The following is a 72,089-nucleotide window of genomic DNA, read 5'->3' as shown; positions in this document are numbered from 1 at the left end:
CAGTGCCCTAAACTGAGGAGAGTGGAAATCTCCTGGTCATATATATTTAACCAGCCAGCACAGAGTCCGTGCCCTAAACTGAGGAGAGTGTAAATCTCCTGGTTACATATATTTAACCAGCCAGCACAGAGTCAGTGCTCTAAACTGAGGAGTGTGTAAATCTCCTGGTTATATAAATTTAACCAGCCAGCACAGACCCAGGGCCCAAAACTGAGGAGAGTGTAAATCTCCTGGTTATATATATTTAACCAGCCAGCACAGACTCAGTGCCCTAAACTGAGGAGAGTGTAAATCTCCTGGTTATACATAATTAACCAGCCAGCAAAGAGTCCGTTCGCTAAACTGCGGAGAGTGTAAATCTCCTGGTCATATATATTTAACCAGCCAGCACAGATTTAGTGCCCTAAAATGAGGAGTGTGTAAATCTCCTGGTTATATATATTTAACCAGCCAGCACAGACTCAGTGCCATAAACTGAGGAGTGTGTAAATCTCCAGGTTACATATATTTAACCAGCCAGCACAGAGTCAGTGCTCTAAACTGAGGAGTGTGTAAATCGCCTGGTTATATAAATTTAACCAGCCAGCACAGACTCAGTGCCATAAACTGAGGAGAGTGTAACTCTCCTGGTTACATATATTTAAACAGCCAGCACAGAGTCAGTGCCCTAAACTGAGGAGAGTGTAAATCTCCTGGTAATATAAATTTAACCAGCCAGCACAGACTCAGTGCCCTAAACTGAGGAGAGTGTAAATCTCCTGGTTAGCAATATTTAACCACACCGGAAATAGTCAGTGCTCTAAACTGAGGAGAGTGTAAATCTCACTGGTTATAAAGATTTAAGCAGCCAGCATAGACTCAGTGCCATAAACTGTGGAGAGTGTAAATCTCCTGGTTATATATATTAAATCAGCCAGCACAGAGTCAGTTCACTAAACTGAGGTGACTGTAAATCTCCTGGTTATATATATTTATCCAGCCAGCACAGAGTCAGTGCCGTAAACTGATGAGTGTGTATAAATCTCCTGGTTAGAAATATTTAACCACCCAGCAAAGAGTCAGTGCCCGAAACTGAGGGGAGTGTAAATCTCCTGGTAATATAAATTTAACCAGCCAGCACAGACTCAGTGCCCGAAACTGAGAAGAGTGTAAATCTCCTGGTTATATGAATTTTACCAGCCAGGGCAGACGCAGTGCCCTAAACTGAGGAGAGTGGAAATCTCCTGGTCATATATATTTAACCAGCCAGCACAGAGTCCGTGCCCTAAAGTGAGGAGAGTGTAAATCTCCTGGTTACATATATTTAACCAGCCAGCACAGAGTCAGTGCTCTAAACTGAGGAGTGTGTAAATCTCCTGGTTATATAAATTTAACCAGCCAGCACAGACCCAGGGCCCAAAACTGAGGAGAGTGTAAATCTCCTGGTTATATATATTTAACCAGCCAGCACAGACTCAGTGCCCTAAACTGAGGAGAGTGTAAATCTCCTGGTTATACATAATTAACCAGCCAGCAAAGAGTCCGTTCGCTAAACTGCGGAGAGTGTAAATCTCCTGGTCATATATATTTAACCAGCCAGCACAGATTTAGTGCCCTAAAATGAGGAGTGTGTAAATCTCCTGGTTATATATATTTAACCAGCCAGCACAGACTCAGTGCCATAAACTGAGGAGTGTGTAAATCTCCAGGTTACATATATTTAACCAGCCAGCACAGAGTCAGTGCTCTAAACTGAGGAGTGTGTAAATCGCCTGGTTATATAAATTTAACCAGCCAGCACAGACTCAGTGCCATAAACTGAGGAGAGTGTAACTCTCCTGGTTACATATATTTAAACAGCCAGCACAGAGTCAGTGCCCTAAACTGAGGAGAGTGTAAATCTCCTGGTAATATAAATTTAACCAGCCAGCACAGACTCAGTGCCCTAACATGCGGAGAGTGTAAATCTCCTGGTTGTTTATGTTCAACCAGCCAGCACAGATTTAGTGCCCTAAACTGAGGAGAGTGTAAATCTCCTGGTTATATATATTTAACCAGCCAGCACAGACTCAGTGCCATAAACTGAGGAGTGTGTAAATCTCCTGGTTACATATATTTAACCAGCCAGCACAGAGTCAGTGCTCTAAACTGAGGAGTGTGTAAATCTACTGGTTATATAAATTTAACCAGCCAGCACAGACTCAGTGCCATAAACTGAGGAGAGTGTAAATCTCCTGGTTACATATATTTAACCACCCAGCAAAGAGTCAGTGCCCTAAACTGAGGAGAGTGTAAATCTCCTGGTTATATATATTTAACCAGCCAGCACCGACTCAGTGCCATAAACTGAGGAGTGTGTAAATCTCCTGGTTACATATATTTAACCAGCCAGCACAGAGTCAGTGCTCTAAACTGAGGAGAGTGTAAATCTCACTGGTTATATAAATTTAACCAGCCAGCACAGACCCAGGGCCCAAAACTGAGGAGAGTGTAAATCTCCTGCGTATATATATTTAACCAGCCAGCACAGACTCAGTGCCCTAAACTGAGGAGAGTGTAAATCTCCTGGTTAGCAATATTTAACCACACCGGAAATAGTCAGTGCTCTAAACTGAGGAGAGTGTAAATCTCACTGGTTATAAAGAGTTAAGCAGCCAGCATAGACTCAGTGCCATAAACTGTGGAGAGTGTAAATCTCCTGGTTATATATATTAAATCAGCCAGCACAGAGTCAGTTCACTAAACTGAGGTGACTGTAAATCTCCTGGTTATATATATTTATCCAGCCAGCACAGAGTCAGTGCCGTAAACTGATGAGTGTGTATAAATCTCCTGGTTAGAAATATTTAACCACCCAGCAAAGAGTCAGTGCCCGAAACTGAGGGGAGTGTAAATCTCCTGGTAATATAAATTTAACCAGCCAGCACAGACTCAGTGCCCGAAACTGAGAAGAGTGTAAATCTCCTGGTTATATGAATTTTACCAGCCAGGGCAGACGCAGTGCCCTAAACTGAGGAGAGTGGAAATCTCCTGGTCATATATATTTAACCAGCCAGCACAGAGTCCGTGCCCTAAACTGAGGAGAGTGTAAATCTCCTGGTTACATATATTTAACCAGCCAGCACAGAGTCAGTGCTCTAAACTGAGGAGTGTGTAAATCTCCTGGTTATATAAATTTAACCAGCCAGCACAGACCCAGGGCCCAAAACTGAGGAGAGTGTAAATCTCCTGGTTATATATATTTAACCAGCCAGCACAGACTCAGTGCCCTAAACTGAGGAGAGTGTAAATCTCCTGGTTATACATAATTAACCAGCCAGCAAAGAGTCCGTTCGCTAAACTGCGGAGAGTGTAAATCTCCTGGTCATATATATTTAACCAGCCAGCACAGATTTAGTGCCCTAAAATGAGGAGTGTGTAAATCTCCTGGTTATATATATTTAACCAGCCAGCACAGACTCAGTGCCATAAACTGAGGAGTGTGTAAATCTCCAGGTTACATATATTTAACCAGCCAGCACAGAGTCAGTGCTCTAAACTGAGGAGTGTGTAAATCGCCTGGTTATATAAATTTAACCAGCCAGCACAGACTCAGTGCCATAAACTGAGGAGAGTGTAACTCTCCTGGTTACATATATTTAAACAGCCAGCACAGAGTCAGTGCCCTAAACTGAGGAGAGTGTAAATCTCCTGGTAATATAAATTTAACCAGCCAGCACAGACTCAGTGCCCTAAACTGAGGAGAGTGTAAATCTCCTGGTTAGCAATATTTAACCACACCGGAAATAGTCAGTGCTCTAAACTGAGGAGAGTGTAAATCTCACTGGTTATAAAGATTTAAGCAGCCAGCATAGACTCAGTGCCATAAACTGTGGAGAGTGTAAATCTCCTGGTTATATATATTAAATCAGCCAGCACAGAGTCAGTTCACTAAACTGAGGTGACTGTAAATCTCCTGGTTATATATATTTATCCAGCCAGCACAGAGTCAGTGCCGTAAACTGATGAGTGTGTATAAATCTCCTGGTTAGAAATATTTAACCACCCAGCAAAGAGTCAGTGCCCGAAACTGAGGGGAGTGTAAATCTCCTGGTAATATAAATTTAACCAGCCAGCACAGACTCAGTGCCCGAAACTGAGAAGAGTGTAAATCTCCTGGTTATATGAATTTTACCAGCCAGGGCAGACGCAGTGCCCTAAACTGAGGAGAGTGGAAATCTCCTGGTCATATATATTTAACCAGCCAGCACAGAGTCCGTGCCCTAAAGTGAGGAGAGTGTAAATCTCCTGGTTACATATATTTAACCAGCCAGCACAGAGTCAGTGCTCTAAACTGAGGAGTGTGTAAATCTCCTGGTTATATAAATTTAACCAGCCAGCACAGACCCAGGGCCCAAAACTGAGGAGAGTGTAAATCTCCTGGTTATATATATTTAACCAGCCAGCACAGACTCAGTGCCCTAAACTGAGGAGAGTGTAAATCTCCTGGTTATACATAATTAACCAGCCAGCAAAGAGTCCGTTCGCTAAACTGCGGAGAGTGTAAATCTCCTGGTCATATATATTTAACCAGCCAGCACAGATTTAGTGCCCTAAAATGAGGAGTGTGTAAATCTCCTGGTTATATATATTTAACCAGCCAGCACAGACTCAGTGCCATAAACTGAGGAGTGTGTAAATCTCCAGGTTACATATATTTAACCAGCCAGCACAGAGTCAGTGCTCTAAACTGAGGAGTGTGTAAATCGCCTGGTTATATAAATTTAACCAGCCAGCACAGACTCAGTGCCATAAACTGAGGAGAGTGTAACTCTCCTGGTTACATATATTTAAACAGCCAGCACAGAGTCAGTGCCCTAAACTGAGGAGAGTGTAAATCTCCTGGTAATATAAATTTAACCAGCCAGCACAGACTCAGTGCCCTAACATGCGGAGAGTGTAAATCTCCTGGTTGTTTATGTTCAACCAGCCAGCACAGATTTAGTGCCCTAAACTGAGGAGAGTGTAAATCTCCTGGTTATATATATTTAACCAGCCAGCACAGACTCAGTGCCATAAACTGAGGAGTGTGTAAATCTCCTGGTTACATATATTTAACCAGCCAGCACAGAGTCAGTGCTCTAAACTGAGGAGTGTGTAAATCTACTGGTTATATAAATTTAACCAGCCAGCACAGACTCAGTGCCATAAACTGAGGAGAGTGTAAATCTCCTGGTTACATATATTTAACCACCCAGCAAAGAGTCAGTGCCCTAAACTGAGGAGAGTGTAAATCTCCTGGTTATATATATTTAACCAGCCAGCACCGACTCAGTGCCATAAACTGAGGAGTGTGTAAATCTCCTGGTTACATATATTTAACCAGCCAGCACAGAGTCAGTGCTCTAAACTGAGGAGAGTGTAAATCTCACTGGTTATATAAATTTAACCAGCCAGCACAGACCCAGGGCCCAAAACTGAGGAGAGTGTAAATCTCCTGCGTATATATATTTAACCAGCCAGCACAGACTCAGTGCCCTAAACTGAGGAGAGTGTAAATCTCCTGGTTAGCAATATTTAACCACACCGGAAATAGTCAGTGCTCTAAACTGAGGAGAGTGTAAATCTCACTGGTTATAAAGAGTTAAGCAGCCAGCATAGACTCAGTGCCATAAACTGTGGAGAGTGTAAATCTCCTGGTTATATATATTAAATCAGCCAGCACAGAGTCAGTTCACTAAACTGAGGTGACTGTAAATCTCCTGGTTATATATATTTATCCAGCCAGCACAGAGTCAGTGCCGTAAACTGATGAGTGTGTATAAATCTCCTGGTTAGAAATATTTAACCACCCAGCAAAGAGTCAGTGCCCGAAACTGAGGGGAGTGTAAATCTCCTGGTAATATAAATTTAACCAGCCAGCACAGACTCAGTGCCCGAAACTGAGAAGAGTGTAAATCTCCTGGTTATATGAATTTTACCAGCCAGGGCAGACGCAGTGCCCTAAACTGAGGAGAGTGGAAATCTCCTGGTCATATATATTTAACCAGCCAGCACAGAGTCCGTGCCCTAAACTGAGGAGAGTGTAAATCTCCTGGTTACATATATTTAACCAGCCAGCACAGAGTCAGTGCTCTAAACTGAGGAGTGTGTAAATCTCCTGGTTATATAAATTTAACCAGCCAGCACAGACCCAGGGCCCAAAACTGAGGAGAGTGTAAATCTCCTGGTTATATATATTTAACCAGCCAGCACAGACTCAGTGCCATAAACTGAGGAGAGAGTAAATCTCCTGGTTGTATATATTTAACGAGACAGCACAGACTCAATGCCATAAACTGAGGAGTGTGTAAATCTCCTGGTTAGCAATATTTAACCACCCAGCAAAGAGTCAGTGCCCTAAACTGAGGAAAGTGTAAATCTCCCTGTGTATATATATTTAACCAGCCAGCACAGACTCAGTGCCCTAACATGCGGTGAGTGTAAATCTCCTGGTTATATATATTCAACCAGCCAGCACCGAGTCAGTGCCCTGAACTGAGGAGAGTGTAAATCTCCTGGTTATATATATTTAACCAGCCAGCACAGACTCAGTACCATAAACTGAGGAGAGTGTAAATCTCCTGGTTATATATATTTAACAACACAGGAAATAGTCAGTGCCCTAAACTGAGGAGAGTGTAAATCTCCTGGTTATACATAATTAACCAGCCAGCAAAGAGTCCGTTCGCTAAACTGCGGAGAGTGTAAATCTACTGGTCATATATATTTAACCAGCCAGCACAGATTTAGAGCACTAAACTGAGGAGAGTGCAAATCTCCTGGTTATATATATTTAAGCAGCCAGCACAGACTCAGTGCCCTAAACTGAGCAGAGTGTAAATCTCCTGGTTATATATATTTAACCAGCCAGCACAGACTCAGTGCCCTAAACTGAGGACCGTGTAAATCTCCTGGTTATATATATTTAACCAGCCAGCACAGAGTCAGTGCCCTAAACTGAGGAGAGTGTAAATCTCCTGGTTACATATATATAACCAGCCTGCACAGAGTCCTTGCCCTAAACTGAGGAGAGTGTAAATTTCATGGTTAAATAAATTTTACCAGCCAGCACAGACTCAGTGCCCAAAACTGAGGAGAGTGTAAATCTCCTGGTTATATATATTTAACCAGCCAGCACAGACTCAGTGCCATAAACTGATGAGAGAGTAATTCTCCTGGTTATATATATTTAACGAGACAACACAGACTCAGTGCCATAAACTGAGGAGTGTGTAAATCTCCTGGTTACATATATTTAACCAGCCAGCACAGAGTCAGTGCTCGAAACTGAGGAGTGTGTAAATCTCCTGGTTATATAAATTTAACCAGCCAGCACAGACCCAGGGCCCAAAACTGAGGAGAGTGTAAATCTCCTGGTTATATATATTTAACCTGCCAGCACAGACTCAGTGCCCTGAACTGAGGAGAGTGTAAATCTCCTGGTTATATATATTTAACCAGCCAGCACAGACTCAGTGCCATAAAGTGAGGAGAGAGTAAATCTCCTGGTTGTATATATTTAACGAGACAGCACAGACTCAGTGCCATAAACTGAGGAGTGTGTAAATCTCCTGGTTACATATAATTAACCAGCCAGCACAGACCCAGGGCCCAAAACTGAGGAGAGTGTAAATCTCCTGGTTGTATATATTTAACGAGACAGCACAGACTCAGTGCCATAAACTGAGGAGTGTGTAAATCTCCTGGTTACATATATTTAACCACCCAGCAAAGAGTCAGTGCCCTAAACTGAGGAGAGTGTAAATCTCCTGGTTATATATATTTAACCAGCCAGCACAGACTCAGTGCCATAAACTGAGGAGTGTGTAAATCTCCTGGTTCCATATCTTTAACCAGCCAGCACAGAGTCAGTGCTCCAAACTGAGGAGAGTGTAAATCTCACTGGTTATATAAATTTAACCAGCCAGCACAGACCCAGGGCCCAAAACTGAGGAGAGTGTAAATCTCCTGCGTATATATATTTAACCAGCCAGCACAGACTCAGTGCCCTAAACTGAGGAGAGTGTAAATCTCCTGGTTAGCAATATTTAACCACACCGGAAATGGTCAGTGCTCTAAACTGAGGAGAGTGTAAATCTCACTGGTTATAAAGATTTAAGCAGCCAGCATAGACTCAGTGCCATAAACTGTGGAGAGTGTAAATCTCCTGGTTATATATATTAAATCAGCCAGCACAGAGTCAGTTCACTAAACTGAGGTGACTGTAAATCTCCTGGTTATATATATTTATCCAGCCAGCACAGAGTCAGTGCCGTAAACTGATGAGTGTGTATAAATCTCCTGGTTAGAAATATTTAACCACCCAGCAAAGAGTCAGTGCCCGAAACTGAGGGGAGTGTAAATCTCCTGGTAATATAAATTTAATCAGCCAGCACAGACTCAGTGCCCGAAACTGAGAAGAGTGTAAATCTCCTGGTTATATGAATTTTACCAGCCAGGGCAGACGCAGTGCCCTAAACTGAGGAGAGTGGAAATCTCCTGGTCATATATATTTAACCAGCCAGCACAGAGTCCGTGCCCTAAACTGAGGAGAGTGTAAATCTCCTGGTTACATATATTTAACCAGCCAGCACAGAGTCAGTGCTCTAAACTGAGGAGTGTGTAAATCTCCTGGTTATATAAATTTATCCAGCCAGCACAGACCCAGGGCCCAAAACTGAGGAGAGTGTAAATCTCCTGGTTATATATATTTAACCAGCCAGCACAGACTCAGTGCCATAAACTGAGGAGAGAGTAAATCTCCTGGTTGTATATATTTAACGAGACAGCACAGACTCAATGCCATAAACTGAGGAGTGTGTAAATCTCCTGGTTAGCAATATTTAACCACCCAGCAAAGAGTCAGTGCCCTAAACTGAGGAGAGCGTAAATCTCCCTGTTTATATATATTTAACCAGCCAGCACAGACTCAGTGCGCTAACATGCGGTGAGTGTAAATCTCCTGGTTATATATATTCAACCAGCCAGCACCGAGTCAGTGCCCTGAACTGAGGAGAGTGTAAATCTCCTGGTTATATATATTTAACCAGCCAGCACAGACTCAGTACCATAAACTGAGGAGAGTGTAAATCTCCTGGTTATATATATTTAACAACACAGGAAATAGTCAGTGCCCTAAACTGAGGAGAGTGTAAATCTCCTGGTTATACATAATTAACCAGCCAGCAAAGAGTCCGTTCGCTAAACTGCGGAGAGTGTAAATCTACTGGTCATATATATTTAACCAGCCAGCACAGATTTAGTGCACTATACTGAGGAGTGTGTAAATCCCCTGGTTAAATATATTTAACCAGCCGGCACAGAGTCAGTGCTCTAAACTGAGGAGAGTGTAAATCTCCTGGTTATATATATTTAACCAGACAGCACAGACTCAGTGCCCTAAACTGAGGAGAGTGTAAACCTCTTGGTTACATGTATTTAACCAGCCAGCACAGAGTCCGTGCCCTAAACTGAGGAGAGTGTAAATTTCATGGTTAAATAAATTTAACCAGCCAGCACAGATTCAAGTGCCATAAACTGAGGAGAGAGTAAATCTCCTGGTTGTATATATTTAATGAGACAGCACAGAGTCAGTCTGAAAACTGAGGAGTGTTTAAATCTCCTGGTTACATATATTTAACCAGCCAGCAGAGAGTCAGTCTCTGAATTGAGGAGTGTGTAAATCTCCTGGTTATATAAATTTAACCAGCCAGCACAGACCCAGGGCCCAAAACTGAGGAGAGTGTAAATCTCCTGGTTATATATATTCATCCAGCCAGCACAGAGTCAGTGCCCTAAACTGAGGAGAGTGTAAATCTCCTGGTTACATATATTTAACCAGCCAGCACAGACTCAGTGCCATAAACTGAGGAGTGTGTAAATCTCCTGGTTAGCAATATTTAACCACCCAGCAAAGAGTCAGTGCCCTAAACTGAGGAGAGTGTAATTCTCCCTGTTTATATATATTTAACCAGCCCGCACAGAGTCAGTGCCCTAAACTGAGGAGAGTGTAAATCTCCTGGTTATATATATTTAACCAGCCAGCACAGACTCAGTGCCATAAACTGAGGAGTGTGTAAATCTCCTGGTTACATATATTTAACCAGCCAGCACAGAGTCAGTGCTCTAAACTGAGGAGAGTGTAAATCTCACTGGTTATATAAATTTAACCAGCCAGCACAGACCCAGGGCCCAAAACTGAGGAGAGTGTAAATCTCCTGCGTATATACATTTAACCAGCCAGCACAGACTCAGTGCCCTAAACTGAGGAGAGTGTAAATCTCCTGGTTAGCAATATTTAACCACACCGGAAATAGTCAGTGCTCTAAACTGAGGAGAGTGTAAATCTCACTGGTTATAAAGATTTAAGCAGCCAGCATAGACTCAGTGCCATAAACTGTGGAGAGTGTAAATCTCCTGGTTATATATATTAAATCAGCCAGCACAGAGTCAGTTCACGAAACTGAGGTGACTGTAAATCTCCTGGTTATATATATTTATCCAGCCAGCACAGAGTCAGTGCCGTAAACTGATGAGTGTGTATAAATCTCCTGGTTAGAAATATTTAACCACCCAGCAAAGAGTCAGTGCCCGAAACTGAGGGGAGTGTAAATCTCCTGGTAATATAAATTTAACCAGCCAGCACAGACTCAGTGCCCGAAACTGAGAAGAGTGTAAATCTCCTGGTTATATGAATTTTACCAGCCAGGGCAGACGCAGTGCCCTAAACTGAGGAGAGTGGAAATCTCCTGGTCATATATATTTAACCAGCCAGCACAGAGTCCGTGCCCTAAACTGAGGAGAGTGTAAATCTCCTGGTTACATATATTTAACCAGCCAGCACAGAGTCAGTGCTCTAAACTGAGGAGTGTGTAAATCTCCTGGTTATATAAATTTAACCAGCCAGCACAGACCCAGGGCCCAAAACTGAGGAGAGTGTAAATCTCCTGGTTATATATATTTAACCAGCCAGCACAGACTCAGTGCCCTAAACTGAGGAGAGTGTAAATCTCCCTGTTTATATATATTTAACCAGCCAGCACAGACTCAGTGCCCTAACATGCGGTGAGTGTAAATCTCCTGGTTATATATATTCAACCAGCCAGCACCGAGTCAGTGCCCTGAACTGAGGAGAGTGCAAATCTCCTGGTTATATATATTTAACCAGCCAGCACAGACTCAGTGCCCTAAACTAGGCAGAGTGTCAATCTTCTGGTTATATATATTTAACCAGCCAGCACAGACTCAGTGCCCTAAACTGAGGAAAGTGTAAATCTCCTGGTTATATATATTTAACCAGCCAGCACAGAGTCAGTGCCCTAAACTGAGGAGAGTGTAAATCTCCTGGTTACATATATTTAACCAGCCTGCACAGAGTCCTTGCCCTAAACTGAGGAGAGTGTAAATTTCATGGTTAACTAAATTTTACCAGCCAGCACAGACTCAGTGCCCAAAACTGAGGAGAGTGTAAATCTCCTGGTTATATATATTTAACCAGCCAGCACAGACTCAGTGCCATAAACTGAGGAGAGAGTAAATCTCCTGGTTGTATATATTTAACGAGACAGCACAGACTCAATGCCATAAACTGAGGAGTGTGTAAATCTCCTGGTTAGCAATATTTAACCACCCAGCAAAGAGTCAGTGCCCTAAACTGAGGAGAGTGTAAATCTCCCTGTGTATATATATTTAACCAGCCAGCACAGACTCAGTGCCCTAACATGCGGTGAGTGTAAATCTCCTGGTTATATATATTCAACCAGCCAGCACCGAGTCAGTGCCCTGAACTGAGGAGAGTGTAAATCTCCTGGTTATATATATTTAACCAGCCAGCACAGACTCAGTACCATAAACTGAGGAGAGTGTAAATCTCCTGGTTATATATATTTAACAACACAGGAAATAGTCAGTGCCCTAAACTGAGGAGAGTGTAAATCTCCTGGTTATACATAATTAACCAGCCAGCAAAGAGTCCGTTCGCTAAACTGCGGAGAGTGTAAATCTACTGGTCATATATACTTAACCAGCCAGCACAGATTTAGAGCACTAAACTGAGGAGAGTGCAAATCTCCTGGTTATATATATTTAACCAGCCAGCACAGACTCAGTGCCCTAAACTGAGCAGAGTGTAAATCTCCTGGTTATATATATTTAACCAGCCAGCACAGACTCAGTGCCCTAAACTGAGGACCGTGTAAATCTCCTGGTTATATATATTTAACCAGCCAGCACAGAGTCCGTGCCCTAAACTGAGGACCGTGTAAATCTCCTGGTTATATATATTTAACCAGCCAGCACAGAGTCCGTGCCCTAAACTGAGGAGAGTGTAAATTTCATGGTTAAATAAATTTTACCAGCCAGCACAGACTCAGTGCCCAAAACTGAGGAGAGTGTAAATCTCCTGGTTATATATATTTAACCAGCCAGCACAGACTCAGTGCCATAAACTGATGAGAGAGTAATTCTCCTGGTTATATATATTTAACCAGCCAGCACAGACTCAGTGCCATAAACTGATGAGAGAGTAATTCTCCTGGTTATATATATTTAACGAGACAACACAGAGTCAGTGCTCTAAACTGAGGAGTGTGTAAATCTCCTGGTTATATAAATTTAACCAGCCAGCACAGACCCAGGGCCCAAAACTGAGGAGAGTGTAAATCTCCTGGTTATATATATTTAACCAGCCAGCACAGACTCAGTGCCATAAACTGAGGAGAGTGTAAATCTCCTGGTTATATATATTTAACCAGCCAGCACAGACTCAGTGCCATAAAGTGAGGAGAGAGTAAATCTCCTGGTTGTATATATTTAACGAGACAGCACAGACTCAGTGCCATAAACTGAGGAGTGTGTAAATCTCCTGGTTACATATAATTAACCAGCCAGCACAGACCCAGGGCCCAAAACTGAGGAGAGTGTAAATCTCCTGGTTGTATATATTTAACGAGACAGCACAGACTCAGTGCCATAAACTGAGGAGTGTGTAAATCTCCTGGTTACATATATTTAACCACCCAGCAAAGAGTCAGTGCCCTAAACTGAGGAGAGTGTAAATCTCCTGGTTATATATATTTAACCAGCCAGCACAGACTCAGTGCCATAAACTGAGGAGTGTGTAAATCTCCTGGTTACATATATTTAACCAGCCAGCACAGAGTCAGTGCTCTAAACTGAGGAGAGTGTAAATCTCACTGGTTATATAAATTTAACCAGCCAGCACAGACCCAGGGCCCAAAACTGAGGAGAGTGTAAATCTCCTGCGTATATATATTTAACCAGCCAGCACAGACTCAGTGCCCTAAACTGAGGAGAGTGTAAATCTCCTGGTTAGCAATATTTAACCACACCGGAAATAGTCAGTGCTCTAAACTGAGGAGAGTGTAAATCTCACTGGTTATAAAGATTTAAGCAGCCAGCATAGACTCAGTGCCATAAACTGTGGAGAGTGTAAATCTCCTGGTTATATATATTAAATCAGCCAGCACAGAGTCAGTTCACTAAACTGAGGTGACTGTAAATCTCCTGGTTATATATATTTATCCAGCCAGCACAGAGTCAGTGCCGTAAACTGATGAGTGTGTATAAATCTCCTGGTTAGAAATATTTAACCACCCAGCAAAGAGTCAGTGCCCGAAACTGAGGGGAGTGTAAATCTCCTGGTAATATAAATTTAATCAGCCAGCACAGACTCAGTGCCCGAAACTGAGAAGAGTGTAAATCTCCTGGTTATATGAATTTTACCAGCCAGGGCAGACGCAGTGCCCTAAACTGAGGAGAGTGGAAATCTCCTGGTCATATATATTTAACCAGCCAGCACAGAGTCCGTGCCCTAAACTGAGGAGAGTGTAAATCTCCTGGTTACATATATTTAACCAGCCAGCACAGAGTCAGTGCTCTAAACTGAGGAGAGTGTAAATCTCCTGGTTATATATATTTAACCAGCCAGCACAGACTCAGTGCCATAAACTGAGGAGAGAGTAAATCTCCTGGTTGTATATATTTAACGAGACAGCACAGACTCAATGCCATAAACTGAGGAGTGTGTAAATCTCCTGGTTAGCAATATTTAACCACCCAGCAAAGAGTCAGTGCCCTAAACTGAGGAGAGTGTAAATCTCCCTGTTTATATATATTTAACCAGCCAGCACAGACTCAGTGCCCTAACATGCGGTGAGTGTAAATCTCCTGGTTATATATATTCAACCAGCCAGCACCGAGTCAGTGCCCTGAACTGAGGAGAGTGTAAATCTCCTGGTTATATATATTTAACCAGCCAGCACAGACTCAGTACCATAAACTGAGGAGAGTGTAAATCTCCTGGTTATATATATTTAACAACACAGGAAATAGTCAGTGCCCTAAACTGAGGAGAGTGTAAATCTCCTGGTTATACATAATTAACCAGCCAGCAAAGAGTCCGTTCGCTAAACTGCGGAGAGTGTAAATCTACTGGTCATATATATTTAACCAGCCAGCACAGATTTAGTGCACTAAACTGAGGAGTGTGTAAATCCCCTGGTTAAATATATTTAACCAGCCGGCACAGAGTCAGTGCTCTAAACTGAGGAGAGTGTAAATCTCCTGGTTATATATATTTAACCAGACAGCACAGACTCAGTGCCCTAAACTGAGGAGAGTGTAAACCTCCTGGTTACATGTATTTAACCAGCCAGCACAGAGTCCGTGCCCTAAACTGAGGAGAGTGTAAATTTCATGGTTAAATAAATTTAACCAGCCAGCACAGATTCAAGTGCCATAAACTGAGGAGAGAGTAAATCTCCTGGTTGTATATATTTAATGAGACAGCACAGAGTCAGTCTGAAAACTGAGGAGTGTTTAAATCTCCTGGTTACATATATTTAACCAGCCAGCAGAGAGTCAGTCTCTGAATTGAGGAGTGTGTAAATCTCCTGGTTATATAAATTTAACCAGCCAGCACAGACCCAGGGCCCAAAACTGAGGAGAGTGTAAATCTCCTGCTTATATGTACTTAACCAGCCAGCACAGACTCAGTGCCATAAACTGAGGAGTGTGTAAATCTCCTGGTTACATATATTTAACCAGCCAGCACAGACTCAGTGCCCTAAACTGAGGAGAGTGTAAATCTCCTGGTCAGCAATACTTAACCAGCCCGCACAGAGTCAGTGCCGTAAACTGATGAGAGTGTAAATCTCCTGGTTAGAAATATTTAAACACCCAACAAAGAGTCAGTGCCCGAAACTGAGGGGAGTGGAAATCTCCCTGGTTATATAAATTTAACCAGCCAGCACAGACTCAGTGCCCAAAACTGAGGAGAGTGCAAATTTCCTGGTTGAATAAATTTAACCAGCCAGCACAGACTCAGTGCCCGAAACTGAGGAGAGTGTAAAATTCCTGGTTAAATAAATTTAACCAGCCAGCATAGACTCAGTGCCCTAAACTGAGGAGAGTGTAAATCTCCTGGTTATATTTCTTTAACCAGCCAGCACAGACTCAGTGCCATAAACTGAGGAGAGAGTAAATCTCCTGGTTGTATATATTTAACGAGACAGCACAGACTCAGTGCCATAAACTGAGGAGTGTGTAAATCTCCTCGTTCGCAATATTTAACCACCCAGCAAAGAATCAGTGCCCTCAACTGAGGAGAGTGTAAATCTCCCTGTTTATATATATTTAACCAGCCCGCACAGAGTCAGTGCCCTAAACTGAGGAGAGTGTAAATCTCCTGGTAATATAAATTTAACCAGCCAGCACAGACTCCGTGCCCGAACCTGCGGAGAGTGTAAATCTCCTGGTTATATATATTCATCCAGCCAGCACAGAGTCAGTGCCCTAAACTGAGGAGAGTGTAAATCTCCAGGTTGGATATATTTAACGAGACAGCACAGACTCAGTGCCCTAAACTGAGGAGAGTGTAAATCTCCTGGTGACATAAATTTAACCAGCCAGGACAGACGCAGTGCCCTAAACTGAGGAGAGTGGAAATCTCCTGGTCATATATATTTAACCAGCCAGCACAGAGTCCGTGCCCTATACTGAGGAGAGTGTAAATCTCCTGGTTAGCAATATTTAACCACCCAGCAAAGAGTCAGTGCCCTCAACTGAGGAGAGTGTAAATCTCCCTGTTTATATATATTTAACCAGCCCGCACAGAGTCAGTGCCCTAAACTGAGGAGAGTGTAAATCTCCTGGTTATATATATTCAACCAGCCAGCACAGAGTCAGTGCCCTAAACTGAGGAGAGTGTAAATCTCCTGGTTATATATATTCAAACAGCCAGCACAGAGTCAGTGCCCTAAACTGAGGAGAGTGTAAATCTCCTGGTTATATCTATTTAACCACACAGGAAATAGTCAGTGCCCTAAACTGAGGAGAGTGTAAATCTCCTGGTTATACATAATTAACCAGCCAGCAAAGAGTCCGTTCTCTAAACTGCGGAGAGTGTAAATCTCCTGGTCATATATATTTAACCAGCCAGGACAGATTTAGTGCCCTAAACTGAGGAGAGTGTAAATCTCCTGGTCATATATATTTAACCAGCCAGCACAGAGTCAGTGCCCTAAACTGAGGAGAGTGTAAATCTCCTGGTAATATAAATTTAACCAGCCAGCACAGACTCAGTGCCATAACCTGAGGAGTGTGTAAATCTCCTGGTAAGCAGTATTTAACCACCCAGCAAAGAGTCAGTGCCCTAAACTGAGGAGAGTGTAAATCTCCTGGTTATACATAATTAACCAGCCAGCAAAGAGTCCGTTCGCTAAACTGCGGAGAGTGTAAATCTCCTAGTCATATATATTTAACCAGCCAGCAAAGAGTCAGTGCCCTAAACTGAGGAGAGTGTAAATCTCCTGGTTATATATATTTAACCAGCCAGCACAGACTCAGTGCCCTAAACTGAGGAGAGTGTAAATCTCCTGGTTCTATATATTTAACCAGCCAGCACAGACTCAGTACCATAAACTGAGGAGAGTGTAAATCTCCTGGTTGTATATATTTAACCAGCCAGCACAGACTCAGTGCCATAAACTGAGGAGAGTGTAAATCTCCTGGTTACATATATTTAACCAGCCAGCACAGAGTCAGTGCTCGAAACTGAGGAGTGTGTAAATCTCCTGGTTATATAAATTTAACCAGCCAGCACAGACTCAGTGCCATAATCTGAGGAGTGTGTAAATCTCCTGGTTACATATATTTAACCGGCCAGCACAGACTCAGTGCCCGAAACTGAGGAGAGTGTAAATCTCCTGGTTAGCAATATTTAACCACCCAGCAAAGAGTCAGTGCCCTAAACTGAGAAGAGTGTAAATCTCCCTGTTTATATATAATTCACCAGCCCGCACAGAGTCAGTGCCCTAAACTGAGGAGAGTGTAAATCTCCTGGTAATATAAATTTAACCAGCCAGCACAGACTCAGTGCCCTCACATGCGGAGAGTGTAAATCTCCTGGTTGTTTATGTTCAACCAGCCAGCACCGAGTCAGTGCCCTAAACTGAGGAGAGTGTAAATCTCCTGGTAATATAAATTTAACCAGCCAGCACAGACTCAGTGCCATAAACTGAGGAGTGTGTAAATCTCCTGGTCATATGTATTTAACCGGCCAGCACAGATTTAGTGCCCTAAACTGAGGAGAGTGTAAGTCTCCTGGTTATATATATTTAACCAGCCAGCACAAACTCAGTGCCATAAACTGAGGAGTGTGTAAATCTCCTGGTTACATATATTTTACCAGCCAGCACAGAGTCATTGCTCTAAACTGAGGAGTGTGTAAATCTACTGGTTATATAAATTTAACCAGCCAGCACAGACTCAGTGCCATAAACTGAGGTGAGTGTAAATCTCCTGGTTACATATATTTAACCACCCAGCACAGAGTCAGTGCTCTAAACTGAGGAGAGTGTAAATCTCACTGGTTATATATATTTAACCAGCCAGCACAGACCCAGGGCCCAAAACTGAGGAGAGTGTAAATCTCCTGCTTATATGTATTTAACCAGCCAGCACAGACTCAGTGCCCTAAACTGAGGAGAGTGTAAATCTCCTGGTTATATATATTTAACCAGCCAGCACAGACTCAGTGCCATAACCTGAGGAGAGAGTAAATCTCCTGGTTGTATATATTTAACGAGACAGCACAGACTCAGTGCCATAAACTGATGAGTGTGTAAATCTCCTGGTTACATATATTTAACCAGCCAGCACAGACTCAGTGCCCTAAACTGAGGAGAGTGTAAATCTCCTGGTTAGCAATATTTAACCAGCCCGCACAGAGTCAGTGCCGTAAACTGAGGAGAGTGTAAATCTCCTGGTTACATATATTTAACCACCCAGCAAAGAGTCAGTGCCCTAAACTGAGGAGAGTGTAAATCTCCTGGTTATATATATTTAACCAGCCAGCACAGACTCAGTGCCATAAACTGAGGAGTGTGTAAATCTCCTGGTTACATATATTTAACCAGCCAGCACAGAGTCAGTGCTCTAAACTGAGGAGAGTGTAAATCTCACTGGTTATATAAATTTAACCAGCCAGCACAGACCCAGGGCCCAAAACTGAGGAGAGTGTAAATCTCCTGCGTATATATATTTAACCAGCCAGCACAGACTCAGTGCCCTAAACTGAGGAGAGTGTAAATCTCCTGGTTAGCAATATTTAACCACACCGGAAATAGTCAGTGCTCTAAACTGAGGAGAGTGTAAATCTCACTGGTTATAAAGATTTAAGCAGCCAGCATAGACTCAGTGCCATAAACTGTGGAGAGTGTAAATCTCCTGGTTATATATATTAAATCAGCCAGCACAGAGTCAGTTCACTAAACTGAGGTGACTGTAAATCTCCTGGTTATATATATTTATCCAGCCAGCACAGAGTCAGTGCCGTAAACTGATGAGTGTGTATAAATCTCCTGGTTAGAAATATTTAACCACCCAGCAAAGAGTCAGTGCCCGAAACTGAGGGGAGTGTAAATCTCCTGGTAATATAAATTTAATCAGCCAGCACAGACTCAGTGCCCGAAACTGAGAAGAGTGTAAATCTCCTGGTTATATGAATTTTACCAGCCAGGGCAGACGCAGTGCCCTAAACTGAGGAGAGTGGAAATCTCCTGGTCATATATATTTAACCAGCCAGCACAGAGTCCGTGCCCTAAACTGAGGAGAGTGTAAATCTCCTGGTTACATATATTTAACCAGCCAGCACAGAGTCAGTGCTCGAAACTGAGGAGTGTGTAAATCTCCTGGTTATATAAATTTAACCAGCCAGCACAGACCCAGGGCCCAAAACTGAGGAGAGTGTAAATCTCCTGGTTATATATATTTAACCAGCCAGCACAGACTCAGTGCCATAAACTGAGGAGAGAGTAAATCTCCTGGTTGTATATATTTAACGAGACAGCACAGACTCAATGCCATAAACTGAGGAGTGTGTAAATCTCCTGGTTAGCAATATTTAACCACCCAGCAAAGAGTCAGTGCCCTAAACTGAGGAGAGTGTAAATCTCCCTGTTTATATATATTTAACCAGCCAGCACAGACTCAGTGCCCTAACATGCGGTGAGTGTAAATCTCCTGGTTATATATATTCAACCAGCCAGCACCGAGTCAGTGCCCTGAACTGAGGAGAGTGTAAATCTCCTGGTTATATATATTTAACCAGCCAGCACAGACTCAGTACCATAAACTGAGGAGAGTGTAAATCTCCTGGTTATATATATTTAACAACACAGGAAATAGTCAGTGCCCTAAACTGAGGAGAGTGTAAATCTCCTGGTTATACATAATTAACCAGCCAGCAAAGAGTCCGTTCGCTAAACTGCGGAGAGTGTAAATCTACTGGTCATATATATTTAACCAGCCAGCACAGATTTAGTGCACTAAACTGAGGAGTGTGTAAATCCCCTGGTTAAATATATTTAACCAGCCGGCACAGAGTCAGTGCTCTAAACTGAGGAGAGTGTAAATCTCCTGGTTATATATATTTAACCAGACAGCACAGACTCAGTGCCCTAAACTGAGGAGAGTGTAAACCTCCTGGTTACATGTATTTAACCAGCCAGCACAGAGTCCGTGCCCTAAACTGAGGAGAGTGTAAATTTCATGGTTAAATAAATTTAACCAGCCAGCACAGATTCAAGTGCCATAAACTGAGGAGAGAGTAAATCTCCTGGTTGTATATATTTAATGAGACAGCACAGAGTCAGTCTGAAAACTGAGGAGTGTTTAAATCTCCTGGTTACATATATTTAACCAGCCAGCAGAGAGTCAGTCTCTGAATTGAGGAGTGTGTAAATCTCCTGGTTATATAAATTTAACCAGCCAGCACAGACCCAGGGCCCAAAACTGAGGAGAGTGTAAATCTCCTGCTTATATGTATTTAACCAGCCAGCACAGACTCAGTGCCATAAACTGAGGAGTGTGTAAATCTCCTGGTTACATATATTTAACCAGCCAGCACAGACTCAGTGCCCTAAACTGAGGAGAGTGTAAATCTCCTGGTCAGCAATATTTAACCAGCCCGCACAGAGTCAGTGCCGTAAACTGATGAGAGTGTAAATCTCCTGGTTAGAAATATTTAAACACCCAACAAAGAGTCAGTGCCCGAAACTGAGGGGAGTGGAAATCTCCCTGGTTATATAAATTTAACCAGCCAGCACAGACTCAGTGCCCAAAACTGAGGAGAGTGCAAATTTCCTGGTTGAATAAATTTAACCAGCCAGCACAGACTCAGTGCCCGAAACTGAGGAGAGTGTAAAATTCCTGGTTAAATAAATTTAACCAGCCAGCATAGACTCAGTGCCCTAAACTGAGGAGAGTGTAAATCTCCTGGTTATATTTCTTTAACCAGCCAGCACAGACTCAGTGCCATAAACTGAGGAGAGAGTAAATCTCCTGGTTGTATATATTTAACGAGACAGCACAGACTCAGTGCCATAAACTGAGGAGTGTGTAAATCTCCTCGTTCGCAATATTTAACCACCCAGCAAAGAATCAGTGCCCTCAACTGAGGAGAGTGTAAATCTCCCTGTTTATATATATTTAACCAGCCCGCACAGAGTCAGTGCCCTAAACTGAGGAGAGTGTAAATCTCCTGGTAATATAAATTTAACCAGCCAGCACAGACTCCGTGCCCTAACCTGCGGAGAGTGTAAATCTCCTGGTTATATATATTCATCCAGCCAGCACAGAGTCAGTGCCCTAAACTGAGGAGAGTGTAAATCTCCAGGTTGGATATATTTAACGAGACAGCACAGACTCAGTGCCCTAAACTGAGGAGAGTGTAAATCTCCTGGTGACATAAATTTAACCAGCCAGGACAGACGCAGTGCCCTAAACTGAGGAGAGTGGAAATCTCCTGGTCATATATATTTAACCAGCCAGCACAGAGTCCGTGCCCTATACTGAGGAGAGTGTAAATCTCCTGGTTAGCAATATTTAACCACCCAGCAAAGAGTCAGTGCCCTCAACTGAGGAGAGTGTAAATCTCCCTGTTTATATATATTTAACCAGCCCGCACAGAGTCAGTGCCCTAAACTGAGGAGAGTGTAAATCTCCTGGTTATATATATTCAACCAGCCAGCACAGAGTCAGTGCCCTAAACTGAGGAGAGTGTAAATCTCCTGGTTATATATATTCAAACAGCCAGCACAGAGTCAGTGCCCTAAACTGAGGAGAGTGTAAATCTCCTGGTTATATCTATTTAACCACACAGGAAATAGTCAGTGCCCTAAACTGAGGAGAGTGTAAATCTCCTGGTTATACATAATTAACCAGCCAGCAAAGAGTCCGTTCTCTAAACTGCGGAGAGTGTAAATCTCCTGGTCATATATATTTAACCAGCCAGGACAGATTTAGTGCCCTAAACTGAGGAGAGTGTAAATCTCCTGGTCATATATATTTAACCAGCCAGCACAGAGTCAGTGCCCTAAACTGAGGAGAGTGTAAATCTCCTGGTAATATAAATTTAACCAGCCAGCACAGACTCAGTGCCATAACCTGAGGAGTGTGTAAATCTCCTGGTAAGCAGTATTTAACCACCCAGCAAAGAGTCAGTGCCCTAAACTGAGGAGAGTGTAAATCTCCTGGTTATACATAATTAACCAGCCAGCAAAGAGTCCGTTCGCTAAACTGCGGAGAGTGTAAATCTCCTAGTCATATATATTTAACCAGCCAGCAAAGAGTCAGTGCCCTAAACTGAGGAGAGTGTAAATCTCCTGGTTATATATATTTAACCAGCCAGCACAGACTCAGTGCCCTAAACTGAGGAGAGTGTAAATCTCCTGGTTCTATATATTTAACCAGCCAGCACAGACTCAGTACCATAAACTGAGGAGAGTGTAAATCTCCTGGTTGTATATATTTAACCAGCCAGCACAGACTCAGTGCCATAAACTGAGGAGAGTGTAAATCTCCTGGTTACATATATTTAACCAGCCAGCACAGAGTCAGTGCTCGAAACTGAGGAGTGTGTAAATCTCCTGGTTATATAAATTTAACCAGCCAGCACAGACTCAGTGCCATAATCTGAGGAGTGTGTAAATCTCCTGGTTACGTATATTTAACCAGCCAGCACAGACTCAGTGCCCTAAACTGAGGAGAGTGTAAATCTCCTGGTTAGCAATATTTAACCAGCCCGCACAGAGTCAGTGCCGTAAACTGATGAGAGTGTAAATCTCCTTGTTACATATATTTAACCACCCAGCAAAGAGTCAGTGCCCTAAACTGAGGAGAGTGTAAATCTCCTGGTTATATATATTTAACCAGCCAGCACAGACTCAGTGCCATAAACTGAGGAGTGTGTAAATCTCCTGGTTACATATATTTAACCAGCCAGCACAGAGTCAGTGCTCTAAACTGAGGAGAGTGTAAATCTCACTGGTTATATAAATTTAACCAGCCAGCACAGACCCAGGGCCCAAAACTGAGGAGAGTGTAAATCTCCTGCGTATATATATTTAACCAGCCAGCACAGACTCAGTGCCCTAAACTGAGGAGAGTGTAAATCTCCTGGTTAGCAATATTTAACCACACCGGAAAGAGTCAGTGCTCTAAACTGAGGAGAGTGTAAATCTCACTGGTTATAAAGATTTAAGCAGCCAGCATAGACTCAGTGCCATAAACTGTGGAGAGTGTAAATCTCCTGGTTATATATATTAAATCAGCCAGCACAGAGTCAGTTCACTAAACTGAGGTGACTGTAAATCTCCTGGTTATATATATTTATCCAGCCAGCACAGAGTCAGTGCCGTAAACTGATGAGTGTGTATAAATCTCCTGGTTAGAAATATTTAACCACCCAGCAAAGAGTCAGTGCCCGAAACTGAGGGGAGTGTAAATCTCCTGGTAATATAAATTTAACCAGCCAGCACAGACTCAGTGCCCGAAACTGAGAAGAGTGTAAATCTCCTGGTTATATGAATTTTACCAGCCAGGGCAGACGCAGTGCCCTAAACTGACGAGAGTGGAAATCTCCTGGTCATATATATTTAACCAGCCAGCACAGAGTCCGTGCCCTAAACTGAGGAGAGTGTAAATCTCCTGGTTACATATATTTAACCAGCCAGCACAGAGTCAGTGCTCTAAACTGAGGAGTGTGTAAATCTCCTGGTTATATAAATTTAACCAGCCAGCACAGACCCAGGGCCCAAAACTGAGGAGAGTGTAAATCTCCTGGTTATATATATTTAACCAGCCAGCACAGACTCAGTGCCCTAAACTGAGGAGAGTGTAAATCTCCCTGTTTATATATATTTAACCAGCCAGCACAGACTCAGTGCCCTAACATGCGGTGAGTGTAAATCTCCTGGTTATATATATTCAACCAGCCAGCACCGAGTCAGTGCCCTGAACTGAGGAGAGTGCAAATCTCCTGGTTATATATATTTAACCAGCCAGCACAGACTCAGTGCCCTAAACTGAGCAGAGTGTCAATCTTCTGGTTATATATATTTAACCAGCCAGCACAGACTCAGTGCCCTAAACTGAGGAAAGTGTAAATCTCCTGGTTATATATATTTAACCAGCCAGCACAGAGTCAGTGCCCTAAACTGAGGAGAGTGTAAATCTCCTGGTTACATATATTTAACCACCCAGCAAAGAGTCAGTGCCCTAAACTGAGGAGAGTGTAAATCTCCTGGTTATATATATTTAACCAGCCAGCACAGACTCAGTGCCATAAACTGAGGAGTGTGTAAATCTCCTGGTTACATATATTTAACCACACCGGAAATAGTCAGTGCTCTAAACTGAGGAGAGTGTAAATCTCACTGGTTATAAAGATTTAAGCAGCCAGCATAGACTCAGTGCCATAAACTGTGGAGAGTGTAAATCTCCTGGTTATATATATTAAATCAGCCAGCACAGAGTCAGTTCACTAAACTGAGGTGACTGTAAATCTCCTGGTTATATATATTTATCCAGCCAGCACAGAGTCAGTGCCGTAAACTGATGAGTGTGTATAAATCTCCTGGTTAGAAATATTTAACCACCCAGCAAAGAGTCAGTGCCCGAAACTGAGGGGAGTGTAAATCTCCTGGTAATATAAATTTAACCAGCCAGCACAGACTCAGTGCCCGAAACTGAGAAGAGTGTAAATCTCCTGGTTATATGAATTTTACCAGCCAGGGCAGACGCAGTGCCCTAAACTGACGAGAGTGGAAATCTCCTGGTCATATATATTTAACCAGCCAGCACAGAGTCCGTGCCCTAAACTGAGGAGAGTGTAAATCTCCTGGTTACATATATTTAACCAGCCAGCACAGAGTCAGTGCTCTAAACTGAGGAGTGTGTAAATCTCCTGGTTATATAAATTTAACCAGCCAGCACAGACCCAGGGCCCAAAACTGAGGAGAGTGTAAATCTCCTGGTTATATATATTTAACCAGCCAGCACAGACTCAGTGCCATAAACTGAGGAGAGAGTAAATCTCCTGGTTGTATATATTTAACGAGACAGCACAGACTCAATGCCATAAACTGAGGAGTGTGTAAATCTCCTGGTTAGCAATATTTAACCACCCAGCAAAGAGTCAGTGCCCTAAACTGAGGAGAGTGTAAATCTCCCTGTTTATATATATTTAACCAGCCAGCACAGACTCAGTGCCCTAACATGCGGTGAGTGTAAATCTCCTGGTTATATATATTCAACCAGCCAGCACCGAGTCAGTGCCCTGAACTGAGGAGAGTGTAAATCTCCTGGTTATATATATTTAACCAGCCAGCACAGACTCAGTACCATAAACTGAGGAGAGTGTAAATCTCCTGGTTATATATATTTAACAACACAGGAAATAGTCAGTGCCCTAAACTGAGGAGAGTGTAAATCTCCTGGTTATACATAATTAACCAGCCAGCAAAGAGTCCGTTCGCTAAACTGCGGAGAGTGTAAATCTACTGGTCATATATATTTAACCAGCCAGCACAGATTTAGTGCACTAAACTGAGGAAAGTGCAAATCTCCTGGTTATATATATTTAACCAGCCAGCACAGACTCAGTGCCCTAAACTGAGCAGAGTGTAAATCTCCTGGTTATATATATTTAACCAGCCAGCACACACTCAGTGCCCTAAACTGAGGACAGTGTAAATCTCCTGGTTATATATATTTAACCAGCCAGCACAGAGTCAGTGCCCTAAACTGAGGAGAGTGTAAATCTCCTGGTTACATATATTTAACCAGCCTGCACAGAGTCCTTGCCCTAAACTGAGGAGAGTGTAAATTTCATGGTTAAATAAATTTTACCAGCCAGCACAGACTCAGTGCCCAAAACTGAGGAGAGTGTAAATCTCCTGGTTATATATATTTAACCAGCCAGCACAGACTCAGTACCATAAACTGATGAGAGAGTAAATCTCCTGGTTATATATATTTAACGAGACAACACAGACTCAGTGCCATAAACTGAGGAGTGTGTAAATCTCCTGGTTACATATATTTAACCAGCCAGCACAGAGTCAGTGCTCTAAACTGAGGAGTGTGTAAATCTCCTGGTTATATAAATTTAACCAGCCAGCACAGACCCAGGGCCCAAAACTGAGGAGAGTGTAAATCTCCTGGTTATATATATTTAACCAGCCAGCACAGACTCAGTGCCCTGAACTGAGGAGAGTGTAAATCTCCTGGTTATATATATTTAACCAGCCAGCACAGACTCAGTGCCATAAAGTGAGGAGAGAGTAAATCTCCTGGTTGTATATATTTAACGAGACACCACAGACTCAGTGCCATAAACTGAGGAGTGTGTAAATCTCCTGGTTACATATAATTAACCAGCCAGCACAGACTCAGTGCCCTAAACTGAGGAGAGTGTAAATCTCCTGGTTAGCAATATTTAACCACCCAGCAAAGAGTCAGTGCCCTAATCTGAGGAGAGTGTAAATCTCGCTGTTTATATATATTTAAACAGCCCGCACAGAGTCAGTGCCCTAAACGGAGGAGAGTGTAAATCTCCTGGTAATATAAATTTAACCAGCCAGCACCGAGTCAGTGCCCTGAACTGAGGAGAGTGTAAATCTCCTGGTTATATATATTTAACCAGCCAGCACAGACTCAGTACCATAAACTGAGGAGAGTGTAAATCTCCTGGTTATATATATTTAACAACACAGGAAATAGTCAGTGCCCTCAACTGAGGAGAGTGTAAATCTCCTGGTTATACATAATTAACCAGCCAGCAAAGAGTCCGTTCGCTAAACTGCGGAGAGTGTAAATCTACTGGTCATATATATTTAACCAGCCAGCACAGATTTAGTGCACTAAACTGAGGAGAGTGCAAATCTCCTGGTTATATATATTTAACCAGCCAGCACAGACTCAGTGCCCTAAACTGAGCAGAGTGTAAATCTCCTGGTTATATATATTTAACCAGCCAGCACAGACTCAGTGCCCTAAACTGAGGACAGTGTAAATCTCCTGGTTATATATATTTAACCAGCCAGCACAGAGTCAGTGCCCTAAACTGAGGAGAGTGTAAATCTCCTGGTTACATATATTTAACCAGCCTGCACAGAGTCCTTGCCCTAAACTGAGGAGAGTGTAAATTTCATGGTTAAATAAATTTTACCAGCCAGCACAGACTCAGTGCCCAAAACTGAGGAGAGTGTAAATCTCCTGGTTATATATATTTAACCAGCCAGCACAGACTCAGTACCATAAACTGATGAGAGAGTAAATCTCCTGGTTATATATATTTAACGAGACAACACAGACTCAGTGCCATAAACTGAGGAGTGTGTAAATCTCCTGGTTACATATATTTAACCAGCCAGCACAGAGTCAGTGCTCTAAACTGAGGAGTGTGTAAATCTCCTGGTTATATATATTTAACCAGCCAGCACAGACTCAGTACCATAAACTGAGGAGAGTGTAAATCTCCTGGTTATATATATTTAACAACACAGGAAATAGTCAGTGCCCTAAACTGAGGAGAGTGTAAATCTCCTGGTTATATATATTTAACCAGCCAGCACAGAGTCAGTGCCCTAAACTGAGGAGAGTGTAAATCTCCTGGTTACATATATTTAACCACCCAGCAAAGAGTCAGTGCCCTAAACTGAGGAGAGTGTAAATCTCCTGGTTATATATATTTAACCAGCCAGCACAGACTCAGTGCCATAAACTGAGGAGTGTGTAAATCTCCTGGTTACATATATTTAACCACACCGGAAATAGTCAGTGCTCTAAACTGAGGAGAGTGTAAATCTCACTGGTTATAAAGATTTAAGCAGCCAGCATAGACTCAGTGCCATAAACTGTGGAGAGTGTAAATCTCCTGGTTATATATATTAAATCAGCCAGCACAGAGTCAGTTCACTAAACTGAGGTGACTGTAAATCTCCTGGTTATATATATTTATCCAGCCAGCACAGAGTCAGTGCCGTAAACTGATGAGTGTGTATAAATCTCCTGGTTAGAAATATTTAACCACCCAGCAAAGAGTCAGTGCCCGAAACTGAGGGGAGTGTAAATCTCCTGGTAATATAAATTTAACCAGCCAGCACAGACTCAGTGCCCGAAACTGAGAAGAGTGTAAATCTCCTGGTTATATGAATTTTACCAGCCAGGGCAGACGCAGTGCCCTAAACTGACGAGAGTGGAAATCTCCTGGTCATATATATTTAACCAGCCAGCACAGAGTCCGTGCCCTAAACTGAGGAGAGTGTAAATCTCCTGGTTACATATATTTAACCAGCCAGCACAGAGTCAGTGCTCTAAACTGAGGAGTGTGTAAATCTCCTGGTTATATAAATTTAACCAGCCAGCACAGACCCAGGGCCCAAAACTGAGGAGAGTGTAAATCTCCTGGTTATATATATTTAACCAGCCAGCACAGACTCAGTGCCATAAACTGAGGAGAGAGTAAATCTCCTGGTTGTATATATTTAACGAGACAGCACAGACTCAATGCCATAAACTGAGGAGTGTGTAAATCTCCTGGTTAGCAATATTTAACCACCCAGCAAAGAGTCAGTGCCCTAAACTGAGGAGAGTGTAAATCTCCCTGTTTATATATATTTAACCAGCCAGCACAGACTCAGTGCCCTAACATGCGGTGAGTGTAAATCTCCTGGTTATATATATTCAACCAGCCAGCACCGAGTCAGTGCCCTGAACTGAGGAGAGTGTAAATCTCCTGGTTATATATATTTAACCAGCCAGCACAGACTCAGTACCATAAACTGAGGAGAGTGTAAATCTCCTGGTTATATATATTTAACAACACAGGAAATAGTCAGTGCCCTAAACTGAGGAGAGTGTAAATCTCCTGGTTATACATAATTAACCAGCCAGCAAAGAGTCCGTTCGCTAAACTGCGGAGAGTGTAAATCTACTGGTCATATATATTTAACCAGCCAGCACAGATTTAGTGCACTAAACTGAGGAAAGTGCAAATCTCCTGGTTATATATATTTAACCAGCCAGCACAGACTCAGTGCCCTAAACTGAGCAGAGTGTAAATCTCCTGGTTATATATATTTAACCAGCCAGCACACACTCAGTGCCCTAAACTGAGGACAGTGTAAATCTCCTGGTTATATATATTTAACCAGCCAGCACAGAGTCAGTGCCCTAAACTGAGGAGAGTGTAAATCTCCTGGTTACATATATTTAACCAGCCTGCACAGAGTCCTTGCCCTAAACTGAGGAGAGTGTAAATTTCATGGTTAAATAAATTTTACCAGCCAGCACAGACTCAGTGCCCAAAACTGAGGAGAGTGTAAATCTCCTGGTTATATATATTTAACCAGCCAGCACAGACTCAGTACCATAAACTGATGAGAGAGTAAATCTCCTGGTTATATATATTTAACGAGACAACACAGACTCAGTGCCATAAACTGAGGAGTGTGTAAATCTCCTGGTTACATATATTTAACCAGCCAGCACAGAGTCAGTGCTCTAAACTGAGGAGTGTGTAAATCTCCTGGTTATATAAATTTAACCAGCCAGCACAGACCCAGGGCCCAAAACTGAGGAGAGTGTAAATCTCCTGGTTATATATATTTAACCAGCCAGCACAGACTCAGTGCCCTGAACTGAGGAGAGTGTAAATCTCCTGGTTATATATATTTAACCAGCCAGCACAGACTCAGTGCCATAAAGTGAGGAGAGAGTAAATCTCCTGGTTGTATATATTTAACGAGACACCACAGACTCAGTGCCATAAACTGAGGAGTGTGTAAATCTCCTGGTTACATATAATTAACCAGCCAGCACAGACTCAGTGCCCTAAACTGAGGAGAGTGTAAATCTCCTGGTTAGCAATATTTAACCACCCAGCAAAGAGTCAGTGCCCTAATCTGAGGAGAGTGTAAATCTCGCTGTTTATATATATTTAAACAGCCCGCACAGAGTCAGTGCCCTAAACGGAGGAGAGTGTAAATCTCCTGGTAATATAAATTTAACCAGCCAGCACCGAGTCAGTGCCCTGAACTGAGGAGAGTGTAAATCTCCTGGTTATATATATTTAACCAGCCAGCACAGACTCAGTACCATAAACTGAGGAGAGTGTAAATCTCCTGGTTATATATATTTAACAACACAGGAAATAGTCAGTGCCCTCAACTGAGGAGAGTGTAAATCTCCTGGTTATACATAATTAACCAGCCAGCAAAGAGTCCGTTCGCTAAACTGCGGAGAGTGTAAATCTACTGGTCATATATATTTAACCAGCCAGCACAGATTTAGTGCACTAAACTGAGGAGAGTGCAAATCTCCTGGTTATATATATTTAACCAGCCAGCACAGACTCAGTGCCCTAAACTGAGCAGAGTGTAAATCTCCTGGTTATATATATTTAACCAGCCAGCACAGACTCAGTGCCCTAAACTGAGGACAGTGTAAATCTCCTGGTTATATATATTTAACCAGCCAGCACAGAGTCAGTGCCCTAAACTGAGGAGAGTGTAAATCTCCTGGTTACATATATTTAACCAGCCTGCACAGAGTCCTTGCCCTAAACTGAGGAGAGTGTAAATTTCATGGTTAAATAAATTTTACCAGCCAGCACAGACTCAGTGCCCAAAACTGAGGAGAGTGTAAATCTCCTGGTTATATATATTTAACCAGCCAGCACAGACTCAGTACCATAAACTGATGAGAGAGTAAATCTCCTGGTTATATATATTTAACGAGACAACACAGACTCAGTGCCATAAACTGAGGAGTGTGTAAATCTCCTGGTTACATATATTTAACCAGCCAGCACAGAGTCAGTGCTCTAAACTGAGGAGTGTGTAAATCTCCTGGTTATATATATTTAACCAGCCAGCACAGACTCAGTACCATAAACTGAGGAGAGTGTAAATCTCCTGGTTATATATATTTAACAACACAGGAAATAGTCAGTGCCCTAAACTGAGGAGAGTGTAAATCTCCTGGTTATACATAATTAACCAGCCAGCAAAGAGTCCGTTCGCTAAACTGCGGAGAGTGTAAATCTACTGGTCATATATATTTAACCAGCCAGCACAGATTTAGTGCACTAAACTGAGGAGAGTGCAAATCTCCTGGTTATATATATTTAACCAGCCAGCACAGACTCAGTGCCCTAAACTGAGCAGAGTGTAAATCTCCTGGTTATATATATTTAACCAGCCAGCACACACTCAGTGCCCTAAACTGAGGACAGTGTAAATCTCCTGGTTATATATATTTAACCAGCCAGCACAGAGTCAGTGCCCTAAACTGAGGAGAGTGTAAATCTCCTGGTTACATATATTTAACCAGCCTGCACAGAGTCCTTGCCCTAAACTGAGGAGAGTGTAAATTTCATGGTTAAATAAATTTTACCAGCCAGCACAGACTCAGTGCCCAAAACTGAGGAGAGTGTAAATCTCCTGGTTATATATATTTAACCAGCCAGCACAGACTCAGTACCATAAACTGATGAGAGAGTAAATCTCCTGGTTATATATATTTAACGAGACAACACAGACTCAGTGCCATAAACTGAGGAGTGTGTAAATCTCCTGGTTACATATATTTAACCAGCCAGCACAGAGTCAGTGCTCTAAACTGAGGAGTGTGTAAATCTCCTGGTTATATAAATTTAACCAGCCAGCACAGACCCAGGGCCCAAAACTGAGGAGAGTGTAAATCTCCTGGTTATATATATTTAACCAGCCAGCACAGACTCAGTGCCCTGAACTGAGGAGAGTGTAAATCTCCTGGTTATATATATTTAACCAGCCAGCACAGACTCAGTGCCATAAAGTGAGGAGAGAGTAAATCTCCTGGTTGTATATATTTAACGAGACACCACAGACTCAGTGCCATAAACTGAGGAGTGTGTAAATCTCCTGGTTACATATAATTAACCAGCCAGCACAGACTCAGTGCCCTAAACTGAGGAGAGTGTAAATCTCCTGGTTAGCAATATTTAACCACCCAGCAAAGAGTCAGTGCCCTAATCTGAGGAGAGTGTAAATCTCGCTGTTTATATATATTTAAACAGCCCGCACAGAGTCAGTGCCCTAAACGGAGGAGAGTGTAAATCTCCTGGTAATATAAATTTAACCAGCCAGCACCGAGTCAGTGCCCTGAACTGAGGAGAGTGTAAATCTCCTGGTTATATATATTTAACCAGCCAGCACAGACTCAGTACCATAAACTGAGGAGAGTGTAAATCTCCTGGTTATATATATTTAACAACACAGGAAATAGTCAGTGCCCTCAACTGAGGAGAGTGTAAATCTCCTGGTTATACATAATTAACCAGCCAGCAAAGAGTCCGTTCGCTAAACTGCGGAGAGTGTAAATCTACTGGTCATATATATTTAACCAGCCAGCACAGATTTAGTGCACTAAACTGAGGAGAGTGCAAATCTCCTGGTTATATATATTTAACCAGCCAGCACAGACTCAGTGCCCTAAACTGAGCAGAGTGTAAATCTCCTGGTTATATATATTTAACCAGCCAGCACAGACTCAGTGCCCTAAACTGAGGACAGTGTAAATCTCCTGGTTATATATATTTAACCAGCCAGCACAGAGTCAGTGCCCTAAACTGAGGAGAGTGTAAATCTCCTGGTTACATATATTTAACCAGCCTGCACAGAGTCCTTGCCCTAAACTGAGGAGAGTGTAAATTTCATGGTTAAATAAATTTTACCAGCCAGCACAGACTCAGTGCCCAAAACTGAGGAGAGTGTAAATCTCCTGGTTATATATATTTAACCAGCCAGCACAGACTCAGTACCATAAACTGATGAGAGAGTAAATCTCCTGGTTATATATATTTAACGAGACAACACAGACTCAGTGCCATAAACTGAGGAGTGTGTAAATCTCCTGGTTACATATATTTAACCAGCCAGCACAGAGTCAGTGCTCTAAACTGAGGAGTGTGTAAATCTCCTGGTTATATATATTTAACCAGCCAGCACAGACTCAGTGCCCTGAACTGAGGAGAGTGTAAATCTCCTGGTTATATATATTTAACCAGCCAGCACAGACTCAGTGCCATAAAGTGAGGAGAGAGTAAATCTCCTGGTTGTATATATTTAACGAGACAGCACAGACTCAGTGCCATAAACTGAGGAGTGTGTAAATCTCCTGGTTACATATAATTAACCAGCCAGCACAGACTCAGTGCCCTAAACTGAGGAGAGTGTAAATCTCCTGGTTAGCAATATTTAACCACCCAGCAAAGAGTCAGTGCCCTAATCTGAGGAGAGTGTAAATCTCGCTGTTTATATATATTTAAACAGCCCGCACAGAGTCAGTGCCCTAAACGGAGGAGAGTGTAAATCTCCTGGTAATATAAATTTAACCAGCCAGCACAGACTCAGTGCCCTAACCTGCGGAGAGTGTAAAGCTCCTGGTTATATATATTCAACCAGCCAGCACAGAGTCAGTGCCCTAAACTGAGGAGAGTGTAAATCTCCTGGTAATATAAATTTAACCAGCCAGCACAGACTCAGTGCCCTAACCTGCGGAGAGTGTAAATCTCCTGGTTATATGTATTCAACCAGCCAGCACAGAGTCAATGCCCAAAACTGAGGAGAGTGTAAATCTCCTGGTTATGTAAATGTAACCACAGAGGAAATAGTCAGTGCCCTAAACTGAGGAGAGTGTAAATCTCCTGGTTATATGAATTTAACCAGCCAGCGCCGATTCAGTTGCCTAAACTGAGAAGAGTGTAAATCTCCTGGTTAAATGAATTTAACCAGCCAGCACAGACGCAGTGCCCTAAACTGAGGAGAGTGGAAATCTCCTGGTCATATATATTTAACCAGCCAGCACACAGTCCGTGCCCTAAACTGAGGAGAGTGTAAATCTCCTGGTTACATATATTAGCAGCCAGCACAGAGTCTGTGCCCTAAACTGAGGAGAGTGTAAATCTCCCTGGTTATATAAAATTAACCAGCCAGCACAGACTCAGTGCCCTAAACTGAGGAGAGTGTAAATCTCCTAGTTAGAAATATTTAACCACCCAGCAAAGAGTCAGTGCCCTAAACTGAGGAGAGTGTAATTCTCCCTGTTTATATATATTCAACCAGCCAGCACAGAATCAGTGCCCTAAACTGAGGAGAGTGTAAATCTCCTGGTTACATATATTTAACCAGCCAGCACAGAGTCAGTGATCTAAACTGAGGAGAGTGTAAATCTCACTGGTTATACAAATTTAACCAGCCAGCACAGACTCCGTGCCGAAAACGGAGGAGAGTGTAAATTTCATAGTTTAATCAATTTAACCAGCCAGCACAGACTCAGTGCCGTAAACTGAGGAGAGTGTAAATGTCCTGGTCATATATATTTAACCAGCCAGCACAGACACAGTGCCATTAACTGAGGAGAGAGTAAATCTCCTGGTTGTATATATTTAACGAGACAGCACAGACTCAGTGCCATAAACTGAGAAGTGAGTAAATCTCCTAGTTACATATATTTAACCAGCCAGCACAGAGTCAGTGCTCTAAACTGAGGAGAGTGTAAATCTCACTGGTTATTTCAATTTAACTAGCCAGCACAGACCCAGGGCCCAAAACTGAGGAGAGTGTAAATCTCCTGCTTATATATATCTAACCACCCAGCACAGACTCAGTGCCCTAAACTGAGGAGAGTGTAAACCTCCTGGTTAGAAATATTTAACCACCCAGCAAAGAGTCAGTGCCCTAAACTGAGGAGAGTGTAATTCTCCCTGTTTATATATATTCAACCAGCCAGCACAGAGTCAGTGCCCTAAATTGAGGAGAGTGCAAATCTCCTGATAATATAAATTTAACCAGCCAGCACAGACTCAGTGCCCTAACCTGCAGAGAGTCTAAATCTCGAGGTTATATATATTCAACCAGCCAGCACAGAGTCAGTACCCTAAACTGAGGAGAGTGTAAATCTCCTGATAATATAAATTTAACCAGCCAGGGCAGACGCAGTGCCCTAAACTGAGGAGAGTGGAAATCTCCTGGTCATATATACTTAACCAGCCAGCACAGAGTCCGTGCCCTAAACTGAGGAGAGTGTAAATCTCCTGGTTACATATATTTAACCACCCAGCAAAGAGTCAGTGCCCTAAACTGAGGAGAGTGTAAATCTCCTGGTTATATATATTTAACCAGCCAGCACCGACTCAGTGCCATAAACTGAGGAGTGTGTAAATCTCCTGGTTACATATATTTAACCAGCCAGCACAGAGTCAGTGCTCTAAACTGAGGAGAGTGTAAATCTCACTGGTTATATAAATTTAACCAGCCAGCACAGACCCAGGGCCCAAAACTGAGGAGAGTGTAAATCTCCTGCGTATATATATTTAACCAGCCAGCACAGACTCAGTGCCCTAAACTGAGGAGAGTGTAAATCTCCTGGTTAGCAATATTTAACCACACCGGAAATAGTCAGTGCTCTAAACTGAGGAGAGTGTAAATCTCACTGGTTATAAAGATTTAAGCAGCCAGCATAGACTCAGTGCCATAAACTGTGGAGAGTGTAAATCTCCTGGTTATATATATTAAATCAGCCAGCACAGAGTCAGTTCACTAAACTGAGGTGACTGTAAATCTCCTGGTTATATATATTTATCCAGCCAGCACAGAGTCAGTGCCGTAAACTGATGAGTGTGTATAAATCTCCTGGTTAGAAATATTTAACCACCCAGCAAAGAGTCAGTGCCCGAAACTGAGGGGAGTGTAAATCTCCTGGTAATATAAATTTAACCAGCCAGCACAGACTCAGTGCCCGAAACTGAGAAGAGTGTAAATCTCCTGGTTATATGAATTTTACCAGCCAGGGCAGACGCAGTGCCCTAAACTGAGGAGAGTGGAAATCTCCTGGTCATATATATTTAACCAGCCAGCACAGAGTCCGTGCCCTAAACTGAGGAGAGTGTAAATCTCCTGGTTACATATATTTAACCAGCCAGCACAGAGTCAGTGCTCTAAACTGAGGAGTGTGTAAATCTCCTGGTTATATAAATTTAACCAGCCAGCACAGACCCAGGGCCCAAAACTGAGGAGAGTGTAAATCTCCTGGTTATATATATTTAACCAGCCAGCACAGACTCAGTGCCCTAAACTGAGGAGAGTGTAAATCTCCTGGTTATACATAATTAACCAGCCAGCAAAGAGTCCGTTCGCTAAACTGCGGAGAGTGTAAATCTCCTGGTCATATGTATTTAACCAGCCAGCACAGATTTAGTGCCCTAAACTGAGGAGAGTGTAAATCTCCTGGTTATATATATTTAACCAGCCAGCACAGACTCAGTGCCATAAACTGAGGAGTGTGTAAATCTCCAGGTTACATATATTTAACCAGCCAGCACAGAGTCAGTGCTCTAAACTGAGGAGTGTGTAAATCTCCTGGTTATATAAATTTAACCAGCCAGCACAGACTCAGTGCCATAAACTGAGGAGAGTGTAAATCTCCTGGTTACATATATTTAAACAGCCAGCACAGAGTCAGTGCCCTAAACTGAGGAGAGTGTAAATCTCCTGGTAATATAAATTTAACCAGCCAGCACAGACTCAGTGCCCTAACATGCGGAGAGTGTAAATCTCCTGGTTGTTTATGTTCAACCAGCCAGCACCGAGTCAGTGCCCTAAACTGAGGAGAGTGTAAATCTCCTGGTAATATAAATTTAACCAGCCAGCACAGACTCAGTGCCATAAACTGAGGAGTGTGTAAATCTCCTGGTCATATATATTTAACCGGCCAGCACAGATTTAGTGCCCTAAACTGAGGAGAGTGTAAATCTCCTGGTTATATATATTTAACCAGCCAGCACAGACTCAGTGCCATAAACTGAGGAGTGTGTAAATCTCCTGGTTACATATATTTAACCAGCCAGCACAGAGTCAGTGCTCTAAACTGAGGAGTGTGTAAATCTACTGGTTATATAAATTTAACCAGCCAGCACAGACTCAGTGCCATAAACTGAGGAGAGTGTAAATCTCCTGGTTACATATATTTAACCACCCAGCAAAGAGTCAGTGCCCTAAACTGAGGAGAGTGTAAATCTCCTGGTTATATATATTTAACCAGCCAGCACAGACTCAGTGCCATAAACTGAGGAGTGTGTAAATCTCCTGGTTACATATATTTAACCAGCCAGCACAGAGTCAGTGCTCTAAACTGAGGAGAGTGTAAATCTCACTGGTTATATAAATTTAACCAGCCAGCACAGACCCAGGGCCCAAAACTGAGGAGAGTGTAAATCTCCTGCGTATATATATTTAACCAGCCAGCACAGACTCAGTGCCCTAAACTGAGGAGAGTGTAAATCTCACTGGTTATAAAGATTTAAGCAGCCAGCATAGACTCAGTGCCATAAACTGTGGAGAGTGTAAATCTCCTGGTTATATATATTAAATCAGCCAGCACAGAGTAAGTTCACTAAACTGAGGTCACTGTAAATCTCCTGGTTATATATATTTATCCAGCCAGCACAGAGTCAGTGCCGTAAACTGATGAGTGTGTATAAATCTCCTGGTTAGAAATATTTAACCACCCAGCAAAGAGTCAGTGCCCGAAACTGAGGGGAGTGTAAATCTCCTGGTAATATAAATTTAACCAGCCAGCACAGACTCAGTGCCCGAAACTGAGAAGAGTGTAAATCTCCTGGTTATATGAATTTTACCAGCCAGGGCAGACGCAGTGCCCTAAACTGAGGAGAGTGGAAATCTCCTGGTCATATATATTTAACCAGCCAGCACAGAGTCCGTGCCCTAAACTGAGGAGAGTGTAAATCTCCTGGTTACATATATTTAACCAGCCAGCACAGAGTCAGTGCTCTAAACTGAGGAGTGTGTAAATCTCCTGGTTATATAAATTTAACCAGCCAGCACAGACCCAGGGCCCAAAACTGAGGAGAGTGTAAATCTCCTGGTTATATATATTTAACCAGCCAGCACAGACTCAGTGCCCTAAACTGAGGAGAGAGTAAATCTCCTGGTTGTATATATTTAACGAGACAGCACAGACTCAATGCCATAAACTGAGGAGTGTGTAAATCTCCTGGTTAGCAATATTTAACCACCCAGCAAAGAGTCAGTGCCCTGAACTGAGGAGAGTGTAAATCTCCCTGTTTATATATATTTAACCAGCCAGCACAGACTCAGTGCCCTAACATGCGGTGAGCGTAAATCTCCTGGTTATATATATTCAACCAGCCAGCACCGAGTCAGTGCCCTGAACTGAGGAGAGTGTAAATCTCCTGGTTATATATATATTTAACCAGCCAGCACAGACTCAGTCCCATAAACTGAGGAGAGTGTAAATCTCCTGGTTATATATATTTAACAACACAGGAAATAGACAGTGCCCTAAACTGAGGAGAGTGTAAATCTCCTGGTTATACATAATTAACCAGCCAGCAAAGAGTCCGTTCGCTAAACTGCGGAGAGTGTAAATCTACTGGTCATATATATTTAACCAGCCAGCACAGATTTAGTGCACTAAACTGAGGAGAGTGCAAATCTCCTGGTTATATATATTTAACCAGCCAGCACAGACTCAGTGCCCTAAACTGAGCAGAGTGTAAATCTCCTGGTTATATATATTTAATCAGCCAGCACAGACTCAGTGCCCTAAACTGAGGACAGTGTAAATCTCCTGGTTATATATATTTAACCAGCCAGCACAGAGTCAGTGCCCTAAACTGAGGAGAGTGTAAATCTCCTGGTTACATATATTTAACCAGCCTGCACAGAGTCCTTGCCCTAAACTGAGGAGAGTGTAAATCTCCTGGTTACATATATTTAACCAGCCAGCACAGACTCAGTGCCATAAACTGATGAGAGAGTAAATCTCCTGGTTATATATATTTAACGAGACAACACAGACTCAGTGCCATAAACTGAGGAGTGTGTAAATCTCCTGGTTACATATATTTAACCAGCCAGCACAGAGTCAGTGCTCTAAACTGAGGAGTGTGTAAATCTCCTGGTTATATAAATTTAACCAGCCAGCACAGACCCAGGGCCCAAAACTGAGGAGAGTGTAAATCTCCTGGTTATATATATTTAACCAGCCAGCACAGACTCAGTGCCCTGAACTGTGGAGAGTGTAAATCTCCTGGTTATATATATTTAACCAGCCAGCACAGACTCAGTGCCATAAAGTGAGGAGAGAGTAAATCTCCTGGTTGTATATATTTAACGAGACAGCACAGACTCAGTGCCATAAACTGAGGAGTGTGTAAATCTCCTGGTTACATATAATTAACCAGCCAGCACAGACCCAGGGCCCAAAACTGAGGAGAGTGTAAATCTCCTGGTTGTATATATTTAACGAGAAAGCACAGACTCAGTGCCATAAACTGAGGAGTGTGTAAATCTCCTGGTTACATATAATTAACCAGCCAGCACAGACTCAGTGCCCTAAACTGAGGAGAGTGTAAATCTCCTGGTTAGCAATATTTAACCACCCAGCAAAGAGTCAGTGCCCTAATCTGAGGAGAGTGTAAATCTCGCTGTTTATATATATTTAAACAGCCCGCACAGAGTCAGTGCCCTAAACGGAGGAGAGTGTAAATCTCCTGGTAATATAAATTTAACCAGCCAGCACAGACTCAGTGCCCTAACCTGCGGAGAGTGTAAAGCTCCTGGTTATATATATTCAACCAGCCAGCACAGAGTCAGTGCCCTAAACTGAGGAGAGTGTAAATCTCCTGGTAATATAAATTTAACCGGCCAGCACAGACTCAGTGCCCTAACCTGCGGAGAGTGTAAATCTCCTGGTAAAATGTATTCAACCAGCCAGCACAGAGTCAATGCCCGAAACTGAGGAGAGTGTAAATCTCCTGGTTATATAAATGTAACCACAGAGGAAATAGTCAGTGCCCTAAACTGAGGAGAGTGTAAATCTCCTGGTTATATGAATTTAACCAGCCAGCGCCGATTCAGTTGCCTAAACTGAGAAGAGTGTAAATCTCCTGGTTAAATGAATTTAACCAGCCAGCACAGACGCAGTGCCCTAAACTGAGGAGACTGGAAATCTCCTGGTCAAAAATATTTAACCAGCCAGCACACAGTCCGTGCCCTAAACTGAGGAGAGTGTAAATCTCCTGGTTACATATATTAGCAGCCAGCACAGAGTCTGTGCCCTAAACTGAGGAGAGTGTAAATCTCCCTGGTTATATAAAATTAACCAGCCAGCACAGACTCAGTGCCCTAAACTGAGGAGAGTGTAAATCTCCTAGTTAGAAATATTTAACCACCCAGCAAAGAGTCAGTGCCCTAAACTGAGGAGAGTGTAATTCTCCCTGTTTATATATATTCAACCAGCCAGCACAGAGTCAGTGCCCTAAACTGAGGAGAGTGTAAATCTCCTGGTTACATATATTTAACCAGCCAGCACAGAGTCAGTGATCTAAACTGAGGAGAGTGAAAATCTCACTGGTTATACAAATTTAACCAGCCAGCACAGACTCCGTGCCGAAAACGGAGGAGAGTGTAAATTTCATAGTTTAATCAATTTAACCAGCCAGCACAGACTCAGTGCCCTAAACTGAGGAGAGTGTAAATGTCCTGGTCATATATATTTAACCAGCCAGCACAGACACAGTGCCATAAACTGAGGAGAGAGTAAATCTCCTGGTTGTATATATTTAACGAGACAGCACAGACTCAGTGCCATAAACTGAGAAGTGAGTAAATCTCCTGGTTACATATATTTAACCAGCCAGCACAGAGTCAGTGCTCTAAACTGAGGAGAGTGTAAATCTCACTGGTTATTTCAATTTCACCAGCCAGCACAGACCCAGGGCCCAAAACTGAGGAGAGTGTAAATCTCCTGCTTATATATATTTAACCACCCAGCACAGACTCAGTGCCCTAAACTGAGGAGAGTGTAAACCTCCTGGTTAGAAATATTTAACCACCCAGCAAAGAGTCAGTGCCCTAAACTGAGGAGAGTGTAATTCTCCCTGTTTATATATATTCAACCAGCCAGCACAGCGTCAGTGCCCTAAACTGAGGAGAGTGCAAATCTCCTGATAATATAAATTTAACCAGCCAGCACAGACTCAGTGCCCTAACCTGCAGAGAGTCTAAATCTCCAGGTTATATATATTCAACCAGCCAGCACAGAGTCAGTGCCCTAAACTGAGGAGAGTGTAAATCTCCTGATAATATAAATTTAAACAGCCAGCACAGACTCAGTGCCCGAACCTGCGGAGAGTGTAAATCTCCTGGTTATTTGTATTCAACCAGCCAGCACAGAGTCAGTGCCCGAAACTGAGAAGAGTGTAAATCTCCTGGTTATATGAATTTTACCAGCCAGGGCAGACGCAGTGCCCTAAACTGAGGAGAGTGGAAATCTCCTGGTCATATATATTTAACCAGCCAGCACAAAGTCCGTGCCCTAAACTGAGGAGAGTGTAAATCTCCTGGTTACATATATTTAACCAGCCAGCACAGAGTCAGTGCTCTAAACTGAGGAGTGTGTAAATCTACTGGTTATATAAAATTAACCAGACAGCACAGACTCAGTGCCATAAACTGAGGAGAGTGTAAATCTCCTGGTTACATATATTTAAACAGCCAGCACAGAGTCAGTGCCCTAAACTGAGGAGAGTGTAAATCTCCTGGTAATATAAATTTAACCAACAAGCACAGACTCAGTGCCCTAACATGCGGAGAGTGTAAATCTCCTGGTTGTTTATGTTCAACCAGCCAGCACCGAGTCAGTGCCCTAAACTGAGGAGAGTGTAAATCTCCTGGTAATATAAATTTAACCAGCCAGCACAGACTCAGTGCCATAAACTGAGGAGTGTGTAAATCTCCTGGTCATATATATTTAACCGGCCAGCACAGATTTAGTGCCCTAAACTGAGGAGAGTGTAAATCTCCTGGTTATATATATTTAACCAGCCAGCACAGACTCAGTGCCATAAACTGAGGAGTGTGTAAATCTCCTGGTTACATATATTTAACCAGCCAGCACAGAGTCAGTGCTCTAAACTGAGGAGTGTGTAAATCTACTGGTTATATAAATTTAACCAGCCAGCACAGACTCAGTGCCATAAACTGAGGAGAGTGTAAATCTCCTGGTTATATATATTTAACCAGCCAGCACAGACTCAGTGCCATAAACTGAGGAGTGTGTAAATCTCCTGGTTACATATATTTAACCAGCCAGCACAGAGTCAGTGCTCTAAACTGAGGAGAGTGTAAATCTCACTGGTTATATAAATTTAACCAGCCAGCACAGACCCAGGGCCCAAAACTGAGGAGAGTGTAAATCTCCTGCGTATATATAATTAACACAGCCAGCACAGACTCAGTGCCCTAAACTGAGGAGAGTGTAAATCTCCTGGTTAGCAATATTTAACTACACCGGAAATAGTCAGTGCTCTAAACTGAGGAGAGTGTAAATCTCACTGGTTATAAAGATTTAAGCAGCCAGCATAGACTCAGTGCCATAAACTGTGGAGAGTGTAAATCTCCTGGTTATATATATTAAATCAGCCAGCACAGAGTCAGTTCACTAAACTGAGGTGACTGTAAATCTCCTGGTTATATATATTTATCCAGCCAGCACAGAGTCAGTGCCGTAAACTGATGAGTGTGTATAAATCTCCTGGTTAGAAATATTTAACCACCCAGCAAAGAGTCAGTGCCCGAAACTGAGGGGAGTGTAAATCTCCTGGTAATATAAATTTAACCAGCCAGCACAGACTCAGTGCCCGAAACTGAGAAGAGTGTAAATCTCCTGGTTATATGAATTTTACCAGCCAGGGCAGACGCAGTGCCCTAAACTGAGGAGAGTGGAAATCTCCTGGTCATATATATTTAACCAGCCAGCACAGAGTCCGTGCCCTAAACTGAGGAGAGTGTAAATCTCCTGGTTACATATATTTAACCAGCCAGCACAGAGTCAGTGCTCTAAACTGAGGAGTGTGTAAATCTCCTGGTTATATAAATTTAACCAGCCAGCACAGACCCAGGGCCCAAAACTGAGGAGAGTGTAAATCTCCTGGTTATATATATTTAACCAGCCAGCACAGACTCAGTGCCATAAACTGAGGAGAGAGTAAATCTCCTGGTTGTATATATTTAACGAGACAGCACAGACTCAATGCCATAAACTGAGGAGTGTGTAAATCTCCTGGTTAGCAATATTTAACCACCCAGCAAAGAGTCAGTGCCCTAAACTGAGGAGAGTGTAAATCTCCCTGTTTATATATATTTAACCAGCCAGCACAGACTCAGTGCCCTAACATGTGGTGAGTGTAAATCTCCTGGTTATATATATTCAACCAGCCAGCCCCGAGTCAGTGCCCTGAACTGAGGAGAGTGTAAATCTCCTGGTTATATATATTTAACCAGCCAGCACAGACTCAGTACCATAAACTGAGGAGAGTGTAAATCTCCTGGTTATATATATTTAACAACACAGGAAATAGTCAGTGCCCTAAACTGAGGAGAGTGTAAATCTCCTGGTTATACATAATTAACCAGCCAGCAAAGAGTCCGTTCGCTAAACTGCGGAGAGTGTAAATCTACTGGTCATATATATTTAACCAGCCAGCACAGATTTAGTGCCCTAAACTGAGGAGAGTGCAAATCTCCTGGTTATATATATTTAACCAGCCAGCACAGACTCAGTGCCCTAAACTGAGCAGAGTGTAAATCTCCTGGTTATATATATTTAACCAGCCAGCACAGACTCAGTGCCCTAAACTGAGGACAGTGTAAATCTCCTGGTTATATATATTTAACCAGCCAGCACAGAGTCAGTGCCCTAAACTGAGGAGAGTGTAAATCTCCTGGTTACATATATTTAACCAGCCTGCACAGAGTCCTCGCCCTAAACTGAGGAGAGTGTAAATTTCATGGTTAAATAAATTTTACCAGCCAGCACAGACTCAGTGCCCAAAACTGAGGAGAGTGTAAATCTCCAGGTTATATATATTTAACCAGCCAGCACAGACTCAGTGCCATAAACTGATGAGAGAGTAAATCTCCTGGTTATATATATTTAACGAGACAACATAGACTCAGTGCCATAAACTGAGGAGTGTGTAAATCTCCTGGTTACATATATTTAACCAGCCAGCACAGAGTCAGTGCTCTAAACTGAGGAGTGTGTAAATCTCCTGGTTATATAAATTTAACCAGCCAGCACAGACCCAGGGCCCAAAACTGAGGAGAGTGTAAATCTCCTGGTTATATATATTTAACCAGCCAGCACAGACTCAGTGCCCTGAACTGAGGAGAGTGTAAATCTCCTGGTTATATATATTTAACCAGCCAGCACAGACTCAGTGCCATAAAGTGAGGAGAGAGTAAATCTCCTGGTTGTATATATTTAACGAGACAGCACAGACTCAGTGCCATAAACTGAGGAGTGTGTAAATCTCCTGGTTACATATAATTAACCAGCCAGCACAGACTCAGTGCCCTAAACTGAGGAGAGTGTAAATCTCCTGGTTAGCAATATTTAACCACCCAGCAAAGAGTCAGTGCCCTAATCTGAGGAGAGTGTAAATCTCGCTGTTTATATATATTTAAACAGCCCGCACAGAGTCAGTGCCCTAAACGGAGGAGAGTGTAAATCTCCTGGTAATATAAATTTAACCAGCCAGCACAGACTCAGTGCCCTAACCTGCGGAGAGTGTAAAGCTTCTGGTTATATATATTCAACCAGCCAGCACAGAGTCAGTGCCCTAAACTGAGGAGAGTGTAAATCTCCTGGTAATATAAATTTAACCAGCCAGCACAGACTCAGTGCCCTAACCTGCGGAGAGTGTAAATCTCCTGGTTATATGTATTCAACCAGCCAGCACAGAGTCAATGCCCGAAACTGAGGAGAGTGTAAATCTCCTGGTTATGTAAATGTAACCACAGAGGAAATAGTCAGTGCCCTAAACTGAGGAGAGTGTAAATCTCCTGGTTATATGAATTTAACCAGCCAGCGCCGATTCAGTTGCCTAAACTGAGAAGAGTGTAAATCTCCTGGTTAAATGAATTTAACCAGCCAGCACAGACGCAGTGCCCTAAACTGAGGAGAGTGGAAATCTCCTGGTCATATATATTTAACCAGCCAGCACACAGTCTGTGCCCTAAACTGAGGAGAGTGTAAATCTCCTGGTTACATATATTAGCAGCCAGCACAGAGTCTGTGCCCTAAACTGAGGAGAGTGTAAATCTCCCTGGTTATATAAAATTAACCAGCCAGCACAGACTCAGTGCCCTAAACTGAGGAGAGTGTAAATCTCCTAGTTAGAAATATTTAACCACCCAGCAAAGAGTCAGTGCCCTAAACTGAGGAGAGTGTAATTCTCCCTGTTTATATATATTCAACCAGCCAGCACAGAATCAGTGCCCTAAACTGAGGAGAGTGTAAATCTCCTGGTTACATATATTTAACCAGCCAGCACAGAGTCAGTGATCTAAACTGAGGAGAGTGTAAATCTCACTGGTTATACAAATTTAACCAGCCAGCACAGACTCCGTGCCGAAAACGGAGGAGAGTGTAAATTTCATAGTTTAATCAATTTAACCAGCCAGCACAGACTCAGTGCCGTAAACTGAGGAGAGTGTAAATGTCCTGGTCATATATATTTAACCAGCCAGCACAGACACAGTGCCATTAACTGAGGAGAGAGTAAATCTCCTGGTTGTATATATTTAACGAGACAGCACAGACTCAGTGCCATAAACTGAGAAGTGAGTAAATCTCCTAGTTACATATATTTAACCAGCCAGCACAGAGTCAGTGCTCTAAACTGAGGAGAGTGTAAATCTCACTGGTTATTTCAATTTAACTAGCCAGCACAGACCCAGGGCCCAAAACTGAGGAGAGTGTAAATCTCCTGCTTATATATATCTAACCACCCAGCACAGACTCAGTGCCCTAAACTGAGGAGAGTGTAAACCTCCTGGTTAGAAATATTTAACCACCCAGCAAAGAGTCAGTGCCCTAAACTGAGGAGAGTGTAATTCTCCCTGTTTATATATATTCAACCAGCCAGCACAGAGTCAGTGCCCTAAATTGAGGAGAGTGCAAATCTCCTGATAATATAAATTTAACCAGCCAGCACAGACTCAGTGCCCTAACCTGCAGAGAGTCTAAATCTCCAGGTTATATATATTCAACCAGCCAGCACAGAGTCAGTACCCTAAACTGAGGAGAGTGTAAATCTCCTGATAATATAACTTTAACCAGCCAGCACAGACTCAGTGCCCGAACCTGCGGAGAGTGTAAATCTCCTGGTTATTTGTATTCAACCAGCCAGCACAGAGTCAGTGCCCGAAACTGAGAAGAGTGTAAATCTCCTGGTTATATGAATTTTACCAGCCAGGGCAGACGCAGTGCCCTAAACTGAGGAGAGTGGAAATCTCCTGGTCATATATATTTAACCAGCCAGCACAGAGTCCGTGCACTAAACTGAGGAGAGTGTAAATCTCCTGGTTACATATATTTAACCAGCCAGCACAGAGTCAGTGCTCTAAACTGAGGAGAGAGTAAATCTCCTGGTTATATATATTTAACCAGCCAGCACAGACTCAATGCCATAAACTGAGGAGTGTGTAAATCTCCTGGTTAGCAATATTTAACCACCCAGCAAAGAGTCAGTGCCCTAAACTGAGGAGAGTGTAAATCTCCCTGTTTATATATATTTAACCAGCCAGCACAGACTCAGTGCCCTAACATGCGGTGAGTGTAAATCTCCTGGTTATATATATTCAACCAGCCAGCACCGAGTCAGTGCCCTGAACTGAGGAGAGTGTAAATCTCCTGGTTATATATATTTAACCAGCCAGCACAGACTCAGTACCATAAACTGAGGAGAGTGTAAATCTCCTGGTTATACAGAATTAACCAGACAGCAAAGAGTCCGTTCGCTAAACTGCGGAGAGTGTAAATCTCCTGGTTATATATATTTAACCAGCCAGCACAGAGTCAGTGCCCTAAACTGAGGAGAGTGTAAATCTCCTGGTTACATATATTTAACCAGCCTGCACAGAGTCCTTGCCCTAAACTGAGGAGAGTGTAAATTTCATGGTTAAATAAATTTTACCAGCCAGCACAGACTCAGTGCCCAAAACTGAGGAGAGTGTAAATCTCCTGGTTATATATATTTAACCAGCCAGCACAGACTCAGTGCCATAAACGGATGAGAGAGTAAATCTCCTGGTTATATATATTTAACGAGACAACACAGACTCAGTGCCATAAACTGAGGAGTGTGTAAATCTCCTGGTTACATATATTTAACCAGCCAGCACAGAGTCAGTGCCCGAAACTGAGGAGAGTGTAAATCTCCTGGTTATATATATTTAACCAGCCAGCACAGACTCAGTGCCCTGAACTGAGGAGAGTGTAAATCTCCTGGTTATATATATTTAACCAGCCAGCACAGACTCAGTGCCATAAACTGAGGAGAGAGTAAATCTCCTGGTTGTATATATTTAACGAGACAGCACAGACTCAGTGCCATAAACTGAGGAGTGTGTAAATATCCTGGTTACATATAATTAACCAGCCAGCACAGACTCAGTGCCCGAAACTGAGGAGAGTGTAAATCTCCTGGTTAGCAATATTTAACCACCCAGCAAAGAGTCAGTGCCCTAATCTGAGGAGAGTGTAAATCTCGCTGTTTATATATATTTAAACAGCCCGCACAGAGTCAGTGCCCTAAACTGAGGAGAGTGTAAATCTCCTGGTAATATAAATTTAAACAGCCAGCACAGACTCAGTGCCCTAACCTGCGGAGAGTGTAAAGCTCCTGGTTATATATATTCAACCAGCCAACACAGAGTCAGTGCCCTAAACTGAGGAGAGTGTAAATCTCCTGGTAATATAAATTTTACCAGCCAGCACAGACTCAGTGCCCTAACCTGCGGAGAGTGTAAATCTCCTGGTTATATGTATTCAACCAGCCAGCACAGAGTCAATGCCCGAAACTGAGGAGAGTGTAAATCTCCTGGTTATGTAAATGTAACCACAGAGGAAATAGTCAGTGCCCTAAACTGAGGAGAGTGTAAATCTCCTGGTTATATGAATTTAACCAGCCAGCGCCGATTCAGTTGCCTAAACTGAAAAGAGTGTAAATCTCCTGGTTAAATGAATTTAACCAGCCAGCACAGACGCAGTGCCCTAAACTGAGGAGAGTGGAAATCTCCTGGTCATATATATTTAACCAGCCAGCACACAGTCCGTGCCCTAAACTGAGGAGAGTGTAAATCTCCTGGTTACATATATTAGCAGCCAGCACAGAGTCTGTGCCCTAAACTGAGGAGAGTGTAATTCTCCCTGGTTATATAAAATTAACCAGCCAGCACAGACTCAGTGCCCAAAACTGAGGAAAGTGCAAATTTCCTGGTTGAATAAATTTAACCAGCCAGCACAGACTCAGTGCCCGAAACTGAGGAGGGTGTAAAATTCCTGGTTATATAAATTTAACCAGCCAGCACAGACCCAGGGCCCAAAACTGAGGAGAGTGTAAATCTCCTGCTTATATATATTTAACCAGCCAGCACAGACTCAGTGCCCAAACTGAGGAGAGTGTAAATCTCCTGGTTATACATAATTAATCAGCCAGCACAGAGTCAGTTCCCTAAACTGAGGAGAGGTAAATCACCTGGTTATATACATTTAACCACCCAGCAAAGAGTCCGTTCCCTAAACTGAGGAGAGTGTAAATCTCCTGGTCATATATATTTAACCAGCCAGCACAGACTCAGTGCCCTAAACTGAGGAGAGTGTAAATCTCCTGGTTATATATATTCAACCAGCCAGCACAGAGTCAGTGCCCTAAACTGAGGAGACTGTAAAACTCCTGGTTATATATATTTAACCAGCCAGCACATACTCCGTTCCATAAACTGAGAAGAGGTTAAATATCCTGCTTATATATATTTAACCAGCCAGCACAGACTCAGTGCCCGAAACTGAGGAGAGTGTAAATCTCCTAGTTAGAAATATTTAACCACCCAGCAAAGAGTCAGTGCCCTAAACTGAGGAGAGTGTAATTCTCACTGTTTATATATATTCAACCAACCAGCACAGAGTCAGTGCCCTAAACTGAGGAGAGTGTAAATCTCCTGGTTACATATATTTAACCAGCCAGCACAGAGTCAGTGATCTAAACTGAGGAGAGTGTAAATCTCCTGGTTATATATATTTAACCAGCCAGCACATACTCCGTTCCATAAACTGAGAAGAGGTTAAATATCCTGCTTATATATATTTAACCAGCCAGCACAGACTCAGTGCCCTAAACTGAGGAGAGTGTAAATCTCCTAGTTAGAAATATTTAACCACCCAGCAAAGAGTCAGTGCCCTAAACTGAGGAGAGTGTAATTCTCCCTGTTTATATATATTCAACCAGCCAGCACAGAGTCAGTGCCCTAAACTGAGGAGAGTGTAAATCTTCTGGTTACATATATTTAACCAGCCAGCACAGAGTCAGTGATCTAAACTGAGGAGAGTGTAAATCTCACTGGTTATACAAATTTAACCAGCCAGCACAGACACCGTGCCGAAAACGGAGGAGAGTGTAAATTTCATAGTTTCATCAATTTAACCAGCCAGCACAGACTCAGTGCCCTAAACTGAGGAGAGTGTAAATGTCCTGGTCATATATATTTAACCAGCCAGCACAGACACAGTGCCATAAACTGAGGAGAGAGTAAATCTCCTGGTTGTATATATTTAACGAGACAGCACAGACTCACTGCCATAAACTGAGAAGTGAGTAAATCACCTGGTTACATATATTTAACCAGCCAGCACAGAGTCAGTGATCTAAACTGAGGAGAGTGTAAATCTCACTGGTTATTTCAATTTAACCAGCCAGCACAGACCCAGGGCCCAAAACTGAGGAGAGTGTAAATCTCCTGCTTATATATATTTAACCACCCAGCAAAGAGTCAGTGCCCTAAACTGAGGAGAGTGTAATTCTCCCTGTTTATATATATTCAACCAGCCAGCACAGAGTCAGTGCCCTAAACTGAGGAGAGTGCAAATCTCCTGATAATATAAATTTAACCAGCCAGCACAGACTCAGTGCCCTAACCTGCAGAGAGTCTAAATCTCCAGGTTATATATATTCAACCAGCCAGCACAGAGTCAGTGCCCTAAACTGAGGAGAGTGTAAATCTCCTGATAATATAGATTTAACCAGCCAGCACAGACTCAGTGCCCGAACCTGCGGAGAGTGTAAATCTCCTGGTTATTTGTATTCAACCAGCCAGCACAGAGTCAGTGCCCGAAACTGAGGAGAGTGTAAATCTCCTGGTCATATATATTTAACCAGCCAGCACAGATTTAGCGCCCGAAACTGAGGAGAGTGTAAATCTCCTGGTTAGAAATATTTAACCACCCAGCAAAGAGTCAGTGTCCTAAACTGAGGAGAGTGCAAATCTCCTGGTTATATATATTTAACCACACTGGAAAGTCAATGCCCTAAACTGAGGAGAGTGTAAATCTCCTGGTTATGTGGAATTAACCAGCCCGGTGACAGTCATTGCCCAAAACTGCGGAGAGTGGAAATCTCCTGGTCATATAAATTTAACCAGCCAGCACAGACCCAGGGCCCAAAACTGAGGACAGTGTAAATCTCCTGCTTATATATATTTAACCACCCAGCACAGACTCAGTGCCCTAAACTGAGGAGAGTGTAAATCTCCTGGTTAGCAATATTTAACCACCCAGCAAAGAGTCAGTGCCCTAAGCTGAGGAGAGTGTCCATCTCCCTGTTTATATATATTTAACCAGCCTGCACAGAGTCAGTGCCCTAAACTGAGGAGAGTGTAAATCTCCTGGTAATATAAATTTAACCAGCCAGCACAGTGTCAGTGCCCGAACCTGCGGAGAGTGTAAATCTCCTGGTTATTTGAATTCAACCAGCCAGCACAGAGTCGGTGCCCGAAACTGAGGGGAGTGTAAATCTCCTGGTTATACATAATTAACCAGCCAGCACAGAGTCAGTTCCCTAAACTGAGGAGAGTGTAAATCTCCTGGTCATATATATTTAACCAGCCAGCACAGATTTAGTGCCCTAAACTGAGGAGAGTGTAAATCTCCTGGTTATATATAATTATCCAGCCAGCAGAGAGTCAGTGCCCTAAACTGAGGAGAGTGCAAATCTCCTGGTTATATATAATTAACCACACTGGAAAGTCAGTGCCTAAACTGAGGAGCGTGTAAATCTCCTGGTTATATGTAATTAACCAGCCAGCAGACAGTCAGTGCCCAAAACTGAGGAGAGTGTAATTCTCCTGGTTGTATATATTTAACCAGCCAACACAGAGTCTGTGCCCTAAACTGAGGAGAGTGTAAATCTCCTGGTTATATGTAATTAACCAGCCAGCAGACAGTCATTGCCCTAAACTGAGGAGAGTGGAAATCCCCTGGTCATATATATTTAACCAGCTAGCCCAGAGTCAGTGCCTTAAACTGAGGAGAGTGTAAATCTCCTGGTCATATATATTTAACCAGCCAGCGCAGAGTTTGTGCCCTAAACTGAGGAGTGTATAAATCTCATGGTTATACATATTTATACAGACAGCACCGACTCAGTGCCATAAACTGTGGAGAGTTTAAATCTCCTGGTTATGTCTATTAAGTCAGCCAGCACAGAGTCAGTTCACTAAACTGAGATGACTGTAAATCTCCTGGTTATATATATTTATCCAGCCAGCACAGAGTCAGTGCCGTAAACTGATGAGAGTGTAAATGTCCTGGTTAGAAATATTTAACCACCCAGCAAAGAGTCAGTGTCCGAAACTGAGGGGAGTTTAAATCTCCTGGTAATATAAATTTAACCAGCCAGCACAGACTCAGTGCCCTAAACTGAGAAGAGTGTAAATCTCCTGGTTATATGAATTTAACCAGCCAGCACAGACGCAGTGCCCTTAACTGAGGAGAGTGGAAATCTCCTGGTTAGAAATATTTAACCACACAGGAAATAGTCAGTGCCCTAAACTGAGGAGAGTGTAAATCTCCTGGTTATACATAATTAATCAGCCTGCACAGAGTCAGTTCCCTAAACTGAGGAGAGGGTAAATCTCCTGGTTATATACACTTAACCACCCAGCAAAGAGTCCGTTCCCTAAACTGAGGAGAGTGTAAATCTCCTGGTCATATATATTTAACCAGCCAGCACAGATTTAGTGCCCTAAACTGAGGAGACTGTAAATCTCCTGGTTATATATATTAAACCAGCCAGCACAGAGTCAGTGCCCTAAACTGAGGAGAGTGTAAATCTCCTGGTTATATGTAATTAACCAGCCAACAGACAGTCAGTGCCCAAAACTGAGCAGAGTGTAAATCTCCTGGTTAGAAATATTTAACCACCCAGCACAGAGTCAGTGCCCTAAACTGAAAAGAGTGGAAATCTCCTAATCATATATGTTTAACCAACCAGCACACACACAGTGCCCTAAACTGAGGATAGTGTAAATCTCCTGGTTACATATATTTAACCAGCCTGCACAGAGTCCGTGCCATAAACTGAGGAGAGAGTAAATCAACTGGTTATATATATTTAACGAGACATCACAGACTCAGTGCCATAAACTGAGGAGTGTGTAAAATCTCCTGGTTACATAGATTTAACCAGCCAGCACAGAGTCAGTGCTCTAAACTGAGGAGTGTGTAAATCTCCTGGTTATATAAATTTAACCAGCCAGCACAGACCCAGGGCCCAAAACTGAGGAGAGTGTAAATCTCCTGGTTACATGAATTTAACCAGCCAGCACAGACCAAGGGCCCGAAACTGAGGAGAGTGGAAATCTCCTGGTCATATATATTTAACCAGCCAGCACAGAGTCAGTGCCCGAAACTGAGGAGAGTGTAAATCTCCTGGTTAGAAATATTTAACCACACAGGAAATAGTCAGTGCCCTAAACTGAGGAGAGTGTAAATCTCCTGGTTATACATAATTAATCAGCCTGCACAGAGTCAGTTCCCTAAACTGAGGAGAGGGTAAATCTCCTGGTTATATACATTTAACCACCCAGCAAAGAGTCCGTTCCCTAAACTGAGGAGAGTGTAAATCTCCTGGTCATATATATTTAACCAGCCAGCACAGATTTAGTGCCCGAAACTGAGGAGAGTGTAAATCTCCTGGTTAGAAATATTTAACCACCCAGCAAAGAGTCAGTGCCCTAAACTGAGGAGAGTGTCAATCTCCTGGTTATATATATTTAACCACACTGGAAATAGTCAGTGCCCTAAACTGAGGAGAGTGTAAATCTCCTGGGTATATGTAATTAACCAGCCAACACAGAGTCTGTGCCATAAACTGAGGAGAATGTAAAACTCCAGGTTTCATATATTTAACCAGCCAGCGCAGAGTTAGTGCCCTAAACTGAGGAGAGTGTAAATCTCCTGGTTAGAAATATTTAACCACCCAACACAGAGTCAGTGCCCTAAACTGAAAAGAGTGGAAATCTCCTAATCATATATGTTTAACCAACCAGCACACACACAGTGCCCTAAACTGAGGAGAGTGTAAATCTCCTGGTTACATATATTTACCCAGCCTGCACAGAGTCCGTGCCATAAACTGAGGAGAGAGTAAATCTCCTGGTTATATATATTTAACGAGACAACACAGACTCAGTGCCATAAACTGAGGCGTGTGTAAAATCTCCTGGTTACATAGATTTAACCAGCCAGCACAGAGTCAGTGCTCTAAACTGAGGAGTGTGTAAATCTCCTGGTTATATAAATTTAACCAGCCAGCACAGACCCAGGGCCCAAAACTGAGGAGAGTGTAAATCTCCTGGTTATATATATTTAACCAGCCAGCACAGACTCAGTGCCCTAAACTGAGGAGAGTGTAAATCTCCTGGTTATATACATTTAACCAGCCAGCACAGACTCAGTGCCATAAACTGAGGAGAGAGTAAATCTCCTGGTTGTATATATTTAACGAGACAGCACAGACTCAGTGCCATAAACTGAGAAGTGTGTAAATCTCCTGGTTACATATATTTAACCAGCCAGCACAGACTCAGTGCCCTAAACTGAGGAGAGTGTAAATCTCCTGGTTAGCAATATTTAACCACCCAGCACAGACGCAGTGCCCTAAACTGAGGAGAGTGTAAATCTCCTGGTTACATATATTAGCAGCCAGCAGTGTCTGTGCCCTAAACTGAGGAGAGTGTAAATCTCCCTAGTTATATAAATTTAACCAGCCAGCACAGACTCAGTGCCCAAAACTGAGGAGAGTGCAAATCTCCTGGTTGAATAAATTTAACCAGCCAGCACAGACTCAGTGCCCGAAACTGAGGAGAGTGTAAAATTCCTGGTTTTCTAAATTTAACCAGCCAGCACAGACCCAGGGCCCAAAACTGAGGAGAGTGTAAATCTCCTGCTTATATATATTTAACCAGCCAGCACAGACTCAGTGCCCAAACTGAGGAGAGTGTAAATCTCCTGCTTATATATATTTAACCAGCCCGCACAGAGTCAGTGCCCTAAACTGAGGAGAGTGTAAATCTCCTGGTAATATAAATTTAACCAGCCAGCACAGATTCAGTGCCCTAACCTGCGGAGAGTGTAAATCTCCTGGTTATATGTATTCAACCAGCCAGCACAGAGTCAATGCCCGAAACTGAGGAGAGTGTAAATCTCCTGGTTATGTAAATGAAACCACAGAGGAAATAGTCAGTGCCCGAAACTGAGGAGAGTGTAAATCTCCTGGTTATACATAATTAATCAGCCAGCACAGAGTCAGTTCCCTAAACTGAGGAGAGTGTAAATCACCTGGTTATTTACATTTAACCACCCAGCAAAGAGTCCGTTCCCTAAACTGAGGAGAGTGTAAATCTCCTGGTCATATATATTTAACCAGCCAGCACAGACTCAGTGCCCTAAACTGAGGAGAGTGGAAATCTCCTGGTTATATACATTTAACCAGCCAGCACAGACTCCGTTCCATAAACTGAGAAGAGGTTAAATATCCTGGTTATATGTAATTAACCAGCCAGCACAGACTCAGTGCCCTAAACTGAGGAGAGTGTAAATCTCCTGGTTATATATATTTAACCACCCAGCAAAGAGTCAGTGCCCGAAACTGAGGAGAGTGTAATTCTCCCTGTTTATATATATTCAACCAGCCAGCACAGAGTCAGTGCCCTAAACTGAGGAGAGTGTAAATCTCCTGGTTACATATATTTAACCAGCCAGCACAGAGTCAGTGATCTAAACTGAGGAGAGTGTAAATCTCACTGGTTATACAAATTTAACCAGCCAGCACAGACTCCGTGCCCAAAACGGAGGAGAGTGTAAATTTCATAGTTGAATAAATTTAACCAGCCAGCACAGACACAGTGCCCTAAACTGAGGAGAGTGTAAATCTCCTGGTTACATATATTTAACCAGCCAGCACAGAGTCAGTGATCCAAACTGAGGAGAGTGTAAATCTCACTGGTTATCCAAATTTAACCAGCCAGCACAGACTCCGTGCCCAAAACGGAGGAGAGTGTAAATTTCATAGTTTAATAAATTTAACCAGCCAGCACAGACACAGTGCCCTAAACTGAGGAGAGTGTAAATGTCCTGGTCATATATATTTAACCAGCCAGCCCAGAGTCAGTGCCATAAACTGAGGAGTGTGTAAATCTCCTGGTTACATATATTTAACCAGCCAGCACAGAGTCAGTGCTCTAAACTGAGGAGTGTGTAAATCTCCTGGTTATATAAATTTAACCAGCCAGCACAGACCCAGGGCCCAAAACTGAGGAGAGAGTAAATCTCCTGGTTGTATATATTTAACGAGACAGCACAGACTCAGTGCCACAAACTGAGGAGTGTGTAAATCTCCTGGTTACATATATTTAACCAGCCAGCACAGACTCAGTGCCCTAAACTGAGGAGAGTGTAAATCTCCTGGTTAGCAATATTTAACCACCCAGCAAAGAGTCAGTGCCCTGAACTGAGGAGAGTGTAAATCTCGCTGTTTATATATATTTAACCAGCCCGCACAGAGTCAGTGCCCTAAACGGAGGAGAGTGTAAATCTCCTGGTAATATAAATTTAACCAGCCAGCACAGACTCAGTGCCCTAACCTGCGGAGAGTGTAAATCTCCTGGTTATATGTATTCAACCAGCCAGCACAGAGTCAATGCCCGAAACTGAGGAGAGTGTAAATCTCCTGGTTATGTAAATGTAACCACACAGGAAATAGTCAATGCCCTAAACTGAGGAGAGTGTAAATCTCCTGGTTATACATAATTAATCAGCCAGCACAGAGTCAGTTCCCTAAACTGAGGAGAGTGTAAATCACCTGGTTATATACATTTAACCACCCAGCAAAGAGTCCGTTCCCTAAACTGAGGAGAGTGTAAATCTCCTGGTCGTCTATATTTAACCAGCCAGCACAGACTCAGTGCCCTAAACTGAGGAGAGTGGAAATCTCCTGGTTATATACATTTAACCAGCCAGCACAGACTCCGTTCCATAAACTGAGAAGAGGTTAAATATCCTGGTTATATGTAATTAACCAGCCAGCACAGACTCAGTGCCCTAAACTGAGGAGAGTGTAAATCTCCTGGTTATATATATTTAACCACCCAGCAAAGAGTCAGTGCCCGAAACTGAGGAGAGTGTAATTCTCCCTGTTTATATATATTCAACCAGCCAGCACAGAGTCAGTGCCCTAAACTGAGGAGAGTGTAAATCTCCTGGTTACATATATTTAACCAGCCAGCACAGAGTCAGTGATCTAAACTGAGGAGAGTGTAAATCTCACTGGTTATACAAATTTAACCAGCCAGCACAGACTCCGTGCCCAAAACGGAGGAGAGTGTAAATTTCATAGTTTAATAAATTTAACCAGCCAGCACAGACACAGTGCCCTAAACTGAGGAGAGTGTAAATCTCCTGGTTACATATATTTAACCAGCCAGCACAGAGTCAGTGATCCAAACTGAGGAGAGTGTAAATCTCACTGGTTATCCAAATTTAACCAGCCAGCACAGACTCCGTGCCCAAAACGGAGGAGAGTGTAAATTTCATAGTTTAATAAATTTAACCAGCCAGCACAGACACAGTGCCCTAAACTGAGGAGAGTGTAAATGTCCTGGTCATATATATTTAACCAGCCAGCCCAGAGTCAGTGCCATAAACTGAGGAGTGTGTAAATCTCCTGGTTACATATATTTAACCAGCCAGCACAGAGTCAGTGCTCTAAACTGAGGAGTGTGTAAATCTCCTGGTTATATAAATTTAACCAGCCAGCACAGACCCAGGGCCCAAAACTGAGGAGAGTGTAAATCTCCTGGTTATACATATTTAACAAGCCAGCACAGACTCAGTGCCCTAAACTGAGGAGAGTGTAAATCTCCTTGTTATATATATTTAACCCGCCAGCACAGACTCAGTGCCAGAAACTGAGGAGAGAGTAAATCTCCTGGTTGTATATATTTAACGAGACAGCACAGACTCAGTGCCATAAACTGAGGAGTGTGTAAATCTCCTGGTTACATATATTTAACCAGCCAGCACAGACTCAGTGCCCTAAACTGAGGAGAGTGTAAATCTCCTGGTTAGCAATATTTAACCACCCAGCAAAGAGTCAGTGCCCTGAACTGAGGAGAGTGTAAATCTCGCTGTTTATATATATTTAACCAGCTCGCACAGTCAGTGCCCTAAACGGAGGAGAGTGTAAATCTCCTGGTAATATAAATTTAACCAGCCAGCACAGACTCAGTGCCCTAACCTGCGGAGAGTGTAAATCTCCTGGTTATATGTATTCAACCAGCCAGCACAGAGTCAATGCCCGAAACTGAGGAGAGTGTAAATCTCCTGGTTATGTAAATGTAACCACACAGGAAATAGTCAATGCCCTAAACTGAGGAGAGTGTAAATCTCCTGGTTATACATAATTAATCAGCCAGCACAGAGTCAGTTCCCTAAACTGAGGAGAGTGTAAATCACCTGGTTATATACATTTAACCACCCAGCAAAGAGTCCGTTCCCTAAACTGAGGAGAGTGTAAATCTCCTGGTCGTCTATATTTAACCAGCCAGCACAGACTCAGTGCCCTAAACTGAGGAGAGTGGAAATCTCCTGGTTATATACATTTAACCAGCCAGCACAGACTCCGTTCCATAAACTGAGAAGAGGTTAAATATCCTGGTTATATGTAATTAACCAGCCAGCACAGACTCAGTGCCCTAAACTGAGGAGAGTGTAAATCTCCTGGTTATATATATTTAACCACCCAGCAAAGAGTCAGTGCCCGAAACTGAGGAGAGTGTAATTCTCCCTGTTTATATATATTCAACCAGCCAGCACAGAGTCAGTGCCCTAAACTGAGGAGAGTGTAAATCTCCTGGTTACATATATTTAACCAGCCAGCACAGAGTCAGTGATCTAAACTGAGGAGAGTGTAAATCTCACTGGTTATACAAATTTAACAAGCCAGCACAGACTCCGTGCCCAAAACGGAGGAGAGTGTAAATTTCATAGTTGAATAAATTTAACCAGCCAGCACAGACACAGTGCCCTAAACTGAGGAGAGTGTAAATGTCCTGGTCATATATATTTAACCAGCCAGCACAGAGTCAGTGCCCTAAACTGAGGAGAGAGTAAATCTCCTGGTTGTATATATTTAACGAGACAGCACAGACTCAGTGCCATAAACTGAGGAGTGTGTAAATCTCCTGGTTAGCAATATTTAACCACCCAGCACAGACGCAGTGCCCTAAACTGAGGAGAGTGTAAATCTCCTGGTTACATATATTAGCAGCCAGCGCAGTGTCTGTGCCCTAAACTGAGGAGAGTGTAAATCTCCCTGGTTATATAAATTTAACCAGCCAGCACAGACTCAGTGCCCAAAACTGAGGAGAGTGCAAATTTCCTGGTTGAATAAATTTAACCAGCCAGCACAGACTCAGTGCCCTAAACTGAGAAGAGTGTAAATCTCCTGGTTATATGAATTTAACCACACTGGAAATAGTCAGTGCCCTCAACTGAGGAGAGTGTAAATCTCCTGGTTTTTTGTAATTATCCAGCCAACACAGAGTCTGTGCCGTAAACTGAGGAGAACGTAAAACTCCAGGTTTCATATATTTAACCAGCCAGCGCAGAGTTAGTGCCCTAAACTGAGGAGAGTGTAAATCTCCTGGTTAGAAATATTTAACCACCCAACAAAGAGTCAGTGCCCTAAACCGAAAAGAGTGGAAATCTCCTAATCATATATGTTTAACCAACCAGCACACACACAGTGCCCTAAACTGAGGAGAGTGTAAATCTCCTGGTTACATATATTTAACCAGCCTGCACAGAGTCCGTGCCATAAACTGAGGAGAGAGTAAATCTCCTGGTTATATATATTTAACGAGACAACACAGACTCAGTGCCATAAACTGAGGAGTGTGTAAAATCTCCTGGTTACATAGATTTAACCAGCCAGCACAGAGTCAGTGCTCTAAACTGAGGAGTGTGTAAATCTCCTGGTTATATAAATTTAACCAGCCAGCACAGACCCAGGGCCCAAAACTGAGGAGAGTGTAAATCTCCTGGTTATATATATTTAACCAGCCAGCACAGACTCAGTGCCCTAAACTGAGGAGAGTGTAAATCTCCTGGTTATATACATTTAACCAGCCAGCACAGACTCAGTGCCATAAACTGAGGAGAGAGTAAATCTCCTGGTTGTATATATTTAACGAGACAGCACAGACTCAGTGCCATAAACTGAGAAGTGTGTAAATCTCCTGGTTACATATATTTAACCAGCCAGCACAGACACAGTGCCCTAAACTGAGGAGAGTGTAAATGTCCTGGTCATATATATTTAACCAGCCAGCACAGACACAGTGCCATAAACTGAGGAGAGAGTAAATCTCCCTGGTTGTATATATTTAACGAGACAGCACAGACTCACTGCCATAAACTGAGAAGTGTGTAAATCTCCTGGTTACATATATTTAACCAGCCAGCACAGAGTCAGTGCTCTAAACTGAGGAGAGTGTAAATCTCACTGGTTATTTCAATTTAACCAGCCAACACAGACCCAGGGCCCAAAACTGAGGAGAGTGTAAATCTCCTGCTTATATATATTTAACCACCCAGCACAGACTCAGTGCCCTAAACTGAGGAGAGTGTAAATCTCCTGGTTAGCAATATTTAACCACCCAGCAAAGAGTCAGTGCCCTAAACTGAGGAGAGTGTCAATCTCCCTGTTTATATATATTTAACCAGCCCGCACAGAGTCAGTGCCCTAAACGGAGGAGAGTGTAAATCTCCTGGTAATATAAATTTAACCAGCCAGCACAGACTCAGTGATCTAACCTGCGGAGAGTGTAAATCTCCTGGTTATTTGTATTCAACCAGCCAGCACAGAGTCAGTGCCCGAAACTGAGGAGAGTGTAAATATCCTGGTTATATATATTTAACCACACAGGAAATAGTCAGTGCCCTAAACTGAGGAGAGTGTAAATCTCCTGTTAATATAAATTTAACCAGCCAGCACATACTCAGTGCCCGACCCTGCGGAGAGTGTAAATCTCCTGGTTATTTGTATTCAACCAGCCAGCACAGAGTCAGTGCCCTAAACTGAGGAGAGTGTAAATCTCTTGGTTATGCATAATTAACCAGCCAGCACAGAGTCAGTTCCCTAAACTGAGGAGAGTGTACATCTCCGGGTCATATATATTTAACCAGCCAGCACAGATTTAGTGCCCTAAACTGAGGAGAGTGTAAATCTCCTGGTTATGTGTAATTAACCAGCCAGCTGACAGTCATTGCCCAAAACTGCGGAGAGTGGAAATCTCCTGGTCATATAAATTTAACCAGCCAGCACAGACCCAGGGCCCAAAACTGAGGATAGTGTAAATCTCCTGCTTATATATATTTAACCAGCCAGCACAGACTCAGTGCCCTAAACTGAGGAGAGTGTAAATCTCCTGGTTAGCAATATTTAACCACCCAGCAAAGAGTCAGTGCCCTAAACTGAGGAGAGTGTCAATCTCCCTGTTTATATATATATTTAACCAGCCCGCACAGAGTCAGTGCCCTAAACTGAGGAGAGTGTAAATCTCCTGGTAATATAAATTTAACCAGCCAGCACAGACTCAGTGCCCGAACCTGCGGAGAGTGTAAATCTCCTGGTTGTTTGTATTCAACCAGCCAGCACAGAGTCAGTGCCCGAAACTGAGGAGAGTGTAAATCTCCCTGGTTATATATATTTAACCAGCCAGCACAGACTCAGTTCCATAAACTGAGAAGAGGTTAAATATCCTGGTTGTATATATTTAACCAGACAGCACAGACTCAGTGCAAAAACTGAGGAGGGTGTAAATCTCCTGGTTACATATATTTAACCAGCCCGCACAGAGTCAGTGCTCTAAACTGAGGAGAGTGTAAATCTCCTGGTAACATAAATTTAACCAGCCAGCACAGACTCAGTGCCCTAAACTGAGGAGAGTGTAAATCTCCTGGTTATATATATTTAACCACACAGGAAATAGTCAGTGCCCTAAACTGAGGTGAGTATAAATCTCCTGGTTATATGTAATTAACCAGCCAGCAGACAGTCAGCGCCCTAAACTGAGCAGAGTGTAAATCTCCTGGTTATATATATTTAACCAGCCAGCACAGACTCAGTGCCCAAAACTGAGGAGAGGGAAATTTCCTGGTTGAATAAATTTAACCAGCCAACACAGACTCAGTGCCCGAAACTGTGGAGAGTGTAAAATTCCTGTTTAAATAAATTTAACCAGCCAGCACAGACTCAGTGCCCTAAACTGAGGAGAGTGTAAATCTCCTGGTTATATATATTTAACCAGCCAGCACAGACTCAGTTCCATAAACTGTGAAGAGGTTAAATATCCTGGTTGTATATATTTAACCAGACAGCACAGACTCAGTGCCTTAAACTGAGGAGAGTGTAAATCTCCTGGTTACATAGATTTAACCAGCCAGCGCAGAGTCAGTGCTCTAAACTGAGGAGAGTGTAAATCTCACTGGTTATATAAATTTAACCAGCCAGCACAGGCTCAGTGCCCAAAACTGAGGAGAGTGTAAATCTCCTGGTAATATAAATTTAACAAGCCAGCACAGAGTCAGTGTCATAAACTGTGGAGAGTGTAAATCTCCTGTTTATATAGATTAAATCAGCCAGCACAGAGTCAGTTCACTAAACTGAGGAGAGAGTAAATCTCCTGGTTGTATATATTTTACCAGCCAGCACAGAGTCACTGACCGAAACTGAGGAGAGTGTAAATCTCCTGCTAATATAAATTTAACAAGCCAGCACAGACGCAGTGCCCTAAACTGAGGAGAGTGGAAATCTCCTGGTTGTATATATTTAACCAGCCAGCACAGACTCAGTGCCATAAACTGAGGAGAGGGAAAATCTCCTGGTTACATATATTTAACCAGCCAGCACAGAGTCAGTGCTCTAAACTGAGGAGAGTGTAAATCTCAGTGGTTACATAAATTTAACCAGCCAGCACAGACTCAGTGCCCTAAACTGAGGAGAGTGTAAATCTCCTGGTGAAATAAAAATAACCAGCCAGCACAGACTCAGTGCCCTAAACTGAGGAGAGTGTCAATCTCCTGGTAATATATATTCAACCAGCCAGCACAGAGTCAGTGCCCTAAACTGAGGAGAGTGTAAATCTCCCGGTTATATATATTTAACCACACAGGAAATAGTCAGTGCCCTAAACTGAGGTGAGTGTAAATCTCCTGGTTATATATATTTAACGAGCCACCACAGAGTCAGCGCCCTAAACTGAGTAGAATGTAAACCTCGTGGTTTCATATATTTAACCACCCAGCACAGAGTTAGTGCCCAAAACAGAGGAGACTGTTAATGTCCTGGTCATATATATTTAACCAGCCAGCGCAGAGTTTGTGCCCTAAACTGAGGAGAGTATAAATCTCATGGTTATATATATTTAAACAGTCAGCACCGACTCAGTGCCATAAAGTGAGGAGAGTGCAAATCTCCTGGTTATATATATTTAACCAGCCAGCGCAGACTTAGTGCCCTCAACTGAGGAGAGTGTACATCTCCTGGTTATATGTAATTAACCAGCCAGCAGGCAGTCATTGCCCAAAACTGCGGAGAGTGGAAATCTCCTGGTCATATAAATTTATCCAGCCAGCACAGAGTCAGTGCCCTAAACTGAGAAGAGTGGAAATCTCCTGGTCATATATGTTTAACCAGCCAGCACAGACACAGTGCCCTAAACTGAGGAGAGTGGAAATCTCCTGGTCATATATATTTAACCAGCCAGCCCAGAGTCAGTGCCCTAAACTGAGGAGAGTGTAAATCTCCTGGTCATATATATTTAACCAGCCAGCGCAGAGTTTGTGCCCTAAACTGAGGAGAGTATAAATCTCATGGTTATATATATTTCAACAGACAGCACCGACTCAGTGCCATAAAGTCAGGAGAGGGTAAATCTCCTGGTTATATATATGTTACCAGCCAGCACAGAGTCACTGACCGAAACTGAGGAGAGTGTAAATCTCCTGCTAATATAAATTTAACCTGCCAGCACAGAGTCAGTGCTCTAAACTGAGCAGAGTGTAAATCTCCTAGTTATATATATTTAACCAGCCAGCACAGACTCAGTGCCCAAAACTGAGCAGAGTGTAAATCTCCTGGTAATATAAATTTAACAAGCCAGCACAGAGTCAGTGCCGTAAACTGATGAGAGTGTAAATCACCTGGTTAGATTTCATTAACCAGCCAGCAGACAGTCAGTGCCCAAAACTGAGCAGAGTGTAAATCTCCTGGTTAGAAATATTTAACCACCCAGAAAAGAGTCATTGTCCAAAACTGAGGAGAGGGTATATCTCCTGGTTATATATATTTTACCAGCCAGCAGAGAGTCACTGACCTACACTGAGGAGACTATAAATCTCCTGGTAATATAAAGTTAACAAAACAGCGCAGAGTCAGTTCACTCAACTGCAGAGAGTGTAAATCTCCTGTTTATATATATTTAACCAGCCAGCACAGAGTCAGTTCCCGAAACTGAGGAGAGTGTAAATCTCCTGGTTATACATATTTAACCAGCCAGCACAGAGTTCGTGCCCTAAACAGAGGAGAGTGTCAATCTCCTGGTCATATATATTTAACCAGCCAGCGCAGACTTGGTGCCCTCAACTGAGGAGAGTGTAAGTCTCCTGGTTATATGGAATTAACCAGCCAGCAGACAGTCCGTGCCCTAACTGAGGAGAGTGTAAATCTCCTGGTTTCATATATTTAACCAGCCAGCACAGAGTCTGTGCCCTAAACTGAGGAGAGTGTAAATCTCCCTGATTATATAAATTTAACTAGCCAACAGAGAGTCACTGCCCTAAACTGAGGAAAGTGTAAATCCCCTGGTTATATATATTTAACCAGCCAGCACAGAGTCAGTGCCCGAAAATGAGGAGAGTGTAAATGTCCTGGTTATATATATTTAACGTGCCAGGACAAAGTCAGTGCCCAAAAACTGAGGAAAAGGTAAATCTCCTGGTTATATATATTGAAATAGCCAACATAGAGTCAGTGCCCTAATCTGAGGAGAGTGTATAACTCCTGGCTATATATATTCAACTGGCCTGCACAAACTCTGCCCTAAACTGTAGGGAGTGTTAAACTTCTGTTTATATATATTTAACCAGCCAGCACACAGTCAGTGCCGTAAAATGAGGAGAGAAAAATCTCCTTGTTATATATATTTCACCAGCCAGCACAGAGTCATTGCACTAAACTGAGGTGACTGTAAATCTCCTGGTTATATATATTTTACCAGCCAGCACAGAGTCACTGACCGAAACTGAGGAGAGTGTAAATCTCCTGCTAATATAAATTTAACAAGCCAGCACAGACGCAGTGCCCTAAACTGAGGAGAGTGTAAATCTCCTGGTTGTATATATTTAACCAGCCAGCACAGAGTCCGTGCCCAAAACTGAGGAGAGTGTAAATTTCATGGTTAAATAAATTTAACCAGCCAGCACAGACTCACTGCCCGAAACTGAGGAGAGTGTAAATCTCCTGGTTATATATATTTAACCAGCCAGCACAGACTCAGTGCCATAAACTGAGGAGAGAGTAAATCTCCTGGTTGTATATATTTAACGAGACAGCACAGACTCAGTGCCATAAACTGGGAAAGGGAAAATCTCCTGGTTACATATATTTAACCAGCCAGCACAGACTCAGTGCCCTAAACTGAGGAGAGTGTAAATCTCCTGGTAAAATAAATTTAACCAGCCAGCATAGACTCAGTGCCCTAAACTGCAGAGAGCGTAAATCTCCTGGTTAAATATATTTAACCACACAGGAAATAGTCAGTGCCCTAACCTGAGGTGTGTGTAAATCTCCCCGTTATATGTCATTAACCAGCCAGCAGACAGTCAGCGCCCGAAACTGAGCAGAGTGTAAATCTCCTGGTTATATATATTTAACCAGCCAGCACAGAGTTACTGCCCAAAACAGAGGAGACTGTTAATGTCCTGGTCATATATATTTAACCAGCCAGCGCAGAGTTTGTGCCCTAAACTGAGGAGAGTATAAATCTCATGGTTATATATATTTAAACAGACTGCACCGACTCAGTGCCATAAAGTGAGGAGAGGGTAAATCTCCTGGTTATATATATTTAACCAGCCAGCGCAGACTTAGTGCCCTCAACTGAGGAGAGTGTAAATCTCCTGGTTATATGTAATTAACCAGCCAGCAGGCAGTCATTGCCCAAAACTGAGAAGAGTGGAAATCTCCTGGTCATATTTATTTAACCAGCCAGCCCAGAGTCAGTGCCCTAAACTGAGGAGAGTGTAAATCTCCTGGTCATATATATTTAATCAGCCAGCGCAGAGTTTGTGCCCTAAACTGAGGACAGTATAAATCTCATGGTTATATATATTTAAACAGACAGCACCGACTCAGTGCCATAAGGTCAGGAGAGGGTAAATCTCCTGGTTATATATATTTTACCAGCCAGCACAGAGTCACTGACCGAAACTGAGGAGAGTGTAAATCTCCTGCTAATATAAATTTAACAAGCCAGCACAGACGCAGTGCCTTAAACTGAGGAGAATGGAAATCTCCTGGTTACATATATTTAACCAGGCAGCACAGAGTCAGTGCTCTAAACTGAGCAGAGTGTAAATCTCCTGGTTATATATATTTAACCAGCCAGCACAGACTCAGTGCCCAAAACTGAGCAGAGTGTAAATCTCCTGGTAATATAAATTTAACAAGCCAGCACAGAGTCAGTGCCGTAAACTGATGATAGTGTAAATCTCCTGGTTAGAAATATTTAACCACCCAGAAAAGAGTCATTGTCCAAAACTGAGGAGAGGGTAAATCTCCTGGTTATATATATTTAAACAGACAGCACAGACTCAGTGCCATAAACTGAGGAGAGGGTAAATCTCCTGGTTATATATATTTTACCAGCCAGCACAGAGTCACTGACCGACACTGAGGAGACTATAAATCTCCTGGTAATATAAAGTTATCAAAACAGCACAGAGTCAGTTCACTCAACTGCAGAGAGTGTAAATCTCCTGTTTATATATATTTAACCAGCCAGCACAGAGTCAGTTCCCGAAACTGAGGAGAGTGTAAATCTCCTGGTTATATATATTTAACCAGCCAGCACAGAGTTCGTGCCCTAAACAGAGGAGAGTGTTAATCTCCTGGTCATATATATTTAACCAGCCAGCGCAGACTTGGTGCCTCAACTGAGGAGAGTGTAAGTCTCCTGGTTATATGTAATTAACCAGCCGGCAGACAGTCAGTGCCCAAAACTGAGCAGAGTGTAAATCTCCTGGTTATATAAATTTAACCAGCCAGCGCAGAGTTTGTGCCCTAAACTGAGGAGAGTGTAAATCTCACTGGTTATATATATTTAACCAGCCAGCACAGACACAGGGCCCAAGACTGCGGAGAGTGTAAATCTCCTAGTTATATATACTTAACCAGCCAGCACAGGCTCAGTGCCCAAAACTGAGGAGAGTGTAAATCTCCTGGTAATATAAATTTAACAAGCCAGCACAGAGTCAGTGTCATAAACTGTGGAGAGTGTAAATCTCCTGGTTATATAGATTAAATCAGCCAGCACAGAGTCAGTTCACTAAACTGAGGTGACTGCAAATCTCCTGGTTATATATATTTTACCAGCCAGCACAGAGTCACTGACCGAAACTGAGGAGAGTGTAAATCTCCTGCTAATATAAATTTAACAAGCCAGCACAGACGCAGTGCCCTAAACTGAGGAGAGTGGAAATCTCCTGGTTGTATATATTTAACCAGCCAGCACAGACTCAGTGCCATAAACTGAGGAGAGAGTAAATCTCCTGGTTGTCTATATTTAAACAGACAGCACCGACTCAGTGCCATAAACTGAGGAGAGGGTAAATCTCCTGGTTATATATATTTTACCAGCCAGCACAGAGTCACTGACCAAAACTGAGGAGAGTGTAAATCTCCTGCTTATATAAATTTAACAAGCCAGCACAGAGTCAGTGCCATAAACTGCGAAGAGTGTAAATCTCCTGGTTATATATATTTAACCAGCCAGCAGAGACGCAGTGCCCTAAACTGAGGAGAGTGGAAATCTCACTGGTTATATAAATTTAACCAGCTTGCACAGACTCAGTGCCCTAAACTGAGGAGTGTGTAAATCTCCTGGTTATATAAATTGAACCAGCCAGCACAGACGCAGTGCCCTAAACTGAGAAGAGTGTAAATCTCCTGGTTATATAAATTAAACCAGCCAGCACAGACTCAGTGCCCTAAACTGAGCAGAGTGAAAATCTCCTGGTCATATTTATTTAACCAGCCAGCACAGAGTCAGTGCCCTAAACTGAGGAGAGTGTAAATCTCCTGGTTATATATATTTAACCACCCAGCAAAGAGTCAGTGCCCTAAACTAAGGAGCGTGTAATACTCCTGGTTATCTATGATTAACAAGCCAGCAGAGAGTCAGTGCCCAAAACTGAGGAGAATGTAAAACTCCTGGTCATATATACTTAACCAGCCAGCGCAGACTTAGTGCCCTCAACTGAGGAGAGTGTAAATCTCCTGGTTATACATATTTAACCAGCCAGCACAGACTCAGTTCCATAAACTGAGAAGAGTTGAAATATCCTGGTTGTATATATTTAACCAGACAGCACAGACTCAGTGCCATAAACTGAGAAGAGTGTAAATCTCCTGGTTATATAAATTTAACCAGTCAGTACAGACACAGTGCCCTAAACTGAGGAGAGTGGAAATCTCCTGGTCATATATTTTTAACCAGCCAGCGCAGAGTTTGTGCCCTAAACTGAGGAGAGAGTAAATCTCCTGCTTATATATATTTAACCAGCCAGCACAGTCTCAGTGCCCTAAACTGGCGAGATTGTAAATCTCCTGGTTAGAAATATTTAACCACCCAGCAAAGAGTCAGTGCCCAAAACTGAGGAGAGGGTAAATCTCCTGGTTATATATATTTAAACAGACAGCACAGACTCAGTGCCATAAACTGAGGAGAGTGTAAATCTCCTGGTTATATAAATTTAACCAGCCAGCACAGAGTCTGTGCCATAAACTGCGAAGTGTAAATCTCCTGGTTATATAAATTTAACCAGCCAGCACAGACGCAGTGCCCTAAACTGAGAAGAGTGCTATTCTCCTCGTCATATACATTTAACCACCCAGCAAAGAGTCCGTTCCCTAAACTGAGGAGAGCGTAAACCTCCTGCTTATATATATTTAAACAGACAGCACCGACTCAGTGCCATAAAGTGAGGAGAGGGTAAATCTCCTGGTGATATATACATTTTACCAGCCAGCACAGAGTCACTGACCAAAACTGAGGAGACTGTAAATCTCCTGGTTATATGAATTTAACAAGCCAGCACAGAGTCTGTGCCATAAACTGCGAAGTGTAAATCTCCTGGTTATATAAATTTAACCAGCCAGCACAGAGTCTGTGCCATAAACTGCGAAGTGTAAATCTCCTGGTTATATAAATTTAACCAGCCAGCACAGAGTCTGTGCCATAAACTGCGAAGTGTAAATCTCCTGGTTATATAAATTTAACCAGCCAGCACAGACGCAGTGCCCTAAACTGAGAAGAGTGTTATTCTCCTGGTCATATATATTTAACCAGCCAGCGCAGAGTTTGTGCCCTAAACTGAGGAGAGTGTAAATCTCCTGGTTATATATATTTAACCATCTAGCACAGACTCCGTGCCCTAACTGAGGAGAGTGTAAATCTCCTGGTTTCATATATTTAACCAGCCAGCACAGAGTCTGTGCCCGAAACTGAGGAGAGTGTAAATTTCCCTGATTATATAAATTTAACGAGCCAACAGAGAGTCAGTGCCCGAAACTGAGGAGAGTGTAAATCTCCTGGTTATATATATTGAACTAGCCAACATAGAGTCAGTGCCCTAATCTGAGGAGAGTGTATAACTCCTGGCTATATATATTCAACTGGCCTGCACAAACTCTGCCCTAAACTGTAGGGAATGTTAAACTTCTGTTTATATATATTTAACCAGCCAGCACAGAGTCATTGCACTAAACTGAGGAGAGTGTAAATCTCCTGGTTATATATATTTAACCAGCCAGCACAGAGTTAGTGCCCTCAACTGAGGAGAGGGTAAATCTCTTTGTTTTATCTATTTAACCAGCCAGCACAGAGTTCGTGCACTAAATTGAGGAGAGTGTAAATCTCCTGGTTATATATATTTAAACAGCCAGCACAGACTCAGTGCCCGAAACCGAAGACAGTGTAAATCTCCTGATTACGTATATTTAACTCGACAGCAGAAAGTCAGTGCTCTAAACTGAGGAGAGGGTAAATCTCCTGGTTATATGTATTTAACCAGCCAGTACAGATTCAGTGCCCTAAACTGAGGAGAGTGAAAATCTCCTGGTTATGCATATTTAACCAGCCTGCAGAGTCATTGCCCTAAATTGAGGAGAGTGAAAATTTCCTGGTTATATATATATTTAAACAGCTAGCACAGAGTCAGTGCCCTAAACTGAGGACAGTGGAAATCTCCCTGGTTATAGATATTTACCTAGCCTGCACATAGTCAGTGCCCTAAACTGAGGAGAGTGTAAATTCCTCGTGACATATATATAAAACAAGCCAGCACAAAGTCAGTGCCCTAAACTAAGGACAGTGGAAAACTCCTGGTTATATGTATCTAACCAGCCAGCACAGACTCAGTGCCATAAACGCATGAGAGTGTAAATCTCACTGGTTACGTAAAGTTAACCAGCCAGCACAGACTCGGTGCCATAAACTGAGGAGAGGGGAAATCTCCTCGTTATATATACTTAACCAGTCAGCACAGAGTCACTGACCGAAACTGAGGAGAATATCAATCTCCTGCTTAGAAAAATTTAACAAGCCAGCACAGAGTCAGTGCCATAAACTGCGAAGAGTGTAAATCTCCTGGTTATATAAGTTTAACCAGCCAGCACAGACGCAGTGCCCTAAACTGAGAAGAGTGGAAATCTCCGGGTTATATGAATTTAACCAGCCAGCACAGACGCAGTGCCCTAAAGTGAGGAGAGTGGAAATCTCCTGGTCATATATATTTAACCAGCCAGCACAGAGTCTGTGCCCTAAACTGAGAAGAGTGTAAATCTCCTGGTTAGAAATATTTAACCACCGAGCAGAGTCAGTGCCCAAAACTGAGGAGTGTGTAAATCTCCTGGTTATATAAATTTAACCAGCCAGCACAGACCCAGGGCCCAAAACTGAGGAGAGTGTAAATCTCCTGGTTATATATATTTAACCAGCCAGCACAGAGTCAGTGCCCTAAACTGAGGAGAGTGTAAATCTCCTGGTTAGAAATATTTAACCACCGAGCAAAGAGTCAGTGCCCAAAACTGAGGAGAGTGTAAATCTCCCTGGTTATATAGATTTAACCAGCCCGCACAGACTCAGTGCCCAAAACTGAGGAGAGTGTAAAACTCCCTGGTTATATAGATTTAAACAGCCCACATAGACTCAGTGCCCTTAACTGAGGAGAGTGTAAATCTCCTGGTTATATATATTCAACCAGCCAGCACATAGTCAGTGCCTTTATTTTCTATAATACAGGAGGAAGCAGTGACGCTGCTCCTGCTCCTTTATTTTCTATAATACAGGAGGAAGCAGAGACGCTGCTCCAGATACTTTATTGTCTATTATACAGGAGGAAGCAGATAAGCTGTTCCAGCTCGTATATTTTCTATAATACAGGAGGAAGCAGTGACACTGCTCCAGATCCTTTATTTTCTATAACACAGCAGGAAGCAGAGACGCTGCTCCAGCTCCTTTATTTTCTATAATACAGAAGGAAGCATTGACGCTGCTCCAGATCCTTTATTTTCTATAATACAGGAGGAAGCAGAAAAGCTGTTCCAGCTCGTATATTTTCTATAATACAGGAGGAAAAAGTGACGCTGCTCCAGCTCCTTTATTTCCTATAATACAGAAGGAAGCATTGACGCTGCTCCAGATCCTTTATTTTCTATAATACAGGAGGAAGCAGAGAAGCTGTTCCAGCTCGTATATTTTCTATAATACAGGAGGAAAAAGTGACGCTGCTCCAGCTCCTTTATTTTGTATAATACAGGAGGAAGCAGGGACGCTGCTCCAGATCATTTATTTTCTATAATACAGGAGGAAGCAGTGACGCTGCTTCTGCTCCTTTATTTTCTATAATACAGGAGGAAGCAGAGACGCTGCTCCAGCTTCTTTATTTTCTATGATACAGGAGGAAGCAGTGACGCTGCTCCAGCTCCTTTATTTTCTATAATACAGGAGGAAGCAGAGACGCTGCTCCAGCTTCTTCATTTTCTATAATACAGGAGGAAGCAGTGACGCTGCTCCAGCTTCTTTATTTTCGACAATAGAGGAGGAAGCAGAGACGCTGCTCCAGCTTCTTTATTTTCTATAATACAGGTGGAAGCAGAGACGCTGCTCCTGCACCTTTATTTTCTGTAATACAGGAGGAAGCAGAGACGCTGCTCCAGCTCCTTTATTTTCTATAATACTGGAGGAAGCAGTGACGCTGCTCCAGCTCCTTTATTTTCTATAATCCAGGAGGAAGCAGTGACACTGTTCCAGATCCTTTATTTTCTATAATACAGGAGGAAGCAGTGACGCTGCTCTCGCTCCTTTATTTTCTATAATCCAGGAGGAAGCAGAGACGCTGCTCAAGCTCCTTTATTTTGGATAATACAGGAGAAAGCAGAGACGCTGTTCCAG

Source organism: Chiloscyllium punctatum, chromosome 13 (genome assembly GCF_047496795.1).
Source record: "Chiloscyllium punctatum isolate Juve2018m chromosome 13, sChiPun1.3, whole genome shotgun sequence".
Classification (NCBI taxonomy): Eukaryota; Metazoa; Chordata; class Chondrichthyes; order Orectolobiformes; family Hemiscylliidae; genus Chiloscyllium; species Chiloscyllium punctatum.
The sequence above is the reverse complement of the archived record's forward strand: the minus strand, read 5'-3'. Positions refer to the sequence as shown.